Genomic DNA, 72,089 nt, shown 5'->3' on the forward strand with positions numbered 1-72,089 from the left:
TTTTTAATGTAAATGGATACATTAGGTCAAAGTTTATTGAATTTTTATCAAAAATACGTCGTGCAAACGGTTATATTGTTTAAAACAGGACAAAACCACCGGTGGTGGTTATGTCCGCCATCTTGGATTTTGCAAAAGCACCAAAATTTAAATTGCGAAAAAACGCAAAAATCTCAATAAATATTGAGTAAAAGTACAATAATAATAAATAGTACGTGATAAATTTACCGTAAATCAACAACAAAGCACGCCTACGACATTTTTACAGATGTAAACAATGTTTGCATATCCGTACCAGACGCTGTCAATTGTTGTGCAAATAAAACTTAATAATTAAGCAATATTATAAAAAATATAAGCTCTTACCTTTTATATATGTAAACTGCATACCGGAACACACTTTATAACACTTTATAAACACTACTTGGTTGTGAAATAATTATTGTTCATTTTGATCACTTATTGCACTTGCACTACGAGATGTTCACTGTTCGGTAGCTGACGCACTAATGAGCTGCGCGCTAATTAGCACCGCCTTATATATGCGGGTTGGAGGCTACTCGCGTAGGGGCTCCTGTGGGTGAAAGAGCCTCCGGAAGAAAACATAATCCCTGTCTCAAATTTGTTAAATATTGCAAAATAAATCAAAATTTATGGGCAAAACATCATATATATGTTAAAAACTAGCTAAAACGCACTAATTAAGCTCTATTCGTTAGTAATTAACTTACTAATTAAGCACTATTCGTTAGTAATCAAACATTACACAATAACCAGTTGTATGAATTCAAAGTAAACAGAAACAAGCAATTTGAAATAAATTCGTTAAAACCACACAATGACACTATGTAAAAATGATTAAAAACATTATACTTGGCACAATAAGTTTGCAGTAAACTTTTGGCAACCGATTTCTATACATTTATTTTACAAATTTGAGTTTATATAAATATATAACCACAAAATTTTTGTTATTCTTTCAGATTTAAACGTCAAAATTAAATTCATGTAAATTGATAGCAGTGAAGTGTGCCACATAATTGAAACTTTGCAAAACATCTTGTTTGTAATTGTGTTTGTATCAAAACTAAAAATATTTCAAAAAGTACATCAGGATATGATAAATACCTATTAAAATGTAAGTATTAACTATTAAAACATTATCGTAATAATATTTATATAAACTTTGTGCAAACTTGTGTAAATGTTTTTCACAAGTCTTATCAGTCAAATGTCATGTCAGTTCAACTACCATTTTAATTAAAAATGCTGTATTTATTGGTGAATTTTGTTTAAAGATTATTTATAGTACAGAAATCTGTTACATTAATACCGTGACTATATTAGCAATAACTTAATTTATTTAAAAACGTAATATTTGATACACATTAGACACTTCTCTATACAGCTGTAGGTTTCTCTATATTTGCATAATTATTAATAATAAAATTAACTACACAGTATGCATAAACAAATTCTTATTATTTAGGTTGTAATGGAGAACTTGTGCAGATATTTGGATTATTCTACTTATTCAGGATAATATAACCTTTGTTATAATGATGACCAAGGACACACATTGCAAATGCGAATAAAACAGGTTACTAAGTTTACTTACAGAAGATTATTTGTAAATACTAGATTATATTCTAATAAGATAAATAAGTAAAGATACTTTACTTAAGTTTATTATGATTTTATCATTAAATCAGGAGGATATCATAGGAGGTAATTATTCTCGATTGTTAATCTATTTCAATAAGTTACACAGAATTTCTGTCAAGAAATAAGCACAAATTAAGTCAAAGCTTATAAGACTCTTATATGCAGTATAAGGTACTATAGGTTTCTCTATATTTGCTTAATTATGAATACTAACAATAACTGCACAGAATGTATATTTATATTATAATTGTTTAGATTTTAATGAAGGATTTCTGGAGATATATGGATTATTATATATCGGGACAATATAACTTTGCTATAGACATGACATGAAAAAGCTCATATTAAAATGGAAATGACAAAGATTACTGAGTCCACATAAAGATTATTGTTTGAATTTCAACAATTATAGGTAATTTACTCGTGAATTTATTGTTAAATCAGAAGAAATATCTTAAGAGGTAATTATTCTCCACTATTAACCTAATTAATTAATAATGTTGCACAGAATTTCAGTTGAGAAATAAACACAAAAATCATATCAAAGCTTATTAAACCCTTATCTGCAATATAACTATAGATTTCTATTATTGCATTATTATTATTAGTATGCATTATTATTATTAGTAAGAATAACTACACAGAATATATAATTAGATTATGTGTGTTTAGGTTTTAATGAAAGATTTACAAAGATATGTGGAATATTCTTCTCATTCAGCACATTATAACTTTGTAAGGATAATGACGAAGGGCACACATTGCAATTGCCAATAAATGAGGTTACTAAGTTCACTTTAATATATTCCAATAATTAAAGATAATTACTGTTACATCATGTATTTATTAGTTAAATCAGGAGAATTATCATAAGAAGTAATTAAACCTTAGTTAACCTATTTGAATAATGTTGCACAGAATAATGTCTCAACAGAAGTTGAGGATTAAACACAAAAATTAAGTCAAAAATTATTAGACTCTTATATGCAATACAACTATAGGTTTCTCTACTTTTGCCTAATTCTTAGTAACAAGAAGAATGACTACACAGAATGTATAACTATGTAATATTACTATATTTACTCGGCACAATATAACTTTGATATAGAGATGACATGCAAGAGCTCACATTAAATAGCAATTAAAAGAGTTTACTAAGTTTACTTCAACGTTCAACAATTATAGAGAATTTACTCATAAATTTATTGTTGAATCAGAAGAAATATCAAACGAGGTAATTATTCTTTATTATTAATCTAATTAAATAATGTTGCATGGAATTTCAGTTAAGAAATAAACACAAATCAAATTGAAGTTTCTTAATCAATATTACATGCATGTGTATGTATAAAAAAGCAGGCGAATGAATATGATATGATATAGATTATATAGTTATCAGTACTATATATAATGAAGTATAAATCAATATATACATTTATATATCCAATTTTCATAAAAATCACAAATACTAGACCATATATAATGATGTATTAATCAATATATACATGTATATATCAAATTTACATACAAACCACAAAGACTAGACTATATATAATGAAATATAAATCAATATATACATTTATATATCCAATTTTCATACAAATCACAAATACTAGACCATATATAATGATGTATTAATCAATATATACATTTATATATCAAATTTACATACAAACCACAAAGACTAGACTATATATAATGAAATATAAATCAATATATACATTTATATATTCAATTTTCATACAAATCACAAATACTAGACCATATATAATGATGTATAAATCAATATATACATTTATATATCCAATATCCATAAAAATTACAAAGACTATAAACATAAAATAATGTATAAATCAATATATACATTTATTTTTCCAATTTTCATACAAACTACGAAGAATATGCCATATATAATGATGTATAAATCAATATATGTGTACATATCCAATTTCCATACAAACTACAAAGAAAGCCAATTAAATGAATCTAATAGAACAAGATAAAATCAAAATACATTACAATCAATATACATTTGTAATAAAGCAATATATTCATGCAAAAACCTATTTATTTGAGAAGGAATGCATGAAATTTAATTTAATGGACACTTTTTAATTATTTCAGTGAAGGAATTTAAAATTACAATTTTAGTCCTTTGAAGCATAAAATTTAAATCTATGTTCTAATGAATATTGATTGTAAACACAAATATATGCTATGAAGATATATAATGCAAATAATCTATTATAATTATAATAAGCGCCTTTAGAAAGAAAAGTATTTTCTGACAAAGTTGAAACTAAATATTGATGGGAACTATTTTTTAATATAAATATATTATGTAATATTAGTAATAGTACTATTATTATCACTTATAATAATTCAAGAAGTATTTACATGAAATCTAGTAAAAAATATAAAGTAACAATAGCTTACATTTATATAGTATACGTTTTGAAAATTTCACAGAACAAACTTAAAAAAAAAAGTAAATCGAACTTTGTATTATATTATTACAAATTAAATGACTAATTAGTATTTAACTGCTAAGAATACTTAAATGGTAAATTTAATTAATTCTCAATTTAAGAGAATCACTAACAGACAAAGGTTTCTCTGATAAAATTCTTTATTACTACTAAATTTTTACATACTATTCACTTTCATGCTTTTGAATTAATTAATCATACTTTGTTTATACCTTATGTGCTTTATATAAACATATGAATGTGCTTTTTAACATATTTCTAAAGACTTTGATTTCGATTCAGGTTCAAACCTCCAAATCAGAACCAATTCTTTGTGGAATTTCAAAGAATTGTTGACTGCAAGGATTTTCATCTGCTTTTAAACTAAATAAATATAATATAAAAAGTATATTATTGTTAGAACATTTGGCAAAAAGTCTACAAACCAAATTAAAGTATTTGTACCATGTAATTTAAATTACATACTTTTATGAGTGCTGAATCAGTTCGCATGCAACGACAGATCTCTATTCACATACGCGACGACTAATCACAATCGACCCGTATAGAAATGATATCATCGAGAGCGAATGACAAATCATTGGGGCACTCGACCTTTGTCTTATCTTATCTGCCGTAACGCACTTCCGTTGCATTTGTACGAATTTACACCCTAGTCGCGCCTAAAGAAGTTTTACTTCAGAAATAAAATATTTGTAAGCAGTTTGTGAATATCGGAGCAAGCGAGAGCAAATGACGAATCATTGGCACTCCACTCTTACCTTATCTTATCTGCCGTAACGCACTTCCGTTGCATTTGTACGGATTTACACCCTAGTCGCGCCTAAATAAGTTTTACTTAAAAAATACGTTGTTTGTGAACAGTTTGTTTTTGAATTTTTAAAATAAACTACATATTTGTGCGACCCTGGTTTCTTGGAAATATTCTTACGTGCTGAGCGCCTGATACATTTGACAGCTCCAACAGCGAGGACGTCATTTGCAATTTGACTTTCAATGCGAAAGCATGCCAAAATTTAATTGTTAAATTATTAGATTTAGTGTTTTAATTGTGTGTGTTATGATTATATCTTTGTGTTTTTGTGTTTTAATTGTGACAGTGTATTGCAGATGTAAACATTGGGAAACTGCCATAACGAACTTCAAAAGTCAAATTATTCAAAAGTTTGTCAAACAAGAAACGTCTTCCATGTATGATTGCATTTGGATCTGAAAGTTTATGGTAATACATAGATAAGTTAATACGATAAAGATACATAAATAATAGATAGTTATACTTACATAAATAAGCATAATGTAGTTATATATGTTATTTGTGTATTAATAAATGTATGTACTTTTAGGTTATATTTTTGTCACTATGAATGCTTCTAAGTATTATGAGTTATATAACGCAGAATTTGCGAAAGCAAAACAATTAATTGAATGTGATAATTTGACATACCTAGATGATCATTCACACCACTACCCTTTTCTTTGCAAAACCCATGCGCTTCACCAACAGGAACTTCATAGATACCTTCTTGATGTTTATTTCAAGCGTGATTTGTTCGAAAAATGCATCACTCTTCCTCTCCACACTTCTATCATTGCTGGAGATTTAGCTACTTTTAAGTATCTTTTTGCTAATATTAATACGATTGAGCACGGCCACACTGTTCTTCATTCGGCCATTGGATGTGGAAATGTAGAATTAGTGCAGTTGCTTTATCAGAACGGTGTTGATGTCAATTGGAAGTACGATAATAATTATTATCCATTGCATATTGCAGCTGCTATAGGATACAAAGATATGGTATGTTTTCTTTTACAACGTGGGGCTCTAGTGAATATGCAGGACATGTTTGGAGATTCAGCTTTGAGCCTTGCGGTTAAAGGAGGGTATTTGAATGTTGTTTTAGAACTGTTGAAGTACAAACCGAGTGCTAATATTTTAAGTAAATCGCTCAAGTATGCATTTTCTAGATCCGGTGATGTATTCATTGATATTATTGAAGCTCTTCTTAAATATATAGTTTTAAACGAACATCCAACTGTTGTGTGTGAAGTATTGAATCACAGAATTTGTTGGGTTAAAAATGGACAAAATTGTAGTTATACGCTTTTACAATCCATAGCTATCAGAAAACAAACTAAACTCATGAAGTTGTTAATTAGTTATAATGTCGATGTAAATGCACGTGATGATCTTGGTAGAACAGCTTTGCACTTTTTTAATATCTATGACGAGTGCCCATACAAATGCCCAAGAGAGTCTTTTGCATGGTCTAAAGTCGATTGCGCTGAGTTATTATTAAAGAATGGCGCTGATATAAATGCTCAAGATAATCTTGGTTGTACACCGCTTCATTATGCTGCCAAAAATGGTCACATCGAACTTCTAACCATTTTGTTACTGCACAACGCTGATTTGAATATAAAAGATAAAAATGGATGGACTCCTCTGCATGAAGCTACTGCTGGATTCCATGGTTTCTGTGTTAAAGTTTTAATAGAGAATGGAGCTGAAATCAATTGCAAGACGAATAACAATGAAACACCATTGCACATATGTGCTAAAAAACCTGATACTCAATTTTTAACTAAAATCCTTCTCGACTACGGAGCAGATATTAACGCAACTGATATTAATGGCAATACAGCCCTCCATATTGCTTCGGATAAACAAAATCATTTTCAAATGCTTCTGGACTATGAGGCTGATATAAATGTTATCAATAACAACAATGAAACTTGTTGTAAATACGATACCGATAGGTTGGTATGCAAAAAAATACACAGGTTCACTCTTCTGGGTGATAGAGTTGATAGTCAAACCGAACTTTGTGAAATATTATAAGCATATGAGAAGTGGTTTAATTAACTTTCCGTAGGGTAAGTTATAGTAGTAAAAAAAGAATGAAAATGAAAATGTTTATATATCTTTACATTTCAAAGGTTTTTGAACATTTTGGCATACCTTGGAAAAAATCGATGTATGTGTGTGTGTGTATGTGTGTGTGTGTGTGTGTGAGTGTGTGCGGATACAACTTTTCGTCGACGATTTCGGGAACACCGATCAACCAATTTGAATAATTCAAAAAACATTCGATTCGTATGGATAAGGAGACGTGCTGATTAGTTTTTGGCAAAGGCAGGTCTAGTCGTTCTGAAGATACGGACAAAAAGTGCCAAAAACGGTAACTCAGTTTTTAAGAGAATAGAGCGTCCGATTTTAATAATTCAAAAAACATTTTACTTGTATTGACAAATTGAAGAACCGATTAAATTTTTGGGAAGGCAGGTCCGGCGGTTATGGACCCTCAATAAAAATAAGTTAAAAAAATGTCATTTGACGGTCAAAAATGTTCATTAGACATATATGTACATCAAATTATCAGATATTTTATAGATATTTTAATAATGTGTACACATTTTGTGTAATTTTTTTTTAGGTTCCGTACCAAGATTTTAAATTCTCGTATTTAGTTCAAACATCAAAATGTTCTCGACATTTTCTCGTATGGAATAACCAATTTCTATATTTGAAAAATCATTCGGTTCGTACTCGATCGCGAGGCGTTTTTGCAAAAGGCAATTTTGCCGTTTCGGAGGTATGGAGCGCAAAGGGTGTAAAGCCGTTAATGCAGTTTTTGACAGAACGGATCATCCAATTAGATTAATTCAAAAACATTTTGCTTGTGTAGACAGTGTGCAAAAAATGCTTTTACAGAAAATTTCGTGATTTTGAAAATTTTCAAAAAAAAATTCAAAATTTTCAAAAAAAAATTAAATTTTCAAAAAACTCAAATTTTTTAAATTTTCATCATTTTGAAAAAAAAATCTAAATTCCGAAAAATTCGAAAAATATCAAAACTAAAAAACTACACAAATTAGAGAATATTTCAAAATTTTCAAAAAAAAAATCGGATTTTTTCAAAAAAAAAATCTATATTTTCAAAAAAAATAAATTTTCAAAAAAACTCATTTTTTTTTAATTTTAAATCTAAATCTAAATTTTGAAATATATCAAAATTAAAAAAAAGATTTTTCATAAAAATTTGAGATCATTTGGAAATTTTCAAAAAAATCGGATTTTTTCAAAAAAAAACCAAAATTTTCAAAACGAAATCAAAATTTCAAAAACTCATATATTTGAAATTTTTCCTAATTTTGAAAAAAAATCTAAATTTCGAAAATTCGAAAAATATCGAAGTTAAAAAGAAAGATTTCTTACAAAAATGTGAGAATATTACGAAATTAAAAAAAAAATCGGATTGTTTCAAAAATTTCCAAATTTTCAGAGAATTTAAACAAAACGATTTTTTTTTCAAAAATTCCAAAAAATTTCAAAATTGTCAAAAAAATCAAATTTAAAAATACTGAACAAATTTATTGTGAACATACACATAAACAACTTTGTTTTTATTAAGCACTTATAAATTTACAGTATGTATTTATAATAAATAATCTATTTGAAATTATTCATAACAATTATTGATTATTTTTATTTCTCCAATGTTTAATTACGGTACGGGAACTTCCAGCAATTTGCCTTAAGGCACGATGCCATGCTCTCACTAGTTTTTATAATTAAACCACTTCTCATAGGCCTATAATATTTTACAAGGTTCGGTTCGACTAAAACTCTATCACCATGCAAAGTTTCATCAAAATTCCAGAAGAGTAAACCTGAGGACTCCCTTATTAGTGTTATTTACGCTATTTAACATTAATATTTTTTATTACAGATTTTTCATGATACACTTTATAGTCAGATTGGTATTTCAACGTTTAGAAGTCAATGAACAAAATTTAGCAGTTGTGCAACAGTGGTTCCGTGCAGATAGAACAAAAACACTTATCGAAATGATTTATTGCGTATGGGAAATTAGAAACATGTCCGGGGAAGTAATTAATCATACTAACATAACTTTTAATGATTTCATACTAAAAGATATACCGTCGATAGTGAAGTTAATTCAAAACAAACATGTTTTGGAAGCTTTAGAAACTAGTAGATATGCATCCAAGTATCCATTGCATGCTCTTTTCATAAAATGTAAGCTTACAAGAGCTCTTCTGAGGAAGAGATTAGTAGAAGACTGTCATAAGATTTCACATATTATTTTTCCCTTTTTGCCGCACATTTGTGTTGCACAAATTTTAAGTAATTTGGGAAACATCGAATTGATTCGTTTGATGGTTGCTGCTGAATCTCAGGGAAAATCATTACAGGTAAAAATGAGATATAATTTATAAGAGACAGGGAAGATTTCTTTTTTATTATGTAACAACGACTGATTTTAAAAGACTTATTAGTGAATTAAGTAAATATAGTTGAATAGTATATTGTTATTATGAATATCGTTTATATATGAATAGTATATAATTATTATGAATATAGTTTATATATAAATAGTATATATATAGTTATATTGTGTAGAGCTTCATACAAAGATTTTAATGTAATAAAAAACAAAATGTTTTTAAAAAAATTATTTATTAACTTGATTTTGATTAGATATAAGCAAACGAAATACTTATATTAAGTATATATAAAAAATAAGCAATAGTGGATTTTAATAAAATTATGAAAGGGTGGAAATTATATAAAATACTAGCAAACCCGACGGACTCCGTTTCGCCACCAGATGGTTTCGTGAGAAAGATGAAAAAATTCTTTGTTTGTTTTATATTTGAAAAGGAAAAATTTGATTTTATTGCACAACAGTAATGAATTTATTTAGATTACAAAAATGAAGTATTTTTTAGTTGAACTTCTCTAAGTAAATGAAAGTAAATCCGCAAATTTTCCGTTTCATTGAAGTGCTCCTTGGTAAACCACATTTTTTGTTTTTTGGTCTGACGTTAACACAAACAAAGCGGATGGTTTTCCAACTCGTGAACAGGCAACGTATAACTGCCCATGTGAAAAACAATGATTTTCTAAATAATCTATTCGAAATTTATCCCGCCAACACTAAGCGATTGGCCTTGCGACTTGTTATTGCGAACGCAAGGCGAACTGGAAATTGCAATCGTTTGAAGTCAAACGGAAGACCAGTCGGAATCATTGGTATGTCACCAAATCGCCAGCAATTTTTGACTGAATTGTGAAATTCAGTGCGTGTACATCATTATTCTTTGCGGCAAGAATTGCTCGTTGACTTAACCAAGCATAATTAAATTACGGTGCGTGAAGTTCCAGCAATTTGCATTAGGGCACGATGCCATGCACAACTAATTTTCTTAGCTATAAACCTTGCGGAGCCCGAGACATTTCCAACGAATGCAAAATTGTCGAAATCGGTTCGTGCGTTCTGGAGTTAATTCGTCAGGAAGGAAAACCCGACTAATTTTTATATATAGATAAGCAAACCGAAACAATATACTTAAAAAATAATAAATACTACAGGATTTTAATAAAATTATGAAAGGATGGAAATTATATAAAATACTAGCCCATCCGACAAGCATTAAACAACTGTTTTGCCATAAAAAATATTTCTTGTATTAAAATAACTAACGGATTGCAAATGTGGTGCATAAGTGAAAGGTAAATATAGTTATATTGATGGTTTACCCACTGCAAAGCATACCACATTTAAATAATTATATATTGAATGTTTGTTCTAACAAAAAATCAAATTTTTTGCTAGAAATTTTTGAACATTTTGCCATACTTTAGTAAAATTTGATGTATGTAGGTGAGTGTGTGTGTGTTTTTTTTTGTATAGCGAAAGAAATTTCTTTTTCCATCCCACACTAGGTCTTTTGTCTGGGTATGTAGGACCTGGGTATAATACCGACTAAAACTTCCGCTTTGCCCTTGCTTCCGGTTTCCACGGTAACCGCCGTTAGGCATTACTTAGTGGGGGGAGGATCTAGAATGTTACGGAGACAGAGCAAAGAGTGCAGAAAATAAAAATTAAGTTTTTGAGAGAACCGAGCATCCGATTTGAATGATTCAAAAACATTCAGTTCGTAATGATGGGGAAAATGGGTGATTAGTTTTTGACAATGGCAGTTGGTGTGGTTTTAGAGATACTGAGCTAAATGTGCAAAAAATGGCAGTTTTTGAGTGAGCTAAGTATCCGATTTGAATGATTCAAAAAACCTTTGGCTTGTATTGACGAAACGATTATTCTTGGCAAAAGCAAAAAAAAAATTTTTTTTCACTTTTCAAAAAATATTTTTTTCAATTTGAATATCAGAAATATTTCGGACTTTATTTTTAATTCTAACTGCGATCTAAAACTCACTAATATACTTGAAATGAATGATTTTAACTTTGCAATTCAGTTTATACAATTTTTAGAAATATGAGATAAGGTCCCTTGTTCTAACTCCGTTTGATCAAGTTGTGCTTATTTACTTTTTATGTAAACGTATATAAACGTAATCGTTCAATTTATAAGCTTTTATATTTTGTCTATAAAATATAAATAACAAAGTATTTATAATAAATATATTTGAAAGTATTTAATATTCTTCGAATATTTCATTACGGGAAGTTCCAGCAATTTGCCTTAAGGCACGATACCATACACCACTAATTTAATTATTTGTGTTTGCAATTGGTATATTTAAAGGTAAGATATAATATCAATATCAATAATAATAATAATTAAAACATATTTAGTTTTAATAAATCAATTTTAAATTTTGAATTTCGCGGGTTAAGTGCCTAACTTCAACTTGGTTCAACTGTCATCCGATTTTGCACAATCTCAATTGTCAATTTGACATTTCGCTACTTAGTACATTTTCATAACTTTGAATAAATTATAAATATGTAAAATCATTGCTAGCGCAACTTAGATATTATTTTATAATAATAAGTTTTAATAATACTCCAACAATGTCTGACTTCCAAAAATACAACAACGAAACAAAAATATCTGTCACATCCACTGAAGAAATTGACAATGTTATTTATTATTTAATAGAAGTAAAGATCGACAAAATAAAATGGGTGGTTAAACATAGATATAAAGACTTTTCAGAACTACACGAATCTCTTGTCAATGATCATGGTGTTGCAAAAGACACTTTGCCACCAAAGAAAGTTATAAGGAACAAATGTCCAAATTTCATTGAAAAACGTAGAGAAGGACTGGAAGAATATTTGAAAAATCTTTTGGTTTATCTTCAGAAAACAATGCCGAGAGAATTTGCAACGTTTTTGGATATGGATAAATATGATATATTGTTTCTGCTGCAGAGCATGGCTATTAATTTTTTTAATAATGCCGAGACTTATTTGCAGAACTGCAAAAGTTTTAAGTTCACACCATTAGAGGTAATAGATAAAATTAATATCTAGTTGTAAGTATAAATAATCATAAGAATTAAGATTTAGTTGTCTATATAAAAATTTAGCTAATTATATTGAAAATAAGGGCTTCGTTTTTATCAAAAACTATTCAATGGTAATATCAATTGTTATCATTTGGACATAATTATAAAATCTTAATGTTTTAGAAATGTTTTTTAGTGTTATTTAAGAATAACCTCCAAAAGTTTAAAATGTATTTTTCTTATAAAGTAGTATAAATTTTATTTAATTTATATATATATATATATATATATATATATAATATATATATATATATACACATATATAATTTGTTTTTTCTATTTTATAAATATTTTTTTATTTGTTTTCAGCTCTATGCAATAAGTCAAAGATTACCCCGTCCATGTCCACCACTAGAGTTAACAGAAACACAATATGACTTCAGTCATATATTGGACTTCTGTTCACAATTAAAAGACGTCATTATCGAAGGCAGTGTGAATCAGAAATCCTTTCTGAAGACGAGTAATATAATTCCTAATGAGCTAACGTTTGAAATGTCAGTATTTAAAAATATACAAAAGTTGGAAGTTATCGGGATACCTATGGGAAATATATATAGTACAGGTAATAATAATATAGTCTTTAATTTTCATAATCTTGTACGATATATTAGTTGCTTTTTGGCAATTATAATTTCTATAGTACATTTTGCTTACTAATACTTTAATAAGCATTATTGTTTATGTTCAAATCTTAGGTGAATTAATTTGTAAAATCTAGTTCATATGAGCACTCTTCATATTGAATGCCAAACAAATGAATTTTTGACACATAAAACAAAATTCTAAATCATTTTTTTAATAAGTAGTAATATTTTTTTGTATTGTTAAATAATTTAGTACATTAAACCAAAATGCAACATGCATAAGTTTAAAAAAATAATGTATATGCAATTTTGGACTTGTCGCATTAATTATTAAACTTAATTATATAATTTCATCTGCCAAACATATACTGTTGACTGTATCTTGTATTATTTTAATTTCTGGCACATCTCAGCTGCTTTTCGGCAACAATAATGTAGACACTACATTTTTCTTGTATATTACATTCTAATATTATCTAGGTTCATAATTTCAGCTACAATCAAATTTTAAGTGAACTGACATTTCTAGCTTTAATGATAAGTGGTTTTTTGTAATTTTTACCATTCATTTCTGCAATATTACTATAGTGTAATAGTTCGTTAAATCTTAAAAAATTTTTTTGACAAACTCTGAAAAGAATTATCAACATCTGAATAACCGTTAGGAGAAGTATCAAATCGTACACCCGTACAGAAGAATTTTATATGTGAGATGGATAAACTATCTAGAACCCTCTTAGATCTTGACTAGATCTCTATAAGATTATGACAGAATGCTTATAAGATTTCCAGTAGATTGATATTAGATTTTAATCAGTTTTTTATTTGACTCGATGGAGATGCTCTAAAGTTCTTGCCAGATTTTCTCACTAGATCCATCGTGGATTCTCACCAGAATCCAATGAATTTGGATTTTTTAATTTGCACAATCTTTTTGAAAAACGACTTGATTAAATACTAGTACATATTATTGGCAAAGTTTTCATGATTAATATATTTTTTGTTAATTCAAGAATAAAACAACAGTTTGGAAGATTTAATTAATTTTTGCTTGAGCCACTGTGGCCCGGAAAATTTATATTTCTAATCTCCATATATATATAGATATTGCTTTTAGGTACTATGAGAGAAACATTAAGACATCTTTGTGTCAACAACACTGGTGCTGAGCACATTTATGATATTCTTCTTCCCGATGTTGTACATAAACAAGAATTTACTTCATCACATGTAAGATATTATTTATTTTTCATTTATCACTTATTTTTATCAAAGATTTATATTTAATGAATATATTTATAATAACTAGTTGAAAGTGGCATTTTGCCTTAAGGCAAGTTTCATGAAATTAAGATACTTAGATAAAATGTTTATTTCAAAAATAAAGTTATCGCTTTTAGTTCAATCTAAACATTGCGATTTCGAATAGAATTTTCTCAAACACACTTAAATTAACTGTAATTATATTAATTATATTGCATAGACACTATAGTGCTTGTATGTCCTAAAATTGTAATTTATTATTCAAAATTTTAATTAATTTATTTAATTCAACCAATTTTCGTAGGACTGTACAGTGCATGAACTTTATAGTCATGTTAAATTTTATTAAAAACGTCGAAACTTTTTTTGAGATTTTTATAACATCTGTTATAAGAGAATACTGGCACGATTATGTATATATTAAGTATGTAGTCCTTGATATTATTCGATGATTGAAATTAATGGTTTATGTATTTACAGAACTAGAGGAGTTTTTTTATTATTATATTATTATTTTTGCTAATCCCTTCCTTATCAAATTTATCCCAATAGCTTTTAAATTTGTGAAAATCAAATTTTGACTTATCGCAACTTCAAAGCGACTTTTGGAACAAATTTTGACTATCATCGTTTTTTTAAACATTGATGAATTTTAAAAATTAGGACTGTAATATTTTAGTATATTCTTTAGGATCATGATATCTATCAATATCAAAAGTTTGATCGAGTTTTTGTTTTCAATCGTTAAGTGTGAAGAAACGGCTCGTTTGTTCACACTTTGGCCAATCTTTGTCCAAAACTAATCAACGAGATCCCAAATAAATTTTTTTGAATATATTTTTAATATTTAAAATCGATTTCGAATTTTTGGTTAAAACGCGAACGAAAATTTTTTCACTTTTTTGCTAAGGGCGTCTATAAATCACGTGAGGTTTTTAAGAGAGGATTTTTTCAAAAAAATCCAAACATTTGAAAAAAAATCAAAATTTTACATTTTTTTCACATAACTAAAAATACACGAGATGTTTTGTGCGGGAGGGGGGATAATTTTGAATATTACCACGTATCACCAAGAAGAAAAGGGGGCCCAAAAATCCTCAAAATGTCGATCACGTGATTAATGGGCAACCTTAGCAAAAAAGTGGAAAAAAATTCGTTCACGTTTTAACCAAAAATTCTGAATCGATTTTGACAATTAAAAAATTATTCAGAAGATGTTATTTGTGATCGCGTTGATTAGTTTTGGACAAATATCGGCCGAGCCGTTTCTTCATAATTAATTAACGCCCCTTAATTACGAAAAAATGGCTCGGACGATCGTTGCGCAAATCGAATTACATCGAATGATTTTTAAATTTTTGAACTAGATTTAGCAGTTTTTGATTTTTTTGAAAAATCGTCACTAATGTTTTCAAACTTTGATGAATTTTTAAAATAAAACGACTTGTCGTGGGGGTTTAGTATGTTCTGTAAGACCATGATATCTATCGCAAAAAAAAATTATTAAAATCGTCGGATTTTTTTTTTCAACAGTTTATTACAAGAAAACGATCTTTGTCCAAAACTAATCAGTACGATTCCCAACCAATGTCTTTCGAACGGTTTTTGAATTTTCAAAATCGATTCAGAATTGCGGGCTAAAACGTGGACGAAACATTTTTCACTTTAATACCACATATTGCCACGCAAAATTAATAAACGCTAGTCCTCATCGAGATACATCGAATGGCTTTTAAATTTTTAAAATCGGTCCATCCGTTTTTGAGAAAACGTCGATTTATGGTCAAAAATCTGTTCACATACACACATACTTTTTCCAAATTCGGTCTCAAACGGACCTGAAACGTCGAGAAAACATAAAATTAGCGAATCGGATTTTTTGACGAAAACATAAACTCCTTCGGGAAGTTAATAAAAATCCCACTTACAACTAATTGATTAGACAATAACAATTGTTACATAAATATATTTCTATTTTCCAGACTTGGAAATCTCTCACCGAAGCAGACTTTAGTTACAACGAAATAAAAGACATAGACGACTCCATAAAACTGATGCCAAGTGTAAAAACTTTAAATCTTGTACACAACAAATTATCAGACGTTAAAAAAATATCGAATCTATCTCAACTACCTCAATTGTGCAATTTGAATCTATCCGAGAACCACTTCTACAGCTGTGCCGACTTGCATACAAGTCTGGGAAATATCGTTTGTTTAGATCTATCCCAGAATTTTATATCGAGCCTTTCAGGTTTAAGTAAATTGTACTCCCTAGAAAGCCTCGATGTTAGTTGTAATAAAATCACGGATATAAAAGAGATTGTCCACATCGGTAGTTTGCCGTGTTTGGAAAATGTTAGAATAACAGGCAATCCTTTATCCTGTATTGTTGATTATCGAGTCAAAGTCCTGGAGTTGTTTAATGCTCGAGCGAATGATATTAATTTAGATAATGAAAAACCGACTGTGCAGGAATTGGATAAGGTGAGGGTTTTGCAGGCTTTACGTATTGCTAAAGAGGGAATTGCACCTTCTTTTTCAAGTAATAATACCAGTTTGTTCCCGAATTTGGTAAGCAGTGGTTCTTGATAGTATTTAATAATAATAATAGTTAATTAGAAAAGGTAAAACAAATTTAGAAACGTGAATAATATATATTTATATAACGATTTTAATATGTACATATAATGATTGAGGAAGTACTAATTAGTAGAATTTTTAACAAAGTTAATAATGATTGTAAATAATAAATATTGTAATTAATATATTTTAATACTACAATATATTTATAACGTAAGCAACGCGTTTTATTTCAGAAAAATAGGAATATAACACGGTAAATTTCTGGAACTTCCCGACTCAACTTTCGTAGTTTATATATAAATGCTTATATTATTATATATATATACTAGATGACCCGACAGACGTTCTGTACCCACGTCTACAATTTTTTAATATCCCATACTAATATTTACCATTTACCTAAAAATAATAATAATTGTTATTCTAATTACTCCTTGCACTAAAATGCATATACATCAATATGAGCGATGTTAAATGTAGAACTGTTTTAGATAAAATGATGAGTCTCAATGCCCACATTATATTGGAAATTAAAGTCTTTTAAGCGGTATAACAAATTAAAAAAAAATTAATATATAGTATCCCTTTGGATGTTTCCACCCAAAATAATTGCTCCAATAATGTGCTCCTATAATTTTTATAATCTCGCGTATCTCAGCTGTTTTTTGGCAGTAATAATTTAGTCATTTCATTTTTCTTATTCATAATCATGAATTTATTATACATATAAATTGAAATTTTTGGCAGATAACAGTTTTCATTTGTTTTCAATGCCAAACAACGTCTCAAATATTTGCAATGGCAAACAATGAAATGCCGTTTTTTGCAATTTTTCCCATTTTTTTCTACATTATTACTATATTTTTATAATCACATCACAATCTAAACAATTCCTTTAACAAACTTCAGAAAGATTGATCAAAATCCGAATAATCGTTTAGGAGGAGTATATTTACATACATCATTACAGTAGAATTTTAAATAATTCAAACATTTAAATATCCCGCCATTCTTATTGTTAGTGAAGTGTTACGCAAGTTGCGTCATCTGCGCAAAATCGCTTCATTTTATTAAACTAAACGTCAAACATATATTGCACATGTGTTGCAAATCTTCAACGACAAACATTATTTTTTATAAAAATGTATATATTAATTTAATACATCACAAAATGTATCCTGTAGCTTAGTTTGTATAGAAATTTAGTGTTATAAATACAAGTGAATAATAAATTCAGTGATTATTTCTTGCAATGATTTTCGTGGAGCCGACATAACCTCAAAAAAGCATGTAAGTAAATGTCGCATGTTAATTTATAATTTTAATTTAATATACATACATATATATGGATGTATATGTATATTCATAAATATATAATAGCAAATAAGTTTATACATACATCCCAAACGATTAATAAAAGTATAAAAATATTATTAAGGTTTCCATACGTTTCATAGAGCATGTTTACTTTTCTTCAAAAAAAAAAACTTTTGAATTTCATTTCGTATATTATAGTTTACATACATCAAAAAAAAACTAGATAAAATTTACTAAAATCTGATAAACACTGATATATACACTTGGATATTGAAATTTTGTACAATTCGTAGTTGAAATTTGGATTTTAGTATTTTGATTAAGTACATTTTTTTCTTTTTCTCAAATAACTTTCAATTTTGATTTTGGACATTATAATTTTTAGGGAAAAGTCTATTTGTTTTTGGAAATACTAAAATCTACGAAAAATTTCTTATAGACTGTTTGCCTCATAGTGTGTGTATATTATTTTTAGTATAAACATTTATCAATAATCACACTAATTCTATTTTTTACCATACTTTTTGTATGGGGGTGTATAAAACAATTTATACAGTATTTTAGTAAATTTTATCTAGTTTTTGCTAAGCTAAATGAAAAAGTCTCTGGAACAAATTTTTATGTAAATTGAACAAACGTAAAAAAGTGTCCCGAATCCTTATATTGTTCAATGCATAAGGACGAGTTCACAGTAGTTTAATTTTTTCACAAAATAGTTTGTATCAGGCTATTGGGGCATATAAAAAAGTTTATACTAAATTTTAGTAAATTTTATCTAGTTTCTGCTAAATTAAATAAAAAGGAGTGTCTAGAACAAATTTTATGTAATTTAAAAAAGCGTAAAAGAGTGTCCCGAATCCATGTAATACTCACACAATAATTTCGTTTTTTCCCAAAAATTTGCACCAGACAGATAAAATATTAACTACAATAACCGAAAAATAATCACACTTTTATCAATGCTCTAAAAAGCTTATAATTTTCAAACTACTTCAGGTAAATTATTTTTCTAATTTTTTTTCATGATATTTAAGATAAATAATAAAATCCCATTTAGGCTTGTCGTTGAGTTCTGGGACCCTCTGTATACTTTTCATGTATCTATTTAAACACAAACATTTTATATTTAAACATAATTATAATTATTCAATTCATAAATTACATTTCTTCCTTTTCTATATCCTGTATAGAAATTAAATACATTTTTAATTCTTAATTCTAAAAGTTAGTATTTTACAAATATTTTAATACTTAAGGATATTTTATAATTAATAACTATTAACTGATATTTATAATATTCTAATTTTTACATTCGTAATGTTTTTAATTTAATTTAATTTAAATTAGTAAAATTATACTTTTGTTCTTCTAGTAAGTAATTTTTCAATGCACTTATATATATTTTTAGTTAAATGAAATGAAAATGCGACATTTTCATATATTTAATTTTTTTTCAATTCGAATATTTTTTTTTATAAATTATATATATATAGTTTATTGTACTATTATATATTTATCTCAATGTTTATCGAATAAAAATCCAGATGCACTGAAAAGGCCTTAATTCATATTGAAACGTATATGGTATGATTTATTATAATTCAATGGATAAATAATTTATTTTCACATACACATACACACACACACACACATATATATATATATATATATATATCATATATATATATATATATATATATATATATATATATATATATATATATATATATATATGATAGTTTCTTCGACGTTGAAACATATTTCAAAGTAACTAGCAGCCTATTTGTCGAATAAAAAAGTAATAACGTATTTAAGAACTTTTATTTATACGTTTCAACACCAGATGTGTGTCATCATTCAGCAACTACAATAAATTTTAGCATTTTACTGATATAAAACAAATATAAAATACTTATAAACGTAGAGAAACATTATACATACCACCAGAACAAAAACACTCAAAAAAATATTTTTTAAAAAATTAAACTTGTAACATATTAGCAAAGGACAATTTTTGAAAAAATAATGAGAAACTACAAAAACTTGTCCTGGTTGTATATATAATGTTTCTCTATGTTTATAATTATTTTATATTAGTAAAATGTTCAAATTTATTGTAGTTGCTGAATGATGACACGCATCTGGTGTCGAAACGTATAAATAAAAGTTTTTAAATACTTTTTTACATTTTTTATTTCGACGAATGGGTTGATAGTTACTTTGAAATATATATATATATATATATATATATATATATACTATTACTATTCAAACTATAAATTGCGATCAAGCATATGACTTTTTAACGGCTTTAATCATGTTTTTGGAGCTAATTAATTATTTAAAGTTGATTTTTTTTTGACCCACTTAAATACCATGTATTTCCCAAGTTCGATAATACTGAAATCGAATCTTTGTCGCCCACAAAAAACTTCGATAACGCCCTCATTTAAAAATTATGTATAATTCGTGTAAATATAAAATTAGACGTCTAAATCAGATGGGAAACATATTTTTTTATTTGTTATAAATCATATAAAACAGTTCTCCCTCCAAATTTTCCACAATTTTTAAAATAAATATTGTCCGGTCCGTCTAAAAACAAGATTTGAATATTGCGCCATGATTTTTTACCCATCTGGCGACGATTCATTCTAATGGGGTATACAATGTATACTATACATACATACATACATACATACTATTTCTCATCTTATCCATACATACTTAAGAAACAATTCTAATTTAACAAATATTACTTAATTGATTTTTCCATATATATCTCATACTTATATATTTTATTTATGCTCTTGTTCTATTTATTTTCTTTATGTTCCTATAATTTGATGATTAAACTAAATTTTAAGATTATTGTCCATTACCACTACACCAGAAACAGTACCAAAAGTTTCAACTGATTTTACCACTAAACAATTCGGTTTACCATCTAAGCTTCATAGTTGGGTAAAGGTCTTCCAAGTTCTACGACACCAGATCGTTGGAACGAATTTTGTGCATTTGCAGTCGTATTTTGAGCAGTCGCCTCTGTATATTCAGATGGTGGAATATCATCATCCAAATCATCACGTTCTTCTTCCTCATCGATGATACTGATATCACGAATGGAAGGACGATGACTTCTTCGCCAACCTGGAAAAAAGAAAATTTTCATAATTTAACACCTATAACACTTTTGGCTTGGTTATCTTTGTACCTTCTATGATTTGTGGTTGTCTGGTTTTCGTGAGCAACCTTGGTCCACTCAAAGAGATCAAAATTGCTCCTAATGGAGCTGTTACTATGATGCTCATTACGCAAACCATAAGGACGATTTCAGCCCTTCGTTTGTCTTCTTCAGATCCATTGTCTTGCAAAGTTGCCATTGCTACTGGACCAAGAGCTGCCTGGTAAAAAAGTATCACAAAGTCATAAATTTTTTTTGCATAGTTTTATTGTCAATCAAAATAATATACATTTAAGAGATTATCTCCTATGAGATATCTCTCTTTTTTTATTTTTGACATTTTATTTAAGATCGTATGGCCATTTTTTTTTTCAATCTTCGTGTGGGATATTCCTCGCTTAACTCTTTTAAATATAGGTTTGGGTGACCTGGTAGTTTTTCGTGGTATTTTTTGCTCCTTTCTTTTATCATCTCAATAATAGTTTTTATTTTTAGGTCTTTATGTAGGGTGTCATTTGCAACATACCAGGGTGCGTTCACAATGCATCTTAAAATTTTCGATTGCGATACTTGTATTTTTTTTTATATTTGAAAAGTCATAAAAATAGAACAAATACGCTTTACTCTGTATGAGTGTCTTCAGCATATCACAGACGGCGCTAGTGCACTTGAAATTTCGCATTTGTTTTTTTTTTTTTAAATATAGTCTATCTACATATAGTACACGTACTTTAAACGTTTAAGTACCAATTTTATATATGTATTGAAATGTATCTTATTTGAATGTGATATATTTTTAACTTCCCGTAGGGTAGTTATAGTAATGGGCCGAAAATCGTACGTCCACGTTTTCGGGCGCACGGATCAAACGATTTGAATGGTTTAAAAAACATTCGATCCTTATTGATAGGGAGATGTGTTGATTAGTTTTTGGCAAAGGCAGGTCCAGCAGTTACGGAGATACGGAGCAGATAGTGCAGAAAATACAAATCGAGTTTTTGAGAGAACGGAGTATCGGATTTGAATGATTTAAAAAAACATTCAATTAGTATTGATTGGTAGAAGTAGTTATTAGTTTTTGGCGAAGGCAGATCCCGCGATTTCTAAGATACAGAGCTAAATGTGCAAAACATTGCAATTTTGAGTGAACTAAGCGTCCGATTTGAATGATCTAAAAACTTTCTTTTTGTATTGACCAAACAATTGCTTTTGAGGATAAAAAATTATTACATCTTTTTTTATTTTTCATAAATTGTTTGTAATTTTCGATTTAAAAAATTTAAAAAATTACCCAGGCTAAGCACAGTCTAAGCGCCACTCTGGTACAAATGTTTACCCAAGTGCGTTTACACTGAAAAATGTGAAAATGCCGCCAAGCTAAGCACGGTATAAGTGCAAATGCCGCACAGAATTATTTGCAAATGCGTTTAGACTGTGACTATACGGGAGCACTTTTTTAATTTTGTGTAAATTAGGCAACTATTTTTTTTTGAAGTTGAATTCAAAATGAAATGACGATTGTTAATGTTGTGGAGATAAATTGATTTATGATATGCCGAGTGTATTAAAATTGATGTAATTTCCAAGCGACTGTGTTTGCTATATATTTATACTTGTTTATTTATGGTTATGTCTACTTACTTGTACTGTTGCCTTTGACATCCAAGACAAAGCCACAAGAATTTCTCTTTAAGGTTCAATCTACATCTGATGGCTACAATTACAGTGCAGACTATACGAACAAGTATACCTGTTATCAGACATCCAACACCTAAAGATACTATGGATCCATCCAATTCGTTAATCTACAAAGACAAAAGATTGTTAATAAATTTTCACTTTAGAACCACTTAATAATTAGTTAACCAAAAACTTATATTTTAAAAACACTTAGAAATTGTGGAACAAAATATTTCCTTTATCAAAATACCTAAAAATTTGTAAAAGAAAAAACAACTTATATTGTAAAAATACTTAACAATAATAATAAAAATGATAATGATAATATTATTAATAATAATAACAATAATATAAGACACTTAAAGGGTATGGGCGTGTTTCCATACAGAATTGGCCCCACCCTGGCATTTAAATGATTTTGATGCCATTATATAGGTATTTTCGAGAAAATTCGAAATACCAAATGTCAAATCCGTAACTCATCATTTGGCCGAGATATCAGTGAAAACATGTGAAAGTGGCCCCTTTTTGTCGGAAATATGAGAGATATTGAAAAACTGTTAACGTCATTCTATTTATACTGATCTTGTCTATGTTGTTCATAACAAATAATGTGAAAAAATTATTTGTTAGTGCGTGAAAAGGTGAAAATTATTTTTCATTTTCCATTTTCTACCAGTGTGGCTCTTTGGATTACTTTTATATTAGCATCATTTGAAAGCCTGTACATTTTTCTTCTGTTATTCAAAAATTCATTTAAATGTAAGTGGAACTTTGGGTGAAAAGTTGGAAAAACTTAAGCTAGTACACGCGCTGCCGGTACAAGAACATCCATATAAAGTCGCTTTGCAAGAGCGACGAGCAAGCATAAGGCCAAAATTTATATTTTGTATATAAGTATATTCATTAGTCATAATAAAAATCCAACGCGCCGAATAAAAATAATAATAATCATTATTGATTATTTTCATTCGCCGTATAAGCTTGTGACTAATATATTTTAATGTATGAAAAGTTAAGGTTTCAATATTTTTCGAATTTTCTCGAAAATACCTATAAAATGGCATCAAAATTATTTAAATACCAGGGTGGGGCCAATTCTGTATGGAAACACGCTCAGACCCTTTGTTAAAATATCAACCAAAAACTTGTTAAATAAAATAATTATATCGTAAAAGTATTGTAAAGCTTATTAAAATACTTATTAAATTTTAAAAAAATACTTGCAACAAACAAACTAGTTATATTTAAAAATAATTAAAATTAACTAAACATAACTAAGTTTATAGTAAATAAATTAAATAATAAATAAATAAGTAATAAAATAGCTAATAATTAATTAAATTATATCAAACCTGTAAAATATTGACTTAAGCCTTATTATAATATTCTTATACGGACGGCTTGTAAAATAAATAAATAAATAAGTAAACAAATGGAAAAGTAAGAAAGAAAGGGATATCTGAATTTTCTGACCTTTATCCCTGCACCGGTGATACCAAACAGAATCGGTTCAAAAATCATCCAAAATATTTCAAAAGCTGTCGATACAGGATTGTCTTCGACTTCCCAACCTTGTTGGGACCAAAGTAACAGCTGACAAAAGCTGCAGCAACTACTGCTAAAGGACCAGCACCTTTGGAAAAAGACACAAGTTAGATTGTACTATCTTATATATAAAAATGAATCGCAAAATGTGTTGGTTTTATATTATTTTAATTTCTGGCACATCTCAGCTGCTTTTTGGCAATAATAATGTAGACATTACATTTTTCTTATTTATAATCATAAATTTATTATACATATTCTAATATTATCTAGGTTCATAAGTAAATTGAAATTTTTCGCAGATGATAGTTTTCATTTGTTTTTTGCAATTTTTTCATTTATTTCTACAATATTGCACATACATCCCAGTACTTTAGTTAGAATAACATACATCTTAGAAAATTTTCTTAGCAAACTTCAGAAAAGTTTATCAAAATCCGAATAATCGTTTAGAAGGATTATACGATTATTATTCGACAACGCCTGGACCGATTTGGCCAATTTTTTTTTAAATGTTCGTTGAAGTCCAGGGATGGTTCTTACGGCGAGAAAAATCGAATAATTGCCGGGAAAACCCTAAAAACAGGCCTTTTCTTCTTCTCTGTTTTCGAACTAATCAATTTGAGCTTTATTGCTATTATATAAAGTTCATAATAAATTACAAGCACTCACTGTATACTCCTTCTAAACAATTATGCGGATTTTGATAAATCTTTCTGAAGCATGTTACGGAAATTTTCTAGGATGTATATGATTATAAAGTACTGGGATGTATGTGCAATATTGTAGAAATGAATGGAAAAAATGTAAAAAACGACATGTCATTGTTTGCATTGAAAACAAATAAAAACTATCATCTGCCAAAAATTTCAATTTACTTATGAACCTAGACAATACTAGATAGATATAGATATAATAAATTTATGATTATGAATAACAAAAATGAAATGTCTACATTATTATTGCCGAAAAGCAGCTGAGATGTACCAGAAATTAAATAATATAAAATACAGTATATGTATAGCAGATTGAATGATACACATATGAACAGAATATGACAAATTAATTCACTTGAAATATGAAATTAATTATTAATCAGGGCCGGTCCAACCTTTAATGCGATGCATGCGAAAAATACGTGCGCACGCCTTAGGGGGCGCCAGCACAAGATTCGGATATTAAATTTTTAATATAGTTTTTTTTAAATATATAATTTCTTTGCATCTTTTACTACTCTTTCCACAATATTTTTAAAATTCGTACAAATTTCACTTTATAACAACAAATGGGAAAGTAAAGATGAATACATACAACTCCCTTGCGATTTCGATTAGGAGAAGTTTAAGATGCAATTTTGGATATCCTAAATAATAAAAAATTAAATTAATTTAATCCTACATGAAGTACCAGTGTTATGTTATGGTTATGTTATACCGTTTAAAAGACTTCAATTTCCATTATAGTGCGAGAATCGAGACTCATCATTTTATTTAATGCAGTTCTACATTAAACATCGCTCATGTTATAAATGTATATGCATTTTGGCATGAAGAGTAATTTAAAAAACAATAATTATTATTTTAGGTAAACGGTAAATATTAGTATGTTATATTACAAAATTGTAGACATTGGTACAGGACAACGTCTGTCGGGTCATCTAGTTTTTCATAAAAGTATTGTTCATACCTTCAAATCCTATGGATTCTGATCCAAAAACAGCGATCAAACCGCCTCCAAATAACATCAACGTCCTCAAAGGTACCACGAAAGGGTCACCCTTTTCAGGGACGTATTTTGCTAACCAACCCCAGAAGACACCAAATCCTATGCCTCCGATTATTGATACTGGGCCTTGGGCGATCTGGAATGCTAAAATAATAACAATTACTACTAATTCCAAGTAATTACGGAAAGGAAAAAAGGGTATAGCCTCTGATTTTTTTTACTGTGCTCAGAATTGCATGAAATTTTGTAATTAGGTTCATCTTAGCCTCAAGTTTAAATGTGGAAACAATTCGGGTTCCGCCGATTTTTTGCAAATATCTCCTAAAATATACATTTTAACGGAAATCATGTAATGAACAAAATAATGCCAATAAAAATCTTGATAAATCGGTGTTTCATAAAGTGTTCTAGGAATAATATTAAGCAAGATTTCAAAAAGCAAAGTCATTTTTTATTTCGTTCAAGATTTAATTGTTTTATCGTTACTAAACGTTTTTAATATTATAGGATATAATTAACTTCCCGTAGGGTAAGTTATTGTAATGGGCCGAAAATCGGAATTGAAAATTTTTACATTTCTCGACGTTTTGAAGGTTTCTGAACGTGTTGGCATACTTCAGAAAAAATGGATGTGTGTGTGTGTGTGTGTATGTATGTATGGATACAAATTTTCGCCCACGTTATCGGGCGTACGGATCAACCGATTTGAATGGTTTAAAAAACATTCGATTCCTATTGATAAGGAGATGTGCTGATTAGTTTTTGGCAAAGGCAGGTCCAGCAGTTACGGAGATAAGGAGCAAAGAGTGCAGAAAATAGAAATCGAGTTTTTGAGAGAACGGGGCAACCGATTTGAATGATCTAAAAAACATTCAATTAGTTATGATTGGGAGAAGGGGTTATTAGTTTTTCGCAAAGGCAGGCCCAGCCATTTCGGAAATACAAGGCTAAATGTACAAAAAATGGCAGTTTTTGAGAGAACTAAGCGTCCGATTCAATTGATTCAAAGAACTCTCTGCTTGTCTTAACAAAATAATTGATTTTAGAAAAAAAAATTTTTGCTCCATTTTTTATTTTTTTTATTTTTTGTATATCGAAAATAATTCAGATTTTATTTTTAATTTTGACTATAGTTCTAATATACTTTAAACAAATAATTTCAACTCTGCAATTCAGTTCATATAATTCTTATAAATATTAGACAAAGTTACAATATTTATAATAATCTATATGAAAACATTCAATATTCCTAGAACATTTCGTTACGGTACGGGAAGTTCCAGCAATTTGCCTTAAGGCACGATGCCACCCACCCCACTAGTTAAAAAATATTTTTGAATACATTTACCTGTGAAAACTCTAGAACCTCTAAATTGAAAAAAAAACACTTAAAAATAAATTGGTATGATATAATAAGAATTACGTATAAAGTCAATAATTTTTTTTTTTCTATCTTAATTATCAAATTCTTAACCCTTTTTAGACACTTAAAAACAACCTTTTTGCTTTTATACGTATATTTTCTTCTTTTTGAGATATCATGAAAATGCGTTCGATTTTTAAAAAAAATCGGAAAACAAAGTTTTTATAAAATCGTGAGTTTTCTGGAAATAGTTTGTACTAAAGTAGTGAATCTGCTAGAATTCATCAAGATGTCTATAATGAAGTGAATTCTAGATGGAATGTGAATTACTTTAATTCTGGTGGAAATGGCGCTCTTTAAACCATATGATTTAAAATATAAAAACATCGTGTATGCTTCTTATTTGCAGGATAGCTCACTCATTTTACACGCAAAAATCTTGTAAAAGCACTAATTTCAAATGCTTATGTTGTGCACTATGAAACCCAATTTCACCGAAATGCATAAAATGTAAAACCTCGACACTAGATGGCTTTAAATACAACAATTAAATCTTGAACGAAATAAAAAACGACTTTGCTTTTTGAAATCTTGCTTAATATTAGAATTATCTTGCCTAGAACACTATGAAACACCGATTTATTAAGATTTTTATTGACATTATTTTGTTCATTACATGATTTTCGTTAAAATGTATATTTTAGGAGATATTTGCAAAAAAATGAAGAAAAACGCCAAAAATATATAAATCTTTAGTGGCCAGTAACTTGAAAAGTATTAGTTTTTTTGAAAAACTATAAAAGACATTTTTTTCTTATAATTAGTTCTTCTATCGATTTCCGACGTTATTTTGAAAAAATTTAATTACACAATTGAGAAGGGGTTTTATCCGAATTGTTTTCACTTTTAAACTTGAGGGTAAGATGAACCTAATTGCAAAATTTCATGCAATTCGGAGAACAGTAAAAAATTCAATTTCAATTCAAAGTCAATTATTACCTAGTGAGTCTGATGAAAACATGATGCTGCTGATTATTCCAAAAACAGCTACTGAGGCAGCATCATCGATACCAGCAACGGCGATGATTAGTGTTGGAATTCCTTTGGCAACCCCGTAACCCTTTCCTCTCAACCTGAACAGACATGGGACTACAACTGCAGGTGAAACTGCAGCTACTATCGAACCTGATAATAGACAGATCAATCAGGTTTTTTTATTAAAAAAATACTTAGGAGCAAATTGAAGATTTCTATTCTACTTGCCTAATAGGAGACCCCACATCCAAGGCAAATCCAGAAGATAATGTGACATAACAGCCATGATCACAGCCTCAACAGTCCATGGAATTAGACCTAATTTTAAGATGACTCCGTAAAGTTTCTTGAAAGCACCAGGATCCATCTCTAAACCAGCTCTGGTCAATATTATAACTAGGGCGAATTTGCGCAATTCGACGACCAGGTGGTGCATCTCGTGGCCTAGATCGACTAGACCTACATTCTAGGAAAAATGAACAATTTTATCATGTTGAGGACCCAGGAATCAGTTTTCTTTATGTCTTGGTATGTTGCTGGTTAATATAAATCAAGTCTTGTCAAGGTCTTCTACTGTATTAAGTTAAGGTTTCTCCAAGTGTTGACAGTAGTAGTTTTTCTGGTTCTATTTTCAACAAGTTTGTCTAGTATCTTAGTTGGTTGAATTGTAAGTCTATTACTACTGTCTATTACCTACCTGGAATATTATCCCAACAACCAACATTCCAATAAGTGCTGGCAATGTAGTAAGAGATATCAGCCAGCCTCCAAAATGGGCAGCAACTGTTAGGGCTGCCAAACCGAATAAAGCGCCTCCAGGAGCTGCTGTGTCTCCCAAAATTGCATAGACGACTCCCCATATTAATAAACCTAGAAGGATAAACAATAGATACAAATATAATAGATAAATATAAATATAAATCATAAATAGATACAAATAGTCTAGTAGATTGTAATGTAAATTAATCAGTTACAAGAAAGTCTCGTCAGCTTAATCAGTTTATTAACTTTCCGAAGGAGAAGTTTATGTTTTCATCAAAAAATCCGATTCGCTAATTTTACGTTTTCTCGACGTTTCAAGCCATTCTGAATCGAATGAGACCAAATTTGGAAAATGTGTGTGTGTGTGTGTGAACAGATTTTTTGCCGTAAATCGACGTCTTCTCAAAAACGCGGCTGGACCGATTTCAAAAATTTAAAAGCCATTCGATGTATTTTAATAAGGACTAGCGTTTATCAATTTTGCGCGACGATCAACCAAGTCGTTTCTTTGTGAATCGCAGAAAAGTGAAAAATTTTCGTCCACATTTTAGCCCGCAATTCTGAATCGATTTTGAAAATTCAAAAACCGTTCGATAGATATTGGTTGGGAATCGTGCTGATTAGTTTTTGGTAAAGATCGGCCGGGCCGTTTTCTTATAATAAAGTTTAAAAAAAATCGGCGATTTTTATGATTTTTTTGACGGTAGATATCATAGTCTTCTAGATCATACTAAAATATTAAGGTCCTACGACAAGTCGTTTAATTTTAAAAATTTGTCAAAGTTTGCAAACATTATAATCGTTTTTTTTTGGCATTTGTCAAAATTAGACTTTTCATCGACGTTTACTCAAAAACGCCTGAACCGATTTCAGAAATTTAAAAGTCATTTGATGTATCTCGATGAGGACTATCATTTCTCAGTTTTGTGCGACGATCGGCCGAGCCGTTTCTTTGTAATTTGGAAAAAATCATCCACATTTAGGCTCATACTACCGAATCGATTTTAAAACATCAAAAACTGTTCGAAAGATATTATTTGGGAACGATACTGATTAGTTTTATGTGAAAATCTACCGAGCCGTTTTCTTGTAATTAACTGTTGAAAAAAATTTAAGCCGATTTTCATGGAACTTTTTTTGGCGATATATATCATGGTCTTATAGAACTTACTGAAACTTTTTTGGCCAAAAACAATACCGTAGTCATGCCCCAACCTCCATATTCACCAGATATGGCTCCGTGTGACTTTTTCCTATTCCCAAAGTTGAAGAGACCCATGAAAGGACGGCGGTTTTCCTCGATTGAAGAAAATCGCCGAGAGTGCTCAAGGACATATCAAAAAGTGAATATCAAGGGTGCTTCGAAAATTGGAAAAAACGCTGGCATAAGTGTATTATATCTGGGGGGGACTACTTTGAAGGGGACCACATTAATGTAGACGAATAAATAAATATTTTTTTGAAAAAACGAAAATTCCGGGTACTTTTTGAACAGACCTCGTATATCATGGCCTTCAAGAACTTAGTGAAACATTACAGCCTTAGGTACGACAAGTAGTTTAATTTTGAAAATTCATTAATGTTTGAGAAAATGAGTAGTTTTTTTGAGGTTTGTTTAAACTAAAATTAGACGATTTACTTAGTACTTAGTCTTAATGAACATACTAAAACATTAAAGTCCTATGGAAACTGGTTCAATTATAAAAATTATTGATTTGTGAAAATTTGCTTTTAGAAAATACTCCGAGTTAACGTGTTCGTTCGTTTTCAATTATGCGTAATAAATCCCCTCGGAATACTTTTAATTGCTCATAAATTAATTTATTTCTTATTGATTGAGTCGATTATTTATACATATTGGGAAGTTTATGTAACTTGCCTCAAGGCAAAATACCAATACCAACTCGATTGGAAAATGGGATCTATGTCATTTTTATTAGTTAGGTTTGATCAATTGTGAGCACATGTCTTTTCCCCTTACCTAATAAGAATAATGACGTCAGCCTAGCAAACTGTCTATAACTTGGGCAAAGTGGATATGGGCAAATTTTTTGCCAATGTGGAGGTTCCCAGGATGATGCAGATTCTTCTCCTCTGCATTTTGAACAACACACATAAATCCAAGAAGATTCCAAGGCTTCTTGTTCGTGTTTGGAATATACACTATTGGCTATCGATGATTTGTTGGAACGCATCGAACCACCATTGTGCCGAATATCTAGAAAAAAAAGTAATGGAAACAATTATTTTTTTCGGCAATTAAAATAAATTGATGTCGACTATTTACCTGTGTGGTAAATATCATGTTCTGTAGACCCAGAATGCTGCTGGGCGTTGTGCAGAATACTTTTTTTCCTTACTGGACCAATGTCTTCGTGTGTTGAATGCTGGGATACTCCAGAAATCTAACCACATAACCAGGAATTTAACATACATCTAAAGAAATTCTAGGGAGATATTCTAGTGTAGAGCGATGAATTTTAGGTCATTTTTAAAGTGTCGTAAAAGAAAGCAATAAATGTTTTTACTATCCATTTTTTTACCACTTGTTTAATTATTGAAATACAATACAATTTTTTTTTTAAAAGTTGAAAATTGTAAAAACTGGCAGCTGATAAAGTCGGGGTTTTCAAAAAATTGGCACCTCAGTCTTGACACGATTTCAGCCCTCCTAGCCATCCGAAATAAAAGAAATAAAAAGATTATTAATGTTTGATAAAAAATGTTTTTTTTTTTTTAGTTTAAAAAGTTTTTTTTTGAGTTTCTCGAATTTTTTAACTTCCCGTAGCTCAAGTTATAGTAATCGCAAAAAAATTGAAAATGAAAATTTTTATATATCTTTACGTTTCAGAAGTTTCTAAACATTTTGGCATACCTTAGAAAAAATGGATGTGTGTGTGTGTACGTGTATGTATGTATGTGCGGATACAATTTTTTGTCGACGATTTCGGGAACACGGATCAACCGATTTGAATGATTCAAAAAACATTCGATTCGTATTGATAAGGAGACGTGCTGATTAGTTTTTGGCGAAGGCAGGTCTAGCCGTTCCGAAGATACGGGGCAAAAAGTGCCGAAAACGGTAACTCAGTTTTTAAGAGAACGGAGCGTCCGATTTGAATAATTCAAAAAACATTTTATTTGTATTGACTAAATGAAGAACTGTTCAAATTTTTGGAAAGGCAGGTCCAACGACTTTGGAGATATGGAGGAAAAAGTAAAAAATTGAACCATTTGGCGGTCAAACATGATGATTAGACATATGCACATCAAATTATCAGATATTTTATAGAGATTTTAACAATAAGTATAAATTTTGTTTGCATTCCTATGGGTTCCGTACCAATGCTTATTCATTAGACGACGACGCGGCGCTTACGCGCTTCGATATTTCGTCTATGTAGTTAAAGCAGTACTATTGCTTTGAAAAAAAGTCAGAATTTCCAAAATATGTCAAAAAAAGAAAACATTTTTTTTTTTCAAAACAATAATTTTTTGTCAAATTCCTAGTTTATAGAAAATCTAATTTTTTCGAAGTAAATTTTTTTTAAAAATGTTAATCGTTTTTGAAAAAATAATAATATTTGGTACGAGAAGTTCCAGCAATTTGCCTTAACGCACGATGCCTTAATTGCCTTAAGACAGAATTCCACTTACAGCTAGTTAAATATAGTAAAAATTGGAATTTGGGGATGATCCTAGTTCGGGCTATAGATAGGTCTATAAACAAGACTCTCTGAACATTTCAAATAAATCGGTCGAGTAGAACTCGAGAAATCGTGTCAACAGTACTGAAAAAGTCTGTTCTGAGAAAAAAGCATTTAAAGTTTTGCGTGAAGCCAAACCAGTATGGAGACCGAGTCAGTAAAATGCCTATATCTCCGAAAATAATTCAAATTTTCAAAAATCTTCTCGTACCTACATTCTTAGATAGTTAAACTTCGAAAATGTGTAATTAAAAAAAATCGATTTTTTTGAATTTCTACACTAGAATACCCCCTTAAGGTATTTTTGTTACCTTTCTCCTTGGGTGCAAAGATCCTTCAAAAGCAGGATTGTCATATCCTCCAGGACCACTAGGACAATGTGCAACACTCACAGGATCACTTGCAATACTTACACGCCTTTTTGGAGGCGTCGGAGGTTCCGTACCAGGCATCGTGACTGCCAAAGTTGATACAGGGATTTTAAGATTCTTTCTTTGTTCTAAAAATTGCTGGGCCGCAAGTGGTTGTGATTGTCTTCTTGCTGGAGGCACTGGATGAAACTAAAAAAAAATATGTCTTATAATTAAATATAATCTTATATATAAAAATGGAGCTCTCAATCAAATGATCCGCTAAAACTCGAAAACGACTAAACCGATTTGGTCAGTCTTGGTCTTGAAAAATTCGTGCTAATCATCAGTAGGTTGGCAGAAAGGTGAGATATTATTTCAAAATCGCGTGGAAACTTTACATTTTTAATTTGAATTTTTTTTTTGTAGAAGCGTAATTTGAATAAAATAATGGACGGTGGCTAATACGTCAAACGTTTAGCTAATACGTTTTTGGCAGGTGATGCTCCATTACGTTTAATAGGATGTTTTGCGTGAATATTATTTAATTATGATTAAATTGTAGTAAGTAGTTTTGTTTGTAGTTGTATTTATACACAAAAACGTTATTAAACGGATTGCAAGTGTTACTAGAAACTCAAAATATCAACTTTTTTGAAATGTTAATTCGAAAATGCATTCTTTGGCGTTGTAGCACTCTTCTTTGCAAATCATATTTTCCTCAAACACGGTGCTCTGAAAGATCTCATTTGTAAAATTCTATTCTCATTGGTATTTATAAAATATTTTCAAGGTTATATTATTTTTTATTTATGTTATTTAAATTCAGAACCTAAATTTGGTATCGATCGAAGGGACATTTTGTCGAATAACATTTTCCCAGTTATAATTTCTCAGAATTTATCGAAGAATAGATAGTAATATATGAAGGTGCGGCATTAAAAAGATCCACTACCGATGTGTCAAAAACCAGTAAAGTTAAGCATTGTTTAACAAAGATATTTGAAAGTAGAGGGAAAAAGATGTATAACCAGCTATTAGCTTGATTCTTATGACTTTGCTATCGGGAGATAAACGGTAATCTTTGAAAATCCAAAATAAAAGTAATTTCTTTCGTTGGTAGTTTTTTAGCATTAGTTAAAAATGAAATCATTTTGAAAAATGCATTTAAAATTAAAATAAGACATTAAACTTGTTTGCCACCTGCCCGTTTCAAGTTACCCTGCCTATAGGGTAAAAAGGTCTAGATAACAAATTTTTGAAAGACAGCAAAAAAACACATTTTTACAATGATGAAGTAGCTGACAGTTTTACTGAACGTAGTCAGATAATTGTTCGTTTAAAATGTATTATTTGTTATGATATAATTGGTTTGATTTTTATAATACAATTAATATTTGCTCAAAGTCAAATTGGACCTTTGTGCTTCGCCCGGCTCTACATATATACTTTTCATTAAATTTATTTTGATTAATCGAATGTTACTTGAAACTTTTCAAAAAGCAGGTCAAAGAAGAAATACCTAATTTATTTTCTATCTCTCCTCGCAGAAATTTGAAAATTTTGTATAAACTCAGTATTTTTGTTTACAATTATACACAAAATCCAGAATCCAAAAAAAATCTGAAAACTTGAAACGTAATCAATAAGTGTATTGACAAAATATAGACATACTAATGGGGTTTATTGTTTTTATAATACCTCTCATTGTATATAGTATTCAAACAACGCATCCTTATACACTTAAAGTATCAATATTTTTGATTCTCTAGAAATTGTTTAGAATATATCTTACTTAGCAGAACAACATTTGCCGAGTCAGCTAGTTTGTATATACAAATGTAGTATCTAATTGTACTTACATCGACTGGTAGATGCTCCAAAGAAGTCTTCTTAGGCTGGTTTACTATAGGACTGTCTGGTTCACTATTGTTTACCAATTGATCACTAACTCTTCGTGCAAAGTTTTCAGACTTGACATGACCATTTGAAACATGAGTTGTCGTATCATCACCATTTGTTAACTTCTCATCAGGCTCCGAAACTCTGCGAACCGAGAACTTGCTATTGGGAACATCACCATTTAAATTCGCAGAACTTTCAACAGACTCCTCTTCTTCATCCTCATCGTCATCAAAAGGATTTGTAGGCTCTTTCTTGATAATTTCTATCTTATGTTCATTTACTGATCTCGTAGATATTTTCCTCGGAGGTTTTTCAGTCAAACTAAGCTTTTTCGTTCTATTGATGTCTTCAAACTTTTTCCCCGGTTCTTCGGTTTCTGGTTTGACGTGATTTGGTATTTCTGGGGTTGGTTGTTTTTGTTCTTCTGGTATTGTATCTGGTATTGATTCTGTGACTTGTTGGATGTCGAAATTTAGTTCTTCGTCACTGTTTGCGGCAGGGGTTGGGGGTTGTATTGTTATGACTGGCTCATTCCCGGGGCCAGAGACGCGCGCCTCTGCGTCCATTCTGCTTCAACTGGGGAAAAAATAGGTAAAGGATAGATTTTTAATATTACATTTAGATTATAACATTTTTTTTAGTGTAAGCTTGGGGTATTTGATTACTTTGGCTTTTACTTGCTTTGGGTAAAGAACATAATTTATCAGTTTTTTACATGTCTCTTTACATTTTTTTGGCATTTAGGCACAGCTCATAAAAATGATAATATTTTTATGAGATACTAGCAAATCCGATGAACTCCGTTTCGCCACCAGATGGTTTCGTGAGAAAGATTAAGAAATGTTTGTTTGTTTTATATTTGAAAAGAAAAAAATTGATTTTATTACACAACAGTAATGAATTTATTTCGATTACAAAAATGAAGTGCTTTTTAGTTGAACTTCTCTAAGTAAATGAAAGTGAATCCGCAAATTATCCGTTTATTGAAGTGCTCTTTGGTAAACCACATTTTTTGTTTTTTGGTCTGACGTTGACACAAACAAAGCGGATGGTTTTCCAACTCGTGAACAGGCAACGTATAACTGCCCATGTGAAAAACAATGATATTCTAAATAATCTATTTGAAATTTATCCCGCAAACACTAAGCGATTGGCCTTGCGACTTGTTATTGCGAACTGGAAATTGCAATCGTTTGAAGTAAAACGGAAGACCAATCGGAATCATTGGTATGTCACCAAATCGCCAGCAATATTTGATTGAATAGTGAAATTCAGTGCGTGTACATCATTATTCTTTGCGGTAAGAATTGCTCGTTGACTTAACCAAGCATAATTCTGATAATACTCACTAATGTCATTACTCGAATTTTTAATTACGGTGCGTGAAGTTCCAGCAGCTTGCATTAAGGCACGATGCCATGCTCCATTAATTTTCTTAGCAATAAACCTTGCGGATCCCGAGACCTTTCCAACGAATGCAAAATTGTCGAAATCGGTTCGTGCGTTCTGGAGTTAAATCGTCAGGAAGGAAAACCCGACTTATTTTTATATATATGTAGATAATATTAGTATAATATTGGTAGAAATATTTATTTCTCGTTAAATTGCTTTTGGATATTTGAGTTGGAATTCAAGTGCCACTTAGAAGAGGGATTATACGGCACTTTTCTTAGCTATTGTTGAGACTACTCAATTTGAAAATCATGAATCACTCAAAAATATTTTACAAATTTACAAAAATCAATGATTAGTTTAGTAATATATAGAAATGCTTTTAAACTGGATTACGTTGGCAAAAAATTTTAGGGGCGGTTTTGATAGTTCAAGGTGATGATTAAAGTACTAATTTTATATTGATGATACTTTTTCTGAACAAATAAGTAAAGTTCTAAAAAACAATGCAAAATTGTCTGGTAAAGATTAACTCGTTTTCTACTGCCAAATAGTTATTTTTGCTTTAAGTCTCCAAAATACTTGGACCTGCCTGTCTCAAAAAGCAATTGTCAATTTAAATCCAGTCTTGATGAACTAAATAGGCTGACCTATTTCTCTCAAAAACATATCAGAAATTTTTATTTGAAAAAAAAAAACACAATTAAACTTTGTTTGAAATATAAACTAGTGGTGCATGGCATCGTGCCTTGATGCAAATTGCTGGAACTTTCCGTACGAAAAATTAATTTTCTTGAACAATATTCAATTTTTTTCTAGGACTTTGAAACAATATTTTGAAAATAAATGACATTTTTGATGATTTTAGATCACCAAAACCGCTAGTTCTGACTTGTCAAAAATTTCATCAGTTCTTCATTTTGTCAAAACAAATGAAAAGTTTTTTGAATTATTTAAATCAGACGCGCCATTCCACTTTTATCCCTCATATTCGAAACGGCTGGACCTGCCTTTGCCAAAAATTCAAAAATAGAATGTTTTTTGAATCATTCAAATCGGTTGATACATACATACACACATACATCCATTTTTTGAGGTATGCCAAAACGTTCGGAAGCATTTAAAAGGTAAAGATATATAAAAAAAATCATTCTCGATTCTTTTGCGATTACTGTAACTTAACCTTTGCAATGTTAATAATAATCTTTTTTGAAGTGAAACTTCGAAAATTTTGAAAAACTCTCGAAAACTGCATTAAAAATTTCGAACAATAATGTTTTTTTTAAACTTTTTTTTATTACAAGAGCAAGACAAAAGATTTCAAGGAGTAAGAAATAGAGAGAGAACTTTTATACGTACATTTATGTATGTATGGGATATATACGATTCTTATACGTAACTAGCTGTAAGTGGAATTCTGTCTTAAGGCAATTAGGGCATCGTGCCTTAAGGCAAATTGCTGGAACTTCCCGTACCAAAAATTATTATTTTTTTTAAAAACGATTAACATTTTTGAAAAAAATTTACTTCGAAAAAATAAGATTTTTGAGAAACTATAAATTAGACAACAAATTACTTTTTTTAAAAAAAAAAATTTTTTTGGAAAATAAACAAAATTTATACTTATTGTTAAAATCTCTATAAAATATCTGAAAATTTGATGTGCATATGTCTAATGATCATTTTTGACCGCCAAATGGCATTTTTTTTTACTTTTTTTGTTAGATCTCCGAAACCGCTAGACCTGCCTTTATGAAAATTTGATCAATTCTTTATCTTGTCAATACAAGTAAAATGTTTTTTGAATTATTAAAATCGGACCCTCCGTTCTCTTAAAACTGAGTTACCGTTTCCGGCACTTTTTACCCCGTATCTCCGGAACGGCTAGACCCTGCCTTCGCCAAAAACTAATCAGCACGTCTCCTTAGCAATACGAATCGAATGTTTTTTGAATTATTCAAATCGGTTGATCCGTGTTCCCGAAATCGTCGACGAAAATTTGTATCCGCACATACATACACACACGCACACACACACACACACACACACACACACACATACATCCATTTTTTCTAAGGTATGCCAAAATGTTCAGAAACCTCTGAAACGTAAAGATATATAAAAATTTTCATTTTCGATTTTTTTGCGATTACTATAACTTACCCTACGGGAAGTTAAAAAACCTTCGATCCCTATTGATAGGGAGACGTGGTTATTAGTTTTTGGCAAAGGCAGGTCTTACAATTTAGAGAGAGGCTTGTCTTACAATTTCGAAGATGCAGGAAAAAGTTTATCAAATTGCGATTTGGTGTGCAAAAATGTTCATCAGCAATCAGCAATCTTTATAAATGATTGATATTCAAATAAAATTTTTGCTAGAAAAGTAGATAGGTAAATCATATTTAAATCAATTTAATATTGGAGAACTAAACATAGTGACTAAGTTAGTCTAAAATTCTGATACATTTACGATATTTTTAACCAACAATCATTGCTGCAAATTTTTCTTGGAAACCTAAACTCGTCCGCCGTTCAAGATTTGATACATCAACTTGAGAAAATTACGTCGGATAAGTTATCAGATAAACAATAATATTGAATCGCTTATCACAAAAACTGCTTATCATCTCGATTAGTCGAGTAGTCGATCTGATCTATTTTAAAGTGTGTTCCAGATTTCTCATCAATCGGTATCAATAAACGAGGCGCAATTATTGATTTTTCAATTGCGCTAATTGTTGATTAATTGTTGTATAATCGATTTATATGTATATATATATATATATATACATATATATATATATATATATATATATATATATATATCTAATTCAAGGACTATTTGGACATTCCGAAAGATTTTGATATTGATGGATACTTGTAAAATTGGTTTGGATTGGACGAAAAATAGGTGATAGCGTTTTGGAATTTTGGCATTAAGATTTTCATGAAATAGAAACACTCTGGATTAAAATAGAAAAAAATTGCATCGAAATAAACTAGTAGTGCATGGCATCATGCCTTAAGGCAAATTGCTAGAACTTTCCGTACCACAATTAAATATTCGAGCAAAAAATAATAAACAATAAATATTGATCAATGATTACTAACAATTGTTTTAAATATTTTTAAAGAGTTAATTATATTTACAATATATTCATTTGTTCATATATTATACAGTGACGATCTTATCGCTCAAAACACTTAAGAATGTTTACATTAAGAAGAGATACCGAATTTATTTCTAACTAGTAGACTAACACATAAAATATATACATTTTTTAAACTGAATTGTAAATTTAAAATTTATATTTATAGTATTTGTATTTGAAAATTTTGAAATCTGCTGAATCGTATAAGTGAACTTTAAAAATTAAAAATTTTGGTACGAAACCCAAAAAATTGTAACAATTGCCATTTGAATTGTAAATTTGATGTCTATATATGTCTAATCATCATCATTTCAGACCGCAAAATATCATTTTTTTCTAGATTTTTATCTCTATCTCCGAAACCGCTAGACCTGCCTAACCAAAAATTCAATCAATTCTTTATTTAGTCAATACAAGTAAAATGTTTTTTGAATCATTCAAACCGGGCGTTCCGTTTTCTCAAATACTGAATTAACGTTTTTGGCACTTTTTGCCTCGTATCTCCGTAACTGCTGGACGTGCCTTTGCCAAAAACTAATCAGCACATCTTTATATCAATAGGAATCGAATGTTTTTTGAATAATTCAAATGGGCGAAACACATACATCTATTTTTCTGAGGTACGTCAAAATGATTAGAAACCTTTGAAGCATACCTAAGAAAAAATGGATGTGCGTGTATGCGTATGTGTATGTGGGGATACAATTTTTCGTCCGCGTTTTTGGTAGGTCAACCGATTTGAATGATTCAAAAAACCTTTTGCTTATATTGACAAAACGATTATTTTTGAGGAAAGCATTTTTTTTGTTTCAGAAAAAAAATATTTTTGAATATCAAAAATAATTCGGATTTTTATTTTAATTTTAGCTAAAATTCCAAAGCTCACTTATATACTTGGGATAAATAATTTTAACTTTGCAATTCAGTTCATATAATTCTAAGAAATATAAGATAAGGTCCTTCATTGTGACTCCGCTTGATTAAGATTTATTTATTCACTTTTTTTATAAACATATATAAACGTCGTCGTCCAATATAAAAGCTTTTATATTTTGTTTATAAAACACGAATAATGAAAGTTACAGTATTTATAGTAATCTATTTGAAAACATACAATATTCATCAAATATTCCATTACGGTACGGGAAGTTCCAGAAATTTGCCTTAAAAGACGATACTATACACCACTATTTCTAATTTGGTTTCATTCGATTCAGAATGACTTCAAAAAACGTCGAGAAAACCTAAAATTAGCAATGAAAACAAACTTTGTCTTTGGGAAAAACTAAACTAAAAATAATGATGCTTAAATTACTACACACTTACAAAAAAAGCCATCTTGATATTTTTTAACACAAAAACCAATAAAATATTAAATCCTTTACAGCATTCACTTTTTCCAATTTCCTTAAAAATTTAACTTAAAATATTTCCTAGTATCTTTCTGTCACTCCCAGTTCGACGGTTAAACTTGAACTAATTACTAATATCGATTAATCGATCGATTGATCGATGTCATTGTCAGGTGTAAACACTCCTGTTGTTATTTTCGAACTGTTCGTACAAATTTACAGTCGATGGTTGACGGTTGTCGTAATACTACAAATATCACAAAATTGCGATAAATGAAATCTGATGGAAAAATCTGGAACTTTTAAGATTTTTTAATTTAATCAATATAGGGTTGGACAAGGAAAATTAATGGATTTTGGATAAGTATTTATTCTAGATTGTTATTTCAATTTTGGTGTCAAACGATTCAGAATGACTTGGGGATATAAAATTTGCACATCGGATTTTTTGACGAACAGAAAATTTAATTTCAAAAAGTTAACGTGATATTTAACTTCCCGTAGGGTAAGGTATAGTAATGGACCTAAAATCGAAAATAATTTTTTTTTTGCATATCTTTACGTTTCAGAGGTTTCTGAACATTTTGGCATACCTTAAGAAAAATAGATGTATGTGTGTGTTTTGTGTGCCCGCAATTTTTATCCACGTTTTCGGGCGCACGGATCAACCGATTTGAATGGTTAAAAAAAACATTCGATTCCTATTAATGGGGAGATGTATTGATTAGTTTTTGGCAAAGGCAGGTCCAGCCGTTACGGAGATACGGAGCAAAGAGTGCAGAAAATAGAAATCGATTTTTTGAGAGAACGGAGTATCCGATTTGAATGATCTAAAAAAAACATTCAATTTGTAATGATGGGGAGAAGTGGTGATTAGTTTTTGACAAAGGCAGGTCTAGCCATTTCGGAGATACGGAGCTAAATGTACAAAAAATGCCAGTTTTTGAGAGAACTAAGCATCTGATTTGAATGATTCAAAAACTTTTTGCTTGTTTTGAAAACAATTACTTTTGGATTTTTTTTCCAAAAATTTCTGAAGCTCACTTTTATACTTTAAATAAATACTTTCAACTTTGCAATTCAGTTTATATAATTCTTATTATTATTTTGGATGATGATAATTTTATCCATTTATTTGAAATTTTTGCAAAATTATCACCAAAAAAGTCAATGAATTTTTAAACTTATTAATTTCTTATTTCACCTCTAGAAATGCCAGCAGATGGTTGGTAAAGAATACATTAAATTTATTTAATTTTAATTAATTTTACTTAATCAATAGTAAATTTATTCTAATTGAAAAATGAGCACTGACTAGTAATTTAGTAAATTTGATTATTTTCAGTACTAATTTCATGTAACTTTTGTAATTTGTGGGTCCTTTATCCCATCCCTGTGTGACTTCCTAATGATATGTTTGAGACTTCACGTGCCATTGTTTATTAGAATTTATCAATTCATGATAACGATGATAATAAATCGAAAAATATTCGATTACTTTATAATAGCGTCGCCTATGATAATAGAAGATACTCAATTCTTATTAATGATGGAAAATAGTACCAAGTCATTTTATTATGAAATAGTAATATTTAGATTTTCATCATATGATGGTAATTTGTTCACTAATTTAAATTTTTAAACTAGTGGTGTATGGCATCGTGCCTTGAGGGAAGTTGCTGGAACTTCCCGTACCGTGATAATTAGATTAATATAAATACTGTAACTTTCATTTTTAATTTCTTGTACGGTGAGTTATAGTAATAGCAAAAAATCGAAAATGAAACCTTTTATATATCTTTACGTTTCAAAGGTTTCTGAATATTTTGGCATACCTTAGAAAAAATGGATGTATTATTATTATTATTATTATTGTTAATGATATCTTCATTTTGTTTAACATTATTATTATATTATTATAAAATATTATTACTTTTGTTGATATTCTTTGATGATAATAATATTTATAGATTTAGGAATAATAATGTCATCATCATCATTAAATTCTATCTAAAAGGAAGTTGTCAATATAAGATTCTTAAAGATTCATACAAGTATTTTTTGCATAAGAGAAATTTATAAATATTTACATAGAAAAATTGTTCGAAAGATATGATTAGTTTTTAATAAAGATAGGCCGGGCCGTTTTTTCATTGAATGGTTAAATTAAAATGATTAAATTAAACGTGAAAAAATGTTGAAGCTTTTTTTTCACGTTCAAGTCATTCTTAATCGTTTGACACAAAAAATGGAAAAAGTATGTGTGTGAGCTAAAATATTTACTTACAATTAGAAAAAGTTTGAAAGATATAAGTTATGTTTATTAGTTATTGGTTATTATTGTTATTATTCCACTTTATTGTTTTTCTAGTATTATTTTTATTATCCAGAAATTTAATTTATTTTATTTATTAATTTTATTATTATTATTATTTGCTTTTATTTTATATTTAATCATCATACTACGGATATCATTTTAATGTAAATACTATCCTTTATTTTGTACTCTATTTTATTTAAATTTATCTTATTGTTCATTATTGTTACTAGATGTTAAATTATTTAGCAGTTGTATCAAATATTGTAATTAAAAAAAATAGTTTTTGGTTAAGATAGGCCGAAAAGTGATTAATTTTCTTCGTGATTAATTATTGTTTTTTTTAATTTTTTCACGACATGGTAGTAATATAAAAAGTGTTTTATTTATAAAAATGCATCAAAGTTTGTACCAAATTTTTATTTATAATTTTTTATCAAAATCTTCTGCATTATCTTAACGACAATCGCGTTTTCAGATAACTGTTTATCATTAAATGCATTTAGATATTTAAAATTATCTTGCAATAAGATAAAACAGAAATAATTGGCGCCTTGAGCTTTTTTATAACACCTTATTATCTTAATATCTTTTTTAGTTAAGATTGTGATCTAATACTGAATGGAAAATTTTTAAACAATTAAAAGATACATTATCTTAACTAATTGGACAATTAGCGGTCACCAAAATGGTAATGGATGTAAAAAAAAATAATTTAATTTAATTGTTGTTTTAACTGGTTGAATACCAATTAAATTTATTCATAATAAATGTTACAGTCAAGTAGGATTTTTGTCACATGGAAAAGGTAATCTATATATATATATATATATATATATATATATATATATATATAAAGTATAAGAATTTTCCGATATCTGCATCACGATTTCTGTACCAAGTGTATTTAAAATATTTAAATATATTTAATATTTAAAATATTTCCATAAATTTAAAAAATTGCCTCAGATCAGCCCATTATTATTATTATTGATATAATAATCTATAATATAAAATATGATAAAAATTTTGAATATTTTTTTGGACGTTCTAAGTGATATGTCATTGAATAACGCTTTACCTCTAATTATGTACGAGAACTTTTGTGTTTGAACAATTCATAAAAACAATTTTTAGGAGGTCTTGATAAAAACGAATTACTCGAAAATAAAACTACATTTTGATTATTCATTTATTTTTAATATGCGAAGGGTGGGAAATAATGTGAGGGTAGGATTTAGTACATTTTTACTTCTCAAACTTTGTGAAAGTCGTTGAGAAATGCATTCTTGTTTCTGGTTCAATTTTTTTCTATTTTTCAAGATGTATCTATTAGTAATTTTTTTTTATATTTCAGTCTTTTCAGTACAAATTTATTTTCCACCTTCTTGGTTTATTTTAACATTTTTGCAAAATAAAACTTTATCTGCATCAATTTTGGAAACACTTTGTTTTGCTTTTGACTTAATTTTAAACCAGAACTTCTTTGTCATATTCATCATTATATGGACAAGATGTGAAATTTCTGGGCAAATAAATATAGTTCTTTTAAAATTGTTTAAAATTAAATTGAATAAACGATTTGTCTACGTTGTTGTCGTTTAATTAAATTCAAAAAATTTTAAATTCATCAAACGATCCATGTTCCAAATAAGAACGATTTTATGCCGATGTTGACAGATAAAACCACACTCGACTGATGCAATTGTTATAAATAATTGAAATAAACAAATTATTATTCCATTGGAGCACTTTCTTGGAATTATTTATAATTACAATCATGTGCTATAGCTATAAAAATATAACTAGAACGAATTTTTAATAAATTATCCTTCAGATTTATTTTCATATAGATCTAAGAATAGTTAATAAACTTCTAGTAGGGTAAGTTATAGTAATTGTTTAAAAATGGAAAATGAAAATATTTGCATATCTTCACGTTTCAGAGGTTTCTGAACATTTTGGCATACCTTAGAAAAACATGGATGTATGTGTGTTCGGATACAAATTTTTGTCCACCGATTTTTGGGAGCACCGATCAACCGATTTAAACAATTCAAAAAGCTATAAATAAATTTATTAGTATTCAAACAGTTCAAACATCAATTAAAATATAATATTTTCTGTTACCATTTTTGGTGTCCCCTAATTGTCCAATTAGTTAAGATAATGCATCTAAATTGCTTCAAAATTTTCCATTAATTTTGATTACAATTTAAAAAATAATTATTTAATGTATTAAGGCACTAATTATTTTTATTTATCTTGTTGCAAGATGATTTTAAATGAATTGTGCTGATGTTGAAAGATAAAAATTTATCTGAATTAAAATAAAAAATGAAATTTGCCTCAAAATATAGATTTTTTTGCACAATAATATGTTTTACAAGTTAATAGAATAAATAACGGGCATTTTGCATATAAATTCTTTGCATACAGAAATTCAAAACATTAATATATGTACGACTTAAAAAATTGTGTTTTCCAAGAATTTTGGCTAAAATAGTTTTTTATTCGCAATTTTTTCAATTATCTTGGCCCATGTGAAAATTTTTCTGATATTATCCTGGCAAATAACGTGTTAAAATAATATCACAGTTATTTATCGATTTCAATAACTATTTAATCAATATTATGCATTTTTTCATTTATTATTAGATAATATGAATTCTATTTTTACCCATATTATTTCTACAGTTATTGTTTTTTAAAAAAATAGTGTTTTCCAAGAATTTTGACTAAAATAGTTTTTTCTTTGATACATTTTTCTGAATTATCTTGGGCCATATGATTTTTTTTCTGATATTATCTTGGCAATTAACGTGTTAAGAAAACATCACAATATTTTATCGATTTCACTAACTATTTAATCAATATTATGCATTTTTCATTTATTATTATATAATATAAATATTAAATTTCTACAGTTATTGTTTAAAAAAAATCAATAACAATTCACGTTTTAATTCATAAATAAATAATGACATTGAACTTTTGGATTGTGCGTTTGTTTTAATAATAAACAATTATATAAATATAAATATAAACTTGGAAATTCGTTATCGCTAAATGTTTATAAACAGTTTTGTTTATTTTGCAACTTTTTTGGTGGAAAACTTTAAGTGTCAATTTTTAGTAAATATTTAAATTATTGATTTGTTTTATATTTCATAACATGTGTACTAAAACTGGATATGAAATCTGTATTAAAAATAAATATATAATAATAATAAATAAATATTTTCCAATATTGGTGACCCCAAATTAGAAAATCACATTTAAAAACGAAGAAAATGCAGAATATTTGGTATATCAATAATTATAGTTTTAATACATTTTTTAAATTCATACTAGAGTTTATAATAAACAAATTTTCAATAAAATAAATAAAAATAATGGTCTTAACATTAAATTTAACCCTTTCCACTCGGACGCAAAATTCATATAAATCTCGGAATTCGCATGTGGAAAGGATTAATATAATGAAGTATATTATATCGATTTATTAATTTTTATGGCGCGCAATATAAATCACTCGTTTTCCCCTTATCAATTGGTAGACATTTATCGATTTGGATTATAAAAAAGTTAAAATGAAAATCTTATCTTAATCCAAACATTGTAATCTGGTTCTGGTTGAGATTTGATAGAATCTGGTGCGGATTTCTGTCTGGGATTAAAAAAAGTGCGAACGACGACGTCTTCTTTTTATCCATTTATCAATGACCCCAATATTAGTAAATAACAGAAATTCAAAAAAAAATAAGCAGATGTGAAATTAGTGATGAACATCAGATTTTTTTCATATCAAATTACTAAGGAGGAGATGTTGATAAATTAGAATTTCTTTCTTGGGCCCAAGTTTGTCAGTTATCCCTGGATTTACAAAATTTTTGTTTTATCAATTGCATATATTTATGTGTCGTTTATTGAGTAAGGTCGTTGCATATCTTTTTATCCAAAGTCGTCAAATTGTGCAATATTCGACGTCCAAATGGGACAATGTCACACGTTCGTCAGTCATTCCATTGTTAGGACGAGACTAGAATTACAACTCCGGACAGTTTACTATCAACGTCATCGATGTAGTATCATGAAAATAAAAAAAATTCATTGTCTTCCCTTTAGCAAAATATATGCAGAAGTCTATCTGTAGCTTTTTCTATTTTTGGCTAAATTTTAGTTCAACTTATGTTCTAGGACGATCACACTTTTCGTAACGCATACTTCACGCGTTCTTTGCACATAAATTTTTTTGGCTGCATTTTTTTTTTCAATTTTCTGGTTGATATTTTTAATATTTTTTGCTATTTTAGTATTCTATGGAAAAAAATTTCAACTATTGTGGAACTAGCATAATTCTTTTCGTAACGCTTTTCTCACGCGTTCATTAGCTTAAGCTCAAAAAATTGTAGAATATAAAAAATTGTTTAGTTTTTCTAAATTTTTGTAATTTTTGGTATCACTACTTTTCATATTTTATTACTATTGATAATTATCATACTTTTCTTTGGTAAAATATTAATATTTCAACTGATGTTCTATAGTAGCACGATCACACTTTTCGTATAGCTCTCCTTATGTGTTTATAAGATTTTTAAGCCCAACATATGTTTTTTTTGAAAATGTTTAGTTTTTCTAAGTTTTTGGTATTACTATTTTCCATATATTTTTGGTATTCTAGTAATACCAAATAATTTTGGTATTCTATCAATTTTTTGGTAAACAATTTTTTTTTTCTGAATAGCTTATAGTATAAGATTTTTTAAATTTAAGAAGTAGAAAAAATTGACTAACTTTTTGTATAAGATTTAATAAATAACTTTGTTGACAAATTTGGAATTTTGGAAATTGAAGATTTTTGGCAGCCATATACGTCATAAGGGGTCTGCCATTTTTTTGTTTTTTTAAAAATTCTATTAACAATAGCACTGGATATTTTCCTATTTTTTTTTCATTTAAAAGGTAATAATGAAAAATAATTTTATTATTATTCCTGTTAATTATAGAAAATAATTTTATTCAAATATTCAGTAGCTTTTTTATAGAACTTTAAAAAAATAATTGGTGCAAAGTAATTTTAGAAGTAAAATAAAAAAGTGAACTACTATATTTTTTCTTCAATTGAAAAAAATATACATCAAAACCCTTTCTTCTTTTATATTTTCGCAAACTTTTTTTACTCTCTCAATTTTTGTTAGACTCCTTCGATCACACTTTTCGTAACGCATACTTAAAAAAAGTTATCTGCATATAGGTATATATAATAACCATAATTTAAGAAGAAATTACAGTAACCAAAAATTTAAAATGATCATTGACATTTTACAAATGTGTGTAAAGATTCTTACCCAACATTTTTTTAAACATTTTTTCTAAGTTTTTTTGTAAAATATCACAAATATGATCACGATACACAATTTTTGTATGAAGATGTTTATTTGTCGAATTTTGCGTTAAAACTGATTTGGCAGCTCCGAGAGGTTCATTAAGAACCAATTATTGGACAATTTGACAATTTAACCAATTACCAAGAATTACATACGTTTAAACGACTTTTCTTGTCGTCACAAAACTATATTAAACAAACGAATTCTTTTTTAAATTGAGTGATAAAATGAAAAATACCTATATATGGAATCTTTATTTTTTTATTTTTATACCGTATTGTAAAACAACATAATATTTGCTCGATTACATTAGGGGTCGTCCATTAATCACATGAGGTTTTTAGGGGGAGGGAGGGTTATAGTAAGATATTACGTGTAATTATTTTTTACCTGAATCTTAAAATCTGAAAATCCAAACATTTTCAAAAAAATTCAAACATTTTAGTATTTTTCCGTAACTGAATATACATGTGAGGTTTGGTGGGCGAGGGAGGACGTTATTTTTTAGTTTTGCCACGCATCACCAAGGGGGGGGGAGCGGGTCCAAAAACCCTTAAATAGTTGATCACGTGATTAATGAACGTCCCCTTATACCAAATCTCATTACCGCAAATATCTCTAAGAAGTTTTAATTTGAAGAACCTTTATCTCTTGACTAACTCATTTTTAAAATTTAACTTCGGTTTCTTTTGTTCGACCAAACTTTTTATAACGCTCTTGTCAAAAATTTACGAGCTTAATGAAAATTTACTTTGAAAAGATATTTCGGACGCCTTTTAGAGAAGAAATATCGATTCCTACTGATAAAAAGACGTGCTGATTAGTTTTTGATAAAAGCAGGTGTAGCCGTTTCGGTGATACCGGGCAAAAAGTGCCAAAAATGCTATTTTAGTTTCTGAGATAACGGGGCGTCCAATTTGTATAGTTCATAAAATATTTCACTTGGTAAAATTTTTATAAAGGCAGGTCCAGCGTTTCCGGAGAACCAACAAAAACGTGAAAAATAATGCCATTTTTGGCGGTAAAAAATGAACATTAGACATATGTAAAATGTTTAAAATTTTCAAAAAAAATCAAAAGACAAAATAAAATCAAAATATAAAAAAAATCAAATTTCTCAAAAAAGTAAATTTTTTTCAAAAATTTCAAAATTTCTCACAAATCTAATTTTTTCAAAATTTTGCAAAGTTTTTTTTTTTAATTTAGTTTTTGGTAGGGGAGCACCAGCAATTTGCCTTAATGCACGATGCTATGCACCACTAGTTTTAATTAGCTATTTCGGTTGATCCGTGTTCCCGAAAACGTTGATGAAAAATTGTATCCGCACACACACGCATACATCCATTTTTTCTAAGGTTTGCCAAAATGTTCAGAAACTTCTGAAACGTAAAGACATGCAAAAAATTTTATTTTTTAATTTTTTGTGATTGCTTACGCTAAGATAAAAAAAAATTTACGTCTCCTACTTAAGTTTATGTAATTTATGTAAATTATCGGCATAAACTTTCTTTGTCTTTTTTTGATATCGTTCACACTTTTCGTAACGCTCATTTAAATCCGTCACGGCAATACAAATATCTTTTTTAATTCGTTCCGCGTATTATTGTGAATTTTTTCTAAGATATTTTGCACGTCCGTGCTGAATACTAAATTTTTACATATAGTCGATGTACTAAATTGGCAATTATCGTTCGCTAATTTCAAAATTCGTACATCATTGTATTCTTGACACGTGATTCCAATTTGACCCATTCATTCACTTATTAGAAAGAAGACTCCGAAGAGTGTTTACGTAATATATTATATTTGGTGTTAGAACGATTGTATCGACTACTGAGTATCGATACTTTTTGAATTTAAAAATCCCTCGTAATACTTCTATTTCTCAACATTTCAAATTCTATGTCTTTATCAAGGATCGATCCGAGGATCCGAGTCGGTCACGTTACCGACTGAGCTACCCCCGCCACTATCTTGTAATTAATGTTTCATTTTTTTGCATTATTTTACTACTATCAACTTATTATTATTTTATTATCTTATAATTTTTATCAGATTTAATTATCTTACCTTTATCTATTTTTTCCACAAATGTCACAAAACTGCTTTGCAGTTGATATTATTGGCACTCTGATGAAATATCATATGTGTTTTTGTATTTGAAATAATTCTTATAATAAAACTTTTATTAGCACTCAATAAAAAATCATAAACACTAAAAATAAATGTTATTTAATACTATAATGTCACTATCATTACTTTTTGCATAAACTTCACAAATTCTTCCTAGATAATAATGTAATTATTTGTATATATGTATATATATATATATATATATATATATATATTGATATATATATATATATATTGATATATATATATATATATATATATTGATATATATATATATATATATATATAAAATTTAAAAGAAATAAATTTTTCACGAAAAATCACCGATAATTTTATAAATATTATATTTACAAAAAAATTAAATTGTAGAAAACATATTTATAAATTAGGAAATGAATAGAAAATAATTATTTTTTTATTACAAAATATAAAATAAACTGAATTATCATTAGTGTTAACAAGTAATATTTGAAAATATTTATATTATCATAAATTAATTGATGAAATTTCGAATATATTTATAAATTTACAAAATAACTTAATTTTTTGAAAAATATACTGTCAATTTTTTTATTGAAAATAATAATTTGATGTTTTGCTTAGAAACTTTCAACAAAACATTATTATTTATAAACTTTATAAGGAAGAAAATTAGGATATACAAAATAAAAAAAATAATGAAACTGATTAATAGATATATAAACAAACTTAAAAATTGCCTAAAAACTTTTAAATTTTTCAATCAAATTAATATTGATGAGTTGCTTTTCTAAATGTGTCATTTCTGTTTTTTTTATTTCAATTTGTAAATAAGTATCAGTTATTATTATATTAATTTGTAATAAGTATCAGTTTTTTTTATAGTTAAAATAAACAAAATAAATAATTGCCTAAAATTGCTTTAAAACTTTCAATACAACAATTTTTTAAATATATAACAAAAAGATTATAAACGCATTTTTCATGTTGATTTTTTAAATTTATCATTTCTGAAATATTTTACTTTAATTAATTTAATTAATTTGTTATATTATACCAATATTTAACAAAGAATTAAATAAATTTGATGATTTTCTAAAAAATAAATTAACCAAAAAATTAAGTTTTTATGATAAAAGAAAATCAATATATGAACAATAGTAAAAATTATTTTTTTCTTTTTTTTTATAAACATGATAAAAAAATGAGAAATTTTATGTTTTTTTAAGCAAGAAACTTTTAACAAAACAATTTCAAAAATTTTATAGGAGAAAAAGTCAGATTGTAGAAGATAAAATGAGATTTTTAATGAAAATAGTAAATATAGTACTTTACAATATGAAAATAATATAAACAGAAATAAAATTTGTTTAGAAATACTAAAAAAACTTTCATCAAATAAATTTATACCTAAAACAAATGATTTATAAACATAAAAATAAACGGAACTTTATCCTGATGTTCTAGATTTTTTGATAATTTTTGCAAAATTGTATGGAATTTTAAAAAATTTTGCAGTACTGATAGAAAAACAGCTTTCAATTGTTTAATTCATCAGAAAAAGTAATTTTAATAATATTTTCACTACTTATTAAAAGTACTAACTAAATTTATATAACATTTATGTTTATAATTATTTATAAACATGAAAAAATAAACGAAATTTTATCATGATGATCTTTGAGATTTTTTGATAATTTTTACAAAATTTCGTGAAATTTTAAAAATTTGCTAGTACTGTAGAATAATGCTTTCAATAGTTCAGTTCATCAAGAAAAGTAATTTTAATAATATATATTCACTACTTATTAAAAATACTAACTAAATTTATATTTTTACATTTGCACCACGTTTTGTTTTATATCATCCTCAACACTTTTATGAAAAATGTGATTAAATTTTAACAATTTTTTGTTTGCACTAGACACTCAATTACTCCACTAATTTTTTTACTAATTATTTTGTTAATAATTTTTTACTAATAATTTTTTTTTATTAATTTTAGTAAGGGCCCGCGCGCATCGTCGGAAAGTCGGAGTGTATTTGTTTTGTTCGAAGACATCACACACAATATTTATCGCTCTGTTCCAACTGAATTCAACAATACGACTAAGGTAAGCTTTTTAAATGTTGTTTATATTTTCAATTTGAACGTTTTTAGCATATATACATACATATACACGGGAATAATAATTATTATGCCAAAGCAAAAGCCGAGGAATAGAATCGATGAATTACTGGTAAAAATCCACATTCTACTTTTGTTGGACCAAAAGTAAATTTTCCAAATTGTCTTAAAATTTTGCACCAGATGTATCCAAATTTTTTTTTTTTTGATAAATTAGATCTTTTAGCAAAATTCAGGCGTTTAGAAGAAATATATTTAGAAAAATCTACAGTTTTTTTTATAGACCAAGAATTAGGTTGTAAGTTACCAGCTTGTCCTAAATTTGCATATTGAAGATGTCCAAAACGGTTTGCTTCCTTTTTTGATTAAATTGATTTTTTTTATAAAAATTTAAGCGTTTAGAAGATTTTTTGAGCAGTAAAACCACTTTCTTCTAATTAACAATTGAAGGAGGATTTTTCTAAAAATTTGGTGAACAACAGTTATTATGCCAAAGTCAAAGAATTTTTACCTAAAATCTTGGATTCCTAAACTTTTTAGTTCTACTTATGACAAACCATAAGAAACTAGCTTTAGCACCTTTTTTGTTCAAATTTGATTTTAGATTCTTAAAAAGCCACATTCTACTTCTGATATTATTTTCAAAATCCTGATTTGAGGAATTTTAAAACAAAAACCTTAACCTCAACGATTTCCAAGGATATTGATATCTTTCTACTTCTGATGGACCGACCATAAGAAAGCAAGTTCAGCACTTTGTCCTATTTTCTAAATTCTGATTTGTGGTTTTTTTGAAACAAGATCTCATTACAATAGTTTTAAAATTCTACATAATGCACCAAGTAAAATTCAGACATTTAGGAAGAATTGTTAGATTTCGAAAAATCTACAGTTTTCTTCTGATGTGCCAAATATTAGGTTGAAAGTAAATTCGCCAACTTGTCCTAAATTTGCATATCAAAGATATCCAAAATGGTTTAGTATCTTTTTTGGTTAAATTGGATCTTTTAGAAAAATTCAGGTGTTTAGAAAAATTTCTGATCAGTAGAACCACTTTTTCGTAATTAACAATTCAAGGAGGATTTTTTTAAAAATTTGTGAATAGAAGTTTGGTGGAAAGATCTGTGGAGACTACACTTTTCGTAGTTATTAAGTAAATATTTTATTAGTTAGGAAGCAACTTGTCCCTGTTCTCTAAATCCTAATTTGGGGAATTCTAAAAAAGACATCAACGATTTCCAAAGGTATTGGTAGCTTTTTTATTTAAATTGAATTTTGGATTTTAAAAAAACACATTTTACTTCTGATGAACAATGAAGAAGGAAATTCAGCAACTTAGCCTATTTGCAAAACTCTGATTTGGCGAATTCCAAAACAACATCTCAATGTTCTTTAAGGGTATTGGTAGCATTTTTGGTTAAATTCGAGTTTTTACCAAAAGTTTTGGCGTAAGTTCTGAAGGAGAATTTTTCTAAAAATCTGATGAACTAATTATTTGCATAGCCATTTCTTTTTGGTTTAATATTCATGTTGCATTTTGTTTGAATAAATCGTTGGTTTGAATGTTTTCTTTAATTTGCAAAACATTACCCCAAAGACCTCAAAAATTCTAGGTCAAAACAAGAAAATGTTTTTGATGAATTATTATAAAAAGTATCAATAATTTTTGACACTATTAATCAAAATTATCTACTAATTAAAATATTGACATCACATAGCTTTTATAAATTTGTTAGCAAACTATACACCGACGCTCTTATTATCAAGACAGAGGAACATTTTTCTGTTTCTCTCTCATCTCTGATGAGATTATCTTGTTTATCCGAGATAACGTAAAACTGCACTAAATTGCACTATATGTGCAATAATCTACAAATATTAATTGTCTGATAATTGTCTAATGTAGATAATTTAATAAAAATCCAAATATATTGTCATTATGTATTGAGCATTATATGGATTCAGGACACTTTTTTACATTTTTTAATAACAAATTTTTTTTTAAATTTTGTTCCGGGCACTATTTTTTAGTTAGCTTAGCAGAAACTAGATAAAATTTACTAAAATTCTGTGTAAATTGTTTGTTTATGAAAAACAAAGTTTGTTATTTGAGAAAAAATTAAACTAGTGTGAACTTGTCCTTATGTATTGAGCATTACATGGATTCGGGACACTTTTTTACGGTTCTTTAAATAACATGGAAATTTTTTTCCGGCCACTATTTTTTATTTAGCTTAGCAGAAACTAGATGAAATTTACTAAAATTTATTATAAACCGTTTTATATGCCTCCATACAAACTTTTTGTGAAAAAATGAAATTAGTGTTAACTTATTCTTATGATGTTAATGCTTAACATTACATGAATTGGGGACACTTTTTTAAGTTTCTTCAAAATCCAAAAAAAATTTGTTTTGGACACTTTTTTTGTATAATTTAGCAAAAGCTATATAAAATTTACTAAATTTCCGTATAAAATGCTTTATATGCCCCCATACAAACATTTTTGTGAAAATATCTTGTTTATTATTATATATTGATAAATAATTTAAAAGCGAAGGTACTTTTGGTCAAAAAATTCAAGCACCAAATTTTGAGAAAAATGAATAAAATTCTGTATAAAATTACAAAGATCGTTAGTTTGTATGCTGATCAGTAAAGACATAATTACTGGCAAAAAAGAGTTACACAATTTTGAAAATTCAAATTAGTCGACAGGTCTTCATTTTTATTAACTTGGTAATTTATTTTCCGAAGTTCTGAATTTTTGTGGAAGTTTTTGATTTTTATGTTTCAACTTTATTATTTCTAGTTTATGCAAATTGCCTTCAGGCAACTTATCACTTCAAAATTGAATTTTAAATAGAAAAACATTATATTCAGAAAGAAAATTCAGATAGAAAAATATTATATTTATTTATTTATTTATTTATTCATAAGCAAGCCGTGCTCAACAATATTAATTATTATTTCAGGCTCTTTTCAAGCTTATTCATAATTAATATTTAAAGGAAATTAATTCTATAATATTCATAGTAGCTGTACGATTTTTGCTTTTGAAAAAAAAGAGCTGAAAGAAGCATTCGAGCATTAAATACAATGTTCATGATCAAGTTCATCATATTAAATTTATAATTTATAATAAAAAAATCTTTCTGACAAACTTCATTGTTATTATTTGCAACAAGCAAATTTCCAAAGGCAACATCCAGGGTTAATAATTATCGCTAACAATTTTTTTTATCATTTCTACCACAATTTGTTTCCCAAAAATATTTTTCATCTTCTGATGCCTAACCAATTCTCTGTAATTCATTATTTTTCTGATGATAAATTTTTACAACTAATCAGTTTCTGGAGTAGTTCCTAAAACTGATGGATGTGTTATCTATCTAAAGTTGAAAAAACAGTTATTTGTTAGCAAATCTCGGATAGTAAAACAATTAGCAGAAGACGACGAGTTAATTAGCCAAATAAACATTATCTGTGGATTTTAGCAGAACTGAGATTTGTTTATTACTTTGGACAAAGGCCGAATTGTGGATTCATTCGAAAACAACGTGTGCTGCTAATTTAGCTATTAGTTGACGAGCTAGGAAAATTATAAGAAAATTTAGGAAACATTTAAGACACAATTGTATTTTTCTGAAACGTAACAGAAACGAAACTAACCTAAAATTGTGTGACATTTCTTCCACGTTGCGCTGACGTTACGTGTAACTTTCTTTAAAAAATTCTTAAATTAAATTCTTAATAAAAATTTTTTTGTAGTCTTCGTCCAAAATGGAAAGTATATTATTACTAATATTTATATTCCATATTTCAATAAAAATTAATTAAAACCTAACCAGATCCATTTACATCTAAATTACTAATTTAGTACAAAACAAGTAAATTTTCCTGTTTTCTTCGGTTAATATTTATATTACTGTTATTTATCAGTTTATTGATTTTACGACGAAGTCTGGACAAGTTTTATGAAATTAGATCACATAAACATTCGATTTTATTTTTCTTGTTTTATTTTTATTTATAGTATAAATGATAGAAATAGAATATTTTAAGTTTCATTATTTATTTATAAAATTGACAGTAATTTTTTATCGGTTAACTTTTGTTCTGTGATATATTTTAAACAATTAGATCACATAAACATTCGATTTTAATTTCCTTAGTTTATTTACATTTAATATTATTTATAAATAATGGAAATAGTATTGTTTTAAGTTCAATTATTTATTTATAAAATTGACAATAATTTGTTATCGGTTAACTTTTGTCTTGTGATAAATTTTAAACAATCTATATGATTTTTTAGATTGTTTCGATAAAAGTTGTGTAATTACTTACCAATTGACGTTTAACAGGTAGCAAATTGATAAAAATAATCATTATGTTATCGATAAGATCAAAATTCGAGTTTACTGAAAATTGTTACCGCAAAATTCATCCAAAAAAATCTGTACAAATATTATTTTCTAAATTTTTGAAATAAGATTTTTCAAAAATGTTCAAAATTTGCATTTGGGTTCAAAATATGCTAAACAGAAGTTACAATTTTTTGTAACAAAATTGCACGAAATTTCTAAGAGAGTGTTACGTAATTGTGACGTCACAACTGTGTCGAAGAAAATTATGATTTACAATTTCAAAATATTAATTTTTCAATAAATTCAATATCTTTAAGTACTAAAGCGTCTAAAATTACTAAGTTTACAAAAATTGACAATGAAAATATTTATGCATTTCTAATTAATATAAAATTATCAAAACAAAAATTTTGAGAAATATAAATAACTTCAGAAATTTACATGTTTTATATAAAATTTGAAAAATTTGACATACACAGTGTATGTCCTCAGACGAATTTTTATAATTAATTTACTTATCGTAGGCCTATAATATTTTGCAACGTTTACCTTCGACAGTTCTTCAAAAAAGTCAAAAAATATTAAAAATAGCAATTTGGATTTTCTAATAATAATAATATTAATTTGCTAATTTTACAAATTAGATCTGCACTCTCCTAAAAAATATGAAAGAAATGTTAGCTATTTTATAACATAGTAATTACGTAACAATTGTAACTTTCACAATATTATTTTAAAAAAATTGAATTTTTCAAAAATTTCAAAAAATATAAGAAACATGAATGAGCACATAAATAATTATTACGTAACTGTTACGTATTAATTGTAAATTTTAAGATATTATTTTTAAAAAAATTAATTTTTAAAAAATTTCTAAAAATATAAGAAATATGAAGAAGTATACAAATTATTATTACGTAACTGCTACGAGCAACTATAACATTCATAATAATATTACAGGCAACTTTCAAAACTAAACGAATTCGATATTTTCAAAAAATTGAAGAAATTTGAATAAGTACTTACATGATTATTACGTAACTGTTACGTAATAATTGCAACGTTCATAATAATATTACATGCAATATTTAAAAACTTAAAGTAAAATCAAAATTTTCAAAAATGTAAGAAATATGAATAGGTGTGTATGTGATTATCACGTAACTGTTACGTAACAATTGTGATATCCATAATATTACAGCCAACTTTCAAAACTTTAAATAAATTTGAAATTAAAAAAAAAGATATAAGAAATATGAATAACAATATAAATAATTATTACGTAACAATTACAATGTCCACAATAATATTGCGGCAACATTCAAAAACTTGAAATAATTTCGTTACAAAAAAGTAAGAAATATGAATGGGTATATAGATTATTATTACGTAAGTGTTACGTAACAATTGTGGTGTTTTTGGAAAAGCAAGTAAAAAAATGCGATTTTGTGGTAAAAAATGATCATTAGTTACATATGCAAATCAAATTATCAGATATTTAATAAAAAATTTAAAAATGAGTACTAATTTTGTTACATTTTTTGAATTCCGTACCAAGATCTTTAATTTTGAAGTTCACTTATAGGGTTAAAAGAAATTTCAAAATTTTCAGAAAAAAAACTTTTTCAAAATTTTCAAAAATATACAAATTTTTATACTTTGAATATATTTTTACAGTTCAGTTTAGAAATGCATATATTTCACATGCGTTACTATAATTGTTAGAAATATATCCTCAGATGGATTCATTCGGCATCTCTTCTTAATGTAAACATTTTTAAGTGGTTTGAGCGAAGAGATCGTCACTGCATATTATTTGAACAAGTAAATATATAATAATTTTAAATATCTATTTTTTCTCGAAATTTTAATTGTGGTACGGGAAGTTGCAGCAATTTGCCTTAAGGCACGACACCACTAGTTTTTCAAATTTCTTGGGCTAAATTTTCTGGTCTTCAAGGGCTTTATCAAGCAACTTATCCCACTTTTCGCCATTATGATAATTTCATTTTTCAGAAGTATCTCAAATAAATCCACTCGGCCAATTCGAGGCATTTAAAGATGATAACTCTACTAATTACGAGAGAATAATTCAAAGTATACGACCGATGTTTGCTCCGACCATTAGGATATGTGTACATCGTGAGAAATAGTCTTATGACTCTGGTTAGCGACACGTTAAGAAATTATCATAACAAATATACATCAATAATAAGTGCTACCTACTCCGATATGATCTAGATTCGATAAATGTTATAATAAATAATACCCAGGAAAAATAAATCTGGTAAATTATGATTTTTTTTTCTTCCAGCTCCAACCATGCACAGACGTAATTCCATTTTTAATTTTAATATTGTCATTGTCATTGTCGTAACAATAAAATTGCCTATACCATTAATGGTGGTGTTGGTGTGTCCAGGATGTGTTGTGATTTCTAAAATGCCTCTTATTACGAGTAGGACGTCGAAACGAGTTGGAACACATTATTAAAAACATTAAAAGCGATGCGATTTGAATTCATTATGAAGTCGAATCAAGAATATTTAGACGGGGCGCTGGTGGCAATGTTGTAAACATAAATTATGAACTCGTGAAAAACTTCGGTAAAACTTGAGACTAATTGTTATACGTCTATGCTATGTGATATTATTTCAGGTAATATGAACATTCACTTAACGTAACATAATGTTTAATAAAAATCACAGTCCCGTTACGTAAGATAATTTTATTATATTAACTTCCCGTAGGGTAATTATAGTAATGGGCCGATAATCGAACATGAAAATTTTTGCATTTCTCGACGTTTTGAAGCTTTCTGAACATTTTGGCATACCTCAGAAAAAATGGATGTGTGTGTGTGTGTGTGTTTTGTATATCTGCATTTTTTCGTCCACGTTTTCGGGCGCACGGACCAACCGATTTCAATGGTTTAAAAAACATTCGATCCCTATTTATAGGGAGATTTAGTTTTTGGCAAAGGCAGGTCTAGCCTTTTCGGAGATACGGAGCAAAGAGTGCAGAAAATACAAATCTAATTTTTGAGAGAACGGAGTATTGGAATTGAATGATCTAAAAAACAATCAATTTGTAATGATTGGGAGAAGAGGTGATTAGTTTTCGGCAAAGACAGGTCCCGCCATTTCGTAGATACAAAGCTAAATGGGCAGTTTTTGAGTGAACTAAGCGTTCGATTTGAATGATCTAAAAAAAATTCTGCTTGTATTGACAAAACAATTGCTTTTGAGGATAAAAAATTATTCCTTTTTTTTATTTTCCATAAATATTTCTATAATTTTGGATTAAAAATTCAAAAAATGACCCAGGCTAAGCACAGTCTAAGCGCCACTCTGGTACAAATGTTTACCCGAGTGCGTTTAGACTGTTTTTGTACTGGATCACTTTTCCAATTTTGTGAAAACTATTGAAAAATGTAAAAATGCCGCCAGCCGAGCACAGTATAAGTGAAAATGTCGCACAGAATCATTTGCAAATGCGTTTAGACAGTGATTATACGAAAGCACATTTTCAATTTTGTGTAAATTAGGTAACTATTTTTTTTAAATTGAATTCGAAATGAAATGACGATTGTTAATGTTCAGGAGATAAATTGATTTATGATTTACATTTGATTTGCTCAGATCAAAGTTACAGTATTTGTAATAATATATTTGAAAACGTTTAAAGTTTCTCTAATATTTCATTACGGTACGGGAAGTTCCAGCAATTTGCTTTGAGGCACGATCAATATTAATCTGCTAAAAATTTTATAAGAACATTATTATCATTATTATATTTTGATGATCATCGTTCGATCGCCCACGCCAATTTGTCAATTTCCTGCGAAATCCGTTTCTTTGAAAAAACAATACAAAGTATTTTGTTTATTAATTTAAACAATTTAAATAATTTGCCGTTACCGAAAAGAACAATAGGTGCTGACCAGAACAGACGAAATATTCTATTCAGGTGGTAAATGTTTACCAAGTTACCTACAGCGAACTCTATTTAGCATTGAAAATGTGCCAATTTGATAAACACTTTGTAGAAGGATAGAAGTAGTAGTAGTATGTAGAATATGGAGGACTTTATAAAATGTCTTACTACTCGATTATTCTGGTTTCTAAATAAGATTGTAGTAACCGATTTTCACAACTGATCTTTACCTTTTCCAATATATTGACACCTTCTTAATTTAATTAGATCAATCACCGCAAACGTCACATTTCGAAGACGACCGTCACCAAATCCGGTTCAAACTGATCTTTATTGATATTTACAATATAAACAACATTGTTGAATAATTAAATTTCCAATATTTACATCATAATATTGAAACAGATAAGTTTTTACATAAACCCTAATTAAACTAGTGGTGCATGGCATTGCACCTCAAGGCAAATTGCTGAACTTCCGCACCGAAAATTTAAATTTTTAAAAAACCTATGAAGCTTTTTGTAAACTTATAAAAAAATGAGATTTTTGAGAATTTTTAATTTTTTGAAAAAATCTATTTTGTTTGTAACGTTAGATTTTTTTGATAGTATGCCAAAATATAATAATGATACAACATTCTTACCAAATTTTTAGCCGATCAATATTGATCTAAAGCAAAAACATAACCAACAATCTTGGTTATTCTATATGAAATATTGTGTATGTTCTGATCTCAGTTTTTAGAAGAAAAAAATTATTTAGGCATATCAGGAAGTTCATCTAATTTTTTTTGAAGCAAAGTGCCACTTACACCTAGTTATTTTTAACTTCTTGTAGGGTAAGTTATTATAATCAAAATCTAGTTATTATAAAATCGAAAAAGAAATTTTTTGCATAATTTCACGTTTCAGGGTTTCTGAACATTTTAGCATACCTTAGGAAAAATGGATGTGTGTGTATGTATGTATGTGGATACAATTTTTCGTCCACTTTTTCGGGCGCACGGATCAACCGATTTGAATGGTTCAAAAAACATTCGATTCCTATTGATAGGGAGATGTGCTGATTAGTTTTTGGCAAAGGCAGGTTCAGCCGTTTCGGAGATACGGAGCAAAGAGTGCAGAAAATAGATTTCGAGTTTTTGAGAGAACGGAGCATTTGTTTTAGATTATAAAAAAATACATTCAATTCGTAATGATGAGGAGAAGGGGTGATCAGTTTTTGGCAAAGGCAGGTCTAGCCATTTCGGAGATACCGAGCTAAATGTGCAAAAAATGACAGTTTTTAGAAGAACGATGCAACCGATTTGAATGAATTTCAAAAGGAAATTCAAATGAATTTCAAAAAACCTTTCGTTTGATTTGTCGAAACGACTAATTTTGGAGAAACCAAATTTTTTTTTTTTAATTTTTGAGAAACAATTTTTTTTTGATTATCGAATATAATCTGGATTTTAAATTTTAATTCTCGCTAATATTCTAAAGCTCACTTCATAGAAATATGGATTATTACCAAAATATTCGATTTCTATTGATAGGTAGATGTGCTGATTAGTTTTTGTCAAAGGCAAGTCTAGCCGTTTTGAAGATACGCAATAAAGAGTGCAGAAAATTTGAGAGCGGTGCATCCGATTTGATTGATTCAAAAAACATTTAATTCGTAATGATAGAGAGATGTGCTGATTAGTTTTTGACAATGGCAGGTCCATTCGTTTCGGAGATACTAAGCTAAATGTGCAAAAAATGGCAGTTTTTGAGATAATGAAGCATTCGATTTGAATGATTCCAAAAACCTTTTTGCTTTTGTCAAAACGATCAATTTTTAGAGAAAGCAATTTTTTTTTTATTCTTAAATTTTTTTTTTTGATGATAGAAAATAATTCAGATTTTAATTCTAATTTTAGCTAAAGCTCTAAAACTCACTTATATACTTTAAATAAATAATTTGAACTTTGCAATTCAGTTTATATAATTCTTAGAATATGAGATCTAACTCCGATTAATTTTTAATTTATTCACTTTTCATGTAAACTTATATAAACCTCCTCGACCAATTCATAAGCTTTTATATTTTATCTATAAAGTACGAAAATGAAAGTTACAGTATTTATAATAATCTATTTGAAAACATTTAATATTTCTTGAATATATTCTTTATCTTTATATCATTACGGTACGGGAAGTTTCAGCAATTTTAAGGCGTGATGCCATACACCTCTTACCAATTTTCATCCTCTTACCACAAACTTCAATTTTTTTATGATTTTAGTAATTTTTGAATAAAAATATACGACTTAGAAATTACAATATTTTTTACAATTTTTGTTTATTTTGATTCACCATTTTTTTCCATATTTCTAATTTTTAACAAATTTATTCACGCACGCATTGCGTTACATCGACGTGACCTCTTTATAAGAATAAAATAAACACTGAATAATTTAAACAAAATATACGTTTATTTGTTTATTTATTTGATATAAACAAATAATTTTGCTTTTTGCGGTGACATTTATGTAAGAAGAGACAACGTCGATACACGATGACGTCTTTTGTCGTCAGATCGACTTTAATAATGTTTATTTTTTAACTCAGCACTATGCTAAAAGGCGATTGATTGATGAAAAAAATAATTTGTGTATATATATATATATATATATATATATATATATAATAAAATATATATAAATTCACCTGTCGTTTGCATCAGTGCCAAAACCTATTACTGTTTTCCTTTCCAATTGCATTTTCAATTTAATATTTCCACTTTTCCACTTGGTCAAATCCATGACAGAGAAAAATTATTAAACAATTTATCATTCAACACTAATACTTGAAAAATCAACACCATTATTGTATTTAGTAAATCATACTTTAAAATAAAAAAAACAATTAGTTAAAACGAAATGTACTGACTAAGATATCCACAATGCTTGAAAATTTCACGTTCATATACATATATTTAAACTATTTTTTATTTATACCGATGATGACAATCGAAACGTTTGTAACACAAATAGCATTGAATAAAATGGTAGAATGTTAAAAATTATACATAACATAAATATTATTTTCAACTTTCTTTATAAATTTGCACTTTAAACCACTATTTTATTTTAAATATCAAAGACCATTGCTTTTAATATTTATTAGCAAAGTTTTTGTTCTCCAAATGATATTATTTTAATTTCTCACTATTATTTATTATTTTTTATGTAGATTTTTGTTACAATTTTTTTTGTTTTATTTCTGTTTTATTTTAAATTGTCCACTTTTATGTATTATTTCTGATGTAGATTTTTGTTATAATTTTTTTTGTGCTATTTTTGTTTTATTTTAAATTGTCCACTTTATTTATTATTTTTAATGTAGTTTTTGTTACAATTTTTTTTGTTCTATTTTTTCCGAATATATTTCAATTGTCCATTGTTGTTTTTGATGATGATGATTGAAGATGACTGCATGACGGCACGAGCCACTAATGTTCTATGCGAATTAGTTTAATTTAATTCAGAGAAATTAAATAAAACGTTTGCATTAAGCTTAAACATACATCTAAAACACTTATTTTGAAAAAAAAAACACATTATAACTTCATCTAAACTGCCAAAAGTGTCTGAGATATAATTCTGAGAAAGATATATTTTCGGCATGATAGAAAAAGCTGTACTGCTTTAATATTTTTCAATATCTATAAAAATGCAGAGAATTAATATGTTAAACAACGCCTAAATGAATATTGTTTTCACAATTCCACTTATCATGTAATTGTGTTTAAAGAACTTCATGTAATTAAAATTAACATACATTCATCGACTACTTGCATTTTTTTTTTTACTTTTTTGATGGCGATACAGTTTCATTCTTTGAACAGCTGTAGTATCTGTCTTGCCTATAAAAATAATTTCCATTTTAATAACCTCAAAAATGTATAGTAACCACGAATAATACAAATTACTTTAACAAACTTACGTTTTTTACGCCAGATTTTTACTTGTTTTAATATTTTCACTATACAATCAAAGCAAGCATACTCACGCGACACGACGACCAGTCACAATCGACCCGTATAGAAATGATATCATCGAGAGCGAATGACGAATCATTGATACTTTCCGTTGCATTTTCACAGATTTACTCCCTAGTCGCACCTAAAGAAGTTTTACTTCAGAATATACGCGTATTGAATATATTTTCAACCAAATCACAAATATATTTTTATAAAAATATATAACAAGAAATATAGGTTTAAAGTACGTGTATTATAGTGAGAGAAAAAGTTCTAAAAAGAATGATGAATTTGAGCACGGTAGACCCTCTGTTGAGTGCGGAAAACACTAAACAGGGTCAAACACATTTGTTCTGTGTCTTTACTCTATAGGATGAATTTATTATTACAATTTCTGAGTACTATTTGATTTTATTATTTCTATTTTTTTATTCATGCATGATAAGGGTTGTTTTTGCTTGGGCACATAATGCCATAAATATTTTCAAGCAAACTTCGGAATCATACTGCTTGATATCAGGCTGTTCGAGGCGAGTAAGTAACTCGTCCGAGGTCACGTGATATCCTTTTCATAATATTTTTGCCAAACTCTATCAAATGATGAATTAGGGTAGAGCGCGGCTTAAAAGTATGGCCACCGAAATTTCAAAAACAGGAAAAGTTAACAATTTTTTAATTATAATATTTGAAAGTAGAGGGCAAAAGATGTATAACGAGCCATCACCTTGGTTTTTACCATGTTGATATCACAAGATAAATGATAATGTTTGAAAATCCATAACAAAAGTATTTTCTTTCGTTGTTAGTTTTTTTTGGTCGTGAGCACTGTTGTTTAGTTTACGAGACCTTAATATAATTTGTAAGTATACGTTATTTAATTGTTTTATAAGATGTATTGTTAATTTTAAGTCAGATTCAACAATTTTTTTTAAATAATCTCTATAAAAGCTTACACGTGGGTTAAAAGGACCAAGTTCACATTTGGTATTGTTTGAATAATGTAGCTATAATTTTGTAAAATTTATTTAAAATTAAAAATAAGGCATTCGACCTGTTTGCCCTCTGGTTGTCCCATTTTATCCTGCCTTTGTGGTAGAAAGCACCAGTCGAAAATTTTTCGAAAAATAGCGAAAAAAACACATTTTTACAATGATGAATTAGCTGGGCGTTTTACTGATCATAGTCAGATAGTTGTTTGTACTAGATGTGTTATTTGTTGTGACCTAATTGGTCACATTGGTCAAATTGGACTTTTATGCCTCGTCCTAGCCTACTAATTTTATTAATTTATTTTATTTTTACTTTTGAATATATTAGTATGCAAAAACTTTCTTTCTAGTTACCAGTTAATGGACAAAAAAATCATCAATAAAAGAAAAGAGCTATACTTATGATTTTTATTGTACAAGTTCACAAATTCCTCTATTATATAATTTTCTGCATATTATTATAAGACTTTTGATCTTATCTAATTATCGCAATAGGAGTAATTGTCGCTAATTGGCGTGATTTTTACAAACTCGTGTTGCATGTTGTGCAGAATATACATTGTTGTGGTACTAATTGAGACTGAGACAGAGTCATCTGTCTGTTGCGAATTGCATAAATAAAGCGTAGACGATGTGACGCAAGAAATAAATAATATACATATATGTATAGTATGTGTACTTCGCAAATTTTGAAGAATTCTTGTATAAAAAATTTAGAAAAAAATAACTTAGTATCTGTTGTAAAAGAACAATATCACACTTGATTTTACCACACAAAATAATTGCTTCAATAATTTAGTCTATAATTTACATAATCTCGTACCATATATCAGTTGCTTTTCGGCAATTATATTTTTTAAAATACATTTTTCTTACAAATAATTTAATAAATATTATTGTTTATGTTCAAATCTGAGGTGAATTAATTTGTAAAATCTATCCTCATATGTGCACTCTTCAATCTAAGATCAACTTGCTAAACATTCTATATCCAATGCCGAACAAATGAATTTTTGAAACATGAAACAAAATTCTATATCATTTTTTTAATAAGTAGAAATATTTTTTTGTATTGTTAAATAATTTAGTAAAGTAAAACCAAAATGCATTTAAAAGTTAAAAAGAGTAATGTATATGCAATTTTGGACTTATTGTACTATTTATTAAACTGAATATAATTTCATCTGCCAAACATATACTGTTGACTGTATCTTATATTATTTTAATTTCTGGCACATCTCAGCATATTAATGTAGACATTACATTTTTCTTGTATATAATATTCTAATATTATCTATGCTCAGAATTTCAGCTAAATTCAAATTTCAAGTGAATTGACATTTTTAGCAGATGACAGTTCAAATATTTTCAATGTCAAACAAAGATAAGTGGTTTTTTGTAATTTTTGCCATATATTTCTACAATATTACTATATTTTTATAATCACATACATGGAGGAGTATTCTTTCATACATTATTACAGAAGAGTTTTATTTATAAGATATATATATATATATATATATATATATATATATATATATATATCTATATATATATATATTATAATCGACTGATTTATCTATATCTATTTATCCAGAGATAACTTCAACAGAGTCATTAAAATAACAAATGTCCTCTCATTAAATCCAAGTTAAGATACTGATCTGTGCTAATTTGACTTTGACTAAAATTAACTATTCTAGATGGACACAAATGAAAAGTTTGAGCCCCCTTGGGCTGTCTTCAGATAATATTTCATTCGGGGGCGATTTATTTTTTGAAGGGATGGTGGACATCATTTAGGTAGAACAGAACAGTTAAAATAGTAGTAGCTTTATTAATTTTTTAGCATTAAAGGCAAATGCCAAAATATTCATTTTTTGATATTAAAGCTATCTATTCCAAAATTCTATTGTCATTTATACCATAAATTGAATATTTTTAGAGTTTTAGGGATAGATGGAAATATTTTGATTCTTTCATTTAGAGAAAAATCTTACCATTTTGATTTATCAATTTTGATTCAAATTATTTCTTTTCTACTCTATATCATGTACAAATGCAATAGATGGCAAATTTTGTAACCATATAATAACAATGGTCCTAGCCAGATAGATAGGTGCAGTTGGCATTATCCTGGTCGGTGCATCATGATGCTTTTAATTCGAGTGCGTCATTAGTGTAACTAATTAAATCGGATAATTCGGCCACTCGAACTGTATCAACATTTATCCCGAGTTCTGGTCCAGATACATTAGAGAGGGAGCTGGTAATATAATTAGATAGGTAATTATGCGTTTTGACGTTTCTATATGATTATATAAAATTTTATCCAGTTTCTTGTAAGCCAAATAGATCAGAGTGTCTAAAATTAACCCACAAATGAAAGTAAATAGTGATGGTGATTTTTTATTAGTAGAAACATTATATGTGTTTATACTGATGGTGTTTCAAAAAGACACACTTATCTAACCTCTCCTTGTATTACCAATTTATAATTTGTTGAGAAAAGTTATATTTTTTTAAAACGAATTACTTTAATTATTTTCAATCAACTCACGACATTTTCCAATTTGCAATAATTTATTACAATTTCAACCTACCTTTTCGTACAATGGACAAGTTTTTCAGATAATCTCCAATATTTTCGGGCAAATGACAACATTTTTAATTCAGGCAATTTGCAACAGTTTCAGACAACTTATAATATTTTCAAGCTATTGGCAACATTTTCAAGACAATCTTTAATATTTTGTTTATCTAGGGTTTTATAAGACAATTTCAGATAGTTTCGACAATTTCAGATAATTTTCAACAGTGATAACATATTCAGACAAATGATAATAATTTTAAACAATTTGCAACAGTTTCCGTCAACTTGAAGCAGTTTCAGGCAATTTACAACATAGTCAGACAATTTACAACATTTTCGCATAGTTGACAACATTTTTAAACAACAGTTTTACGCATTTTGCAACACTTTCAGGCATTTTGCAACACTTTCAGGCATTTTGCAACACTTTCAGGCATTTTGCAACACTTTCAGGCATTTTGTAACACTTTCAGGCATTTTGCAACACTTTCAGGCATTTTGCAACACTTTAAGGCATTTTGCAAAACTTTTAGTCAATTTTCAATGTATTCAGAAAATTAATATTTAAATTTTAATTAATTCAAGTAATTAAAATCATTTTTAAACAACAGTTTCAGTTAATTGTCAACAGTTTCATGCATTTTGCAAAAATTTCAGTCATTTTGCAACAGTTTCCGGAAACTTTTAAAATATTTAGAAAATCTGCAACATTGTGATATCATTGAAAATATTTTCAAACAACAGGTTCAATCAATTTTCACCAGTTTCACGTAATTTGCAAAAGTTCTTTGCAACTGTTGAAGGAATTTTGTTGCAGCTGCAATTTCTGCCAATTTCCAATGCAATTTTCAACATTTTTAGCAAATCTACATTTTCAGAAAATCTACATTTTCAGATAATTGACAACATTTTCAAACTACAGTTTCACACAATTTGCAACTTTTTCATTTAATTTGTAACAGAGTCAGTCAATTTTCAGCATATTTAGAAAATTTACAACATATTCAGAAAATCTAGAATATTATCAAATAATTGAAACCATTTTTAAACAACAGTTTTAGACAATTTTCAACAGTTTCAGATATTTTGCAATAGTTTCAGGTAATTTTCAACCTATCAAAAAAAAAACTACAACATTTTCAGTCAATTTGCTATAGTTTCAGGCATTTTGCGAAAGTTTTAGTCATTTTACAATAGTTTAAAGCATTTTGTAACATTTTCAGACAACTTGCATCAGTTTCATGTAGTTTGCAACTGCTTTATGCAATTTTTAACATTTTCAGATAATCTACAACATTTTCAGAGAACTCACAACATTTTTAAATAATTTAAATCTTTAGCAAATTTGAAAAAGTTTTTGGCATTTTGCAACAGTTTTTGGCATTTTGCAACAGTTTTTGGCATTTTGCAACAGTTTTTGGCATTTTGCAACAATTTTTGGCATTTTGCAACAGTTTTTGGCATTTTGCGACAGTTTTTGGCATTTTGCAACAGTTTTTGGCATTTTGCAACAGTTTTTGGCATTTTGCAATAGTTTTTGGCATTTTGCAACAATTTTTGGCATTTTGCAACAGTTTTAGTCAATTTTTCAACATATTCAGAAAATCTACAACATTTTCAAATAATTGAAAACATTTTTAAACAACAGTTTTAGACAATTTGCATCATTTTTGATAATTTGCAATAGTTTTAGATAATTTACAAATGTTTCAGTCTATCTAGCCACAGTTTCAATCAATCTCCAACATTTTTAAACAATCGTTTCAGACAATTTGCAACAGTTTTAAACAATTATCAACAATTTGAGACGATTCACAGTTTTCACACAATTTAGACATTCCCAGACAATTTACAATCTTTTTAAACAGTTTACAATATTTTTAAGCAAATGATCACATTTCCAGAATATTGATAACAGATTCAAATAAATAGTAAAATTTTCAATCTACAACATTTTCATACAATTTGCAACAATTTCCGGTAATGCTTGCTCTGTGTCTTCATATGTTGGAAGCGCATCAGAAGTTTCACTTCAAAATTGTAATATTGTATATAAGTATATAAAACAGTTTATTTTAAAAATTTCATATAGTTGTGTTGAGATCAAAATTTTGAGGCTATATGAACAATTGTACAAAACTGTCCTAATGTCAATGCTGAAATTTGTTACAACCTCCAAAAATAAAAATAAGTGTATTAGCCTCTAGATTTTTTTAATCCTGAGTTGTGAATATTCTCCTACTAGCTCTCTGTCTAAGTATCGTCTCCCGTAGATCTCTATATCATCGACTTGCGTTCGTCCACTCGAACAATGTTTCTCTCCATGGTCATTATTATTATTATTATTAGTGTTACTATTGGCAGGGATTGGCAAACAATGGTGTCGGTGGCATTTGTACGCACTCGACTATCTGGTCTGGCCTGGTTGTACGCATGTTGCGACCATCGACCATTATATGGGTATTTATAATGAGCTTATCCAACTATTATATACATAGATCTCTATCTGATGTAATACTCATTCAATTATTTGCGATTTATAGAAACCAAGAGGATAAACTAGAGAGTCGAGTGAAATAGTCTAAAATTTGGTCTTCATATGTAGCCTTGCGGAACACCCAATTTAATGTCAACTAGCTGTAAGTGGAATTCTGTCTTAAGGCAATTAAGGCATCGTGCCTTAAGGCAAATTGCTGGAACTTCCCGTACCAAAAATTATTATTTTTTCAAAAACATTTATGAAAAAAGATTTTACTTCGAAAAAATTAGATTTTTGGAAACTATAAATTTGACAAAAAATTACATTATTTTGAAAAAAAAAAATTTTTTTTTGAAAACAAATT

The 72,089-nt window shown here is 28.2% G+C and overlaps 3 protein-coding genes across 3 annotated transcripts; 2 read left to right on the forward strand and 1 right to left on the reverse strand.

Annotated features, from left to right (window-relative positions):
* Positions 1–5,235: 5,235 nt before the first annotated feature.
* Positions 5,236–9,444, forward strand: LOC113363351 (putative ankyrin repeat protein RF_0381). The gene is made up of 3 exons (XM_026605843.1): positions 5,236–5,376; positions 5,498–6,911; positions 8,885–9,444. The coding sequence occupies exons 2-3, from the start codon at positions 5,515–5,517 to the stop codon at positions 9,393–9,395; spliced, it is 1,908 nt and encodes a 635-aa protein (XP_026461628.1). The 5' UTR covers positions 5,236–5,376; positions 5,498–5,514; the 3' UTR covers positions 9,396–9,444.
* Positions 9,445–11,907: 2,463 nt separating this feature from the next.
* Positions 11,908–17,043, forward strand: LOC113363252 (nischarin). Its single transcript, XM_026605740.1, has 4 exons — positions 11,908–12,438; positions 12,807–13,062; positions 14,202–14,314; positions 16,330–17,043. Exons 1-4 carry the CDS (start codon positions 11,998–12,000, stop codon positions 16,936–16,938), a joined length of 1,419 nt encoding a protein of 472 aa, XP_026461525.1. The 5' UTR covers positions 11,908–11,997; the 3' UTR covers positions 16,939–17,043.
* A 4,133-nt stretch (positions 17,044–21,176) lies between these two features.
* Positions 21,177–41,406, reverse strand: LOC113377010 (sodium/hydrogen exchanger 9B2-like). Its single transcript, XM_026617170.1, is given in 15 exon segments — positions 21,177–21,399; positions 21,464–21,653; positions 23,075–23,112; positions 23,115–23,238; positions 24,590–24,708; positions 24,711–24,749; positions 26,348–26,530; positions 28,749–28,934; positions 29,013–29,250; positions 29,482–29,654; positions 31,528–31,764; positions 31,834–31,951; positions 33,565–33,813; positions 35,466–36,084; positions 41,379–41,406. Coding segments are annotated over 14 exon segments (2,706 nt in total). The 5' UTR covers positions 36,075–36,084; positions 41,379–41,406; the 3' UTR covers positions 21,177–21,196.
* Positions 41,407–72,089: the final 30,683 nt, after the last annotated feature.

The sequence above is a fragment of the Ctenocephalides felis genome, unplaced genomic scaffold, assembly GCF_003426905.1.
Source record: "Ctenocephalides felis isolate EL2017-DRISC unplaced genomic scaffold, ASM342690v1 CF-g0.4_SCAFFOLD_00845, whole genome shotgun sequence".
Classification (NCBI taxonomy): domain Eukaryota; kingdom Metazoa; phylum Arthropoda; class Insecta; order Siphonaptera; family Pulicidae; genus Ctenocephalides; species Ctenocephalides felis.

Bases quoted from the DNA above. Each gene is read 5' to 3' on its own strand.
- LOC113363351 (XM_026605843.1), top strand. From the start codon at position 5,515: ATGAATGCTTCTAAGTATTATGAGTTATATAACGCAGAATTTGCGAAA. The intron at 6,912-8,884 runs GTTGGTATGCAA...TTTTTATTACAG, and splicing joins TGTAAATACGATACCGATAG to ATTTTTCATGATACACTTTA.
- LOC113363252 (XM_026605740.1), top strand. From the start codon at position 11,998: ATGTCTGACTTCCAAAAATACAACAACGAAACAAAAATATCTGTCACA. The intron at 13,063-14,201 runs GTAATAATAATA...TATTGCTTTTAG, and splicing joins GGGAAATATATATAGTACAG to GTACTATGAGAGAAACATTA. The intron at 14,315-16,329 runs GTAAGATATTAT...TCTATTTTCCAG, and splicing joins AAGAATTTACTTCATCACAT to ACTTGGAAATCTCTCACCGA.